Source organism: Dendrobates tinctorius, unplaced genomic scaffold (genome assembly GCF_039654945.1).
Source record: "Dendrobates tinctorius isolate UK_male_01 unplaced genomic scaffold, ASM3965494v1 ptg000086l, whole genome shotgun sequence".
Taxonomy (NCBI): domain Eukaryota; kingdom Metazoa; phylum Chordata; class Amphibia; order Anura; family Dendrobatidae; genus Dendrobates; species Dendrobates tinctorius.
The window spans coordinates 68,439,303-68,511,391 of record NW_027361754.1 but is presented as its reverse complement, the minus strand read 5'-3'; the positions used below and the strand labels follow the sequence as shown (position 1 = coordinate 68,511,391).

At 44.2% G+C, this 72,089-nt stretch overlaps 2 protein-coding genes across 2 annotated transcripts; both read left to right on the top strand.

The window, feature by feature from the left end:
- The first annotated feature begins 3,395 nt into the window (after positions 1–3,395).
- LOC141098121 (olfactory receptor 5AR1-like) lies at positions 3,396–28,282 on the top strand. Its single transcript, XM_073585689.1, has 3 exons — positions 3,396–3,494; positions 20,824–20,914; positions 27,387–28,282. The coding sequence occupies exons 1-3, from the start codon at positions 3,396–3,398 to the stop codon at positions 28,280–28,282; spliced, it is 1,086 nt and encodes a 361-aa protein (XP_073441790.1).
- Positions 28,283–48,777: 20,495 nt separating this feature from the next.
- Positions 48,778–53,479, top strand: LOC141098094 (olfactory receptor 5AR1-like). Its single transcript, XM_073585667.1, has 2 exons — positions 48,778–48,814; positions 52,569–53,479. Exons 1-2 carry the CDS (start codon positions 48,778–48,780, stop codon positions 53,477–53,479), a joined length of 948 nt encoding a protein of 315 aa, XP_073441768.1.
- The last annotated feature ends 18,610 nt before the right edge of the window (positions 53,480–72,089 follow it).

Sequence of the window (72,089 nt, the reverse complement as noted above, 5' to 3'; positions counted from 1 at the left end):
TTTGGTTGCCTGTTACTGAATTTTATTGCAATGTAGCGGCGACCAAAAAAATTTAATTCTGGTGTTTTGACTTTTTTCTGGTTACACCGTTTCGTGGTTAGGTTAATTCTTTTATTATATCAATAGATCAGGTGATTCTGAAAGCGGCAATACCAAATATGTGTATGTTTGATTTTTTTTATTGTTTTATTTTGAATGGGGCAAAAGGGGGGTGATTTGAACTTTTATATCTTTTATTTTTTTAATATTATTTAAAACTTTTTTTTTACTTTTGGCATGCTTCAATAGTCTCCATGGGGTATTAGAAGCTGCCATTGTCCGATCGGCTCTGCTACATACAGGCGATGATCAGATTGCCTGTATGTAGCAGAATTACTCACTTGCTATGAGCGCTGACCACCGGGCAGTGCTCATAGTAATCTGGCTATGGCAACCATAGAGGTCTTCTGGAGACCTCTGCCTGTCATGCCAATCTATTGGTGACCCGAGATCCCATGATGGGGGTCACTGATGGGCGCGATTTCCAGCAAGCTTGCCGGGAGCACGAGTTAAATGCTCTGACAGCAGCATTTAATGGGTTAACCTCCATGGGTGGATGGCAATTTTGCCCTCTGCTGTTGCGGGCACATGTCAGCTGTTCAAGACATCTAACATGTGCCAGGAAAGATGTGAGCTCAGCGCCGCAGCCCACACCAAGGGGAGGGATTCTGACATTGGCATACAATTACACCCAATGTCAGAAAGGGGTTAATGCAAGCACAGTGTTAGTAATATTAAAATGACCTCAGTCCATCTGGCTAGGGGAAATCACATGGTAACCAGTGGAAATCAGTAACCTATTCAACAACACTCCAGTAACAAACTTTTTGGACTATTTAAATTGCATGTATGGTTCAAATATTGTCCCTTTTTAGAGGCAGATGCCTGTGCTACCAGGGTTTATGCACAGACAATGCAAACAGAAGTCATGACTTTTTGACAATGAAAAAACACACATTTTTTTCAACAACATTTACACTTCAGGTATGTGGAGATTTTTCTTTTGTCTTTACAAAAAATTAAAAAAGAGGCAAAACAAATGCAAAAAAATATAGTTTGTCTCTCTCACAAGCCTGGCAGCACGCTTTCTATGACACACAAGCCTTGGTTTCAGGATTTTTCTTCAGTAGCAAAATTAAGACACAGGGGTATCAAAATGTCCTCTCTGTTTTCACTGTGGGAAGAAGAAAAAAATGTTGTTATTAAGATGCAATGCATCACAGAACAATCAATTCACAGTCACACTAACTCTGCAGGTTCAGCACTTCCCCACCACTTGAATTTTTGAATTATTAATCACCGAGTCAGACTGCCACTTTCATTTTTCATATACTTCAGCACTATAGTAGTACACCTCATTAATTTAAGCCTTTTTCTATCCCTGTGAGCTCTGACCTCCTATCTCTACACTGTTTAACTCCAAAAATGGCTGCTTTTTCCCCTGCCCTCATCTTTTATACTGGCTGTGATAGTCCCTTTGATTGCCTACGCTAAGCTACGTGATGTGATAGATACAAGGCAGTATGGGTAACCCTGCAAGGCAGTGCTTGACATCATGAGCCAGCTCTTTGGCTGCTAAAGTCTTCTGCAGTGTGAGAAATTGTGCCAGACATGGTTTTTTTACGATCCTCCCAAATTGAATTGCAAATTGTGTGAATTATCTGACAAAAGAGGATTTCAGGAAATTCATCTCAGTTGATTCGTGGTGGATCGATCTTCTTATCTCTGCATCTAAGTGAGGTCCGAGTTTTTCATAGACCCCATAGACTTGCATTGGTGATCAAAATCGGACAGGTCTCATTTTGCTTGTGCAGACTGCTCAGTCCTAGAAAATTCACAGCCATGTGAACGACCCCATAGACTTTAATGGGTAAGTGTTCTATCTAAGAAAAGCAATGATAGAACTCCTACATGTAAAACTGATGTCTGAATGAGCCCTACAAGAGCTAAAAACTCTTCCTCCAGAATGAACTGACTGACTGTTTCCCAGTGGACTCATACTGCAGCCAGCAATGAACAGGAAATTGAACGGATTTGAAACCCAACTAGTACATTTTTAATGAAACCCAACTCCAAAATACATTGATATGTGTAATAAAAAAATTACCTCAAGGGTATGCATATACGTCAAGCATGAGTGACCCAGTGACTGACTCGCTAAAATATTAGAAGTGAACAAAATATCCTGTGACTATTTGAAAGCAGACGGGCATAAGTCATCACACACCAGGAAGTTGCTCCTTCCCTTTTTCTTTGCTTTTTCAAAGAGGTCACGCAGCAGCTGGAATGTGTATTACATCGGCCGGTTCATTGACATTTTCTTTATATTACATTGCTCAGCTGCTGTAAAACCTCACTGAGAACAAAAAGATATATGCCCTTTTTGAGAGCTATTTTTTCTTGGTGCAAGAACTGTATGGTGCACTAATGGTTTGAGAAATAGTGTGAGAATAATGCAGATTTCACACTGTGCCGAATAGGTAGATAACAAGAATAGAGATTTACATTGTTTGCTGGTGATACGTTACTTCCTCCAGTGCTCTCACATCATAAAATGGAATAATTTGAATTTCATTTGATACATGCAATTTCCCGTTACTGAAAGAACTTTGACCCTCAATTATACAGAATCTGTGGTTTTCTTATGAATTTCTGAGTGTCACCTTCTGTGTCATTTTAACCGTCAATTGTAAAAGACTATATGAAAAACAGGAAAACAAAAAAGATTTAAAAAAAAATCTGAACAAATTTATAGGAAAGAGTCAATTTCCGTTCTGCTTTAGTCTGAATTTGCTGACTCATCAAAGGTTAGGAAAAATATGAAAAACAGGAGAATAGATACTAGAGGGCAACATTTCCGCAAAAAATTGGACAAGTAACAAGAAAAAAGAAAATGTCATGACTGCTTTTAGTTACTTATAAAAAGTTATTACTTTTACAGCGGATAAGTCATAATCTGTGGATTGGTGCAGGTCAATTTTGAGAAACGGACCATATCCCAGTTGTGTGGTGACAGTACATGTGCGCCAATGCTCCATTCTTTCTCCATCATACTGTAACAGTGGCAGAAGCTGATGGATTGCTCTCTGACATTCAAGGGTTAAATGTATTGGATGCCATGTATGTGATAAAGGTATGATACCCACTGGAGCTGCAGTTAGCTGGGACAGGGTTAACTGTAGTGGCTGGCCGAGTTTGGGAGGGGGGACTGAGTGTTAGTGGCAAGACAAGGAAGTGACAGGTTCAGTCAATGTGTGGACAGCAGTGAGTGAAATAGCAGGCCTAGGAGACTTAGGGACAGTGTGGGTCTAATACAGAGAATCCCCGCAAATATCTTTTCATGTGATTCTGTCTAAATGGCCTGGGTCAACATCGAGTTGGACTTTGAGCACCAGAGGCACACTCAGCTTATGAAGCTACAGAGAAAGATGGACCCAGACTACATGGGGGGGAAGGTATTGCAATCCGGAAATACTGCTAGAGGTGAGGAAGATTCCCTAGGGCTAGAAAAGCCAGTGAGAGAGATATGCCACATATACCGAGAACCAGGGATAAAGTTGTATCTGTGCCTGTTGGAAAGATGACAACCCATTGGGCCTTATCCTCTGCATGTAAATACTGTACATATTTGCCATTCACAAAGTAAAAGTTTGTTTTCTATGGACCTTGTGTCATCTGGATTAATTGCTGTCCTGGTTTCAGAAGAAGAATTTCTAGAGTCAGAAGGGGCCTGTGGACCAGAAGTAAATGGGAAGCATCACATACACAGCAGCACACTGGGACTGGAACATACCTTGCCTGTAGGATGCCAGACCGAGTGGCGACCGTTGTTCGACTAGCTCGCTTGGGCATTTTACAGGACTGCTGGAAAAAGCTTAACGCTGCACTCGGCCACATAGAAAATAGAGTTATGATTGTCACGTCTGGCCACACTGCTCCATTTTGGTGAGGCTTTGCGCCTGGTGGGGGTCCCAGCAATGAGATAGGTGATAGTTTGTGGATCTGCACGTGTCGAATCACTGGCACCCCAACCGATCTTGAGATTTGAGCTCCATCGGAGTAGGGTGGTGAGGTGCATAAGTGCCCACGTTCAATTAATTCGTTATGGGGCTGCTGCAAAAGCTAAGCACTGTTTGGTTGCTTCGTGCCCTAGAGAATAAATAAAGTGGTGGTGGTGGTCATGTCCAGTCACGCTGCTCCATTCCAGTGGGACAATAGGTGATAACTTTTAATGATGGAAATAATTCATAAAAACATGACATTTTGTGTGAAAACTGTTTGCTGGATTGATAACAGCAGTATGATTATAGAGGGTGGGCTGATAAACTGGGCCATTTACCATCAGTTTTGCAAACAGGTTTGGGAGATAGTTAACATGGAAAATGGTAATTCACATTATATGGAAAAATTAAAGGTGTATAGTATTGACAAATTGCCCTGTGTTATGTTTTGGATATTAATCCCTACACAACATATGCCAAACATTTGCATCATATATCGTATCCCTGACTTTGATGCCGAGCCCACATCTTTCCCTCCACATGTGCTTCTAACTGCCACAGGTGGAGTGGCGCTCTGCCTGCAACTGTTAACTTGCTAAATGCTGCTGTCAGTTTCTGACAGCGACATTTAATGCTTGCTGGTGGGGAGGGGGCATCATTTTACGAGCTTATTGGCATGTTATCTGATTTTTTTTCACGCTATCCAGTGCATTTCATGATAAAACGAATGATGTCATTCAAAACTATGTAAAAGTACAACTTGTCCTGCATAAATAACCCTCATAAGTAGAGTTGAGCGATACCGTCCGATACTTCAAAGTATCGTATCGGATGGTATCGGCCGATCTTTAAAAAAAGTATCGGTATCGCCGATTCCGATACCGGAAGTCCCATTCAAGTCTATGGGACTTCCGGTATCGGAATAAGAAAAACCCTTTCCTGCCCTTGTACAGCCTCTCTGGGGTCTGTACGGGCCTTTCGGGGGGCTGTGCCGGCCTGCCAGGGGGTCTGTGCAGGCTCCGGTGGTCTGTGCCGGCCTGCCGGTGGTCTGTGCAGGCTCCGGGGGGCTGTGCCGGCCTGCCGGGGGGCTGTGCCGGCCTGCCGGGGGGCTGTGCAGGCTCTGGGGGGCTGTGCCGGCCTGCCGGGGGGCTGTGCCGGCCTGCCGGTGGTCTGTGCAGGCTCCGGGGGTCTGTGCAGGCATCGTCCGATGGGACTACAAGTCCCATCGGGCGATGCCTGCTACCATGACAGTGATTGACACATTAGTCAATGATGGGACAGTAGTAGTCCCATCATCCGGCTAATGTGTTAAATGTAAAAAAAAAAAAAAATTACATGCTACATACATACAACATGCATGCTACATACATGCTACATTCATACTACATACTACATACATGCTACATTCATACTACATACTACATACATGCTACATTCATACTACATAAATACTACATGCAACATACATACTACATATATACTACATGCATGCTACATACATACTGCATGCTACATACATACCACATATATACTACATACATACTACATGCATGCTACATGCATGCTACATGCTACATACATAACACATATATACTACATGCATGCTACATACATACTACATGCTACATACTACATGCATGCTACATACATACTACATGCTACATACTACATATATACTACATGCATGCTACATACATACTACATGCTACATACATACTACATATATACTACATGCATGCTACATACATACTACATGCTACATACTACATGCATGCTACATACATACTACATGCTACATACTACATATATACTACATGCATGCTACATACATACTACATGCTACATACATACTACATATATACTACATGCATGCTACATACATACTACATGCTACATACATACTACATGCATGCTACATACTACATGCTACATACATACTACATATATACTACATTCATACTACATACTACATATATACTACATACATACTACATACATACTACATGCATGCTACATACATACTACATGCATGCTACATACATACTACATACATACTACATGCATACCACATATATACTACATACATACAATACATTCATACAATACATACATAGACATACAGTACATATAACATAGAGTAACATACTTACCAATACTTGTCACATTGTTCCCCGAAGCCATTGTCTTTTCCGGGATAAATATTAACATAACAAACCACAAAAATACTCACCCACGATCCGAAGCAGTCCACGAGTGTGTCCCACGACGATCTTGGGTAGAGAACGGCAGCATCAGATGATGCTGCCGTTCTCTACGGGCTGCAGGAATCCAATGACGGAAGGTAGGTATCCTTCCGCACTGTATTCCTCCGCCACTTAAAAAAAAAAAAGTCCCTAGTCTCACTTTATGCCATTGCTGTGTGGGAAATTCCCACACAGCAATGGCATAAAGTGAGACTAGGGACTTTTTTTTTTTAAGTGGCGGAGGAATACAGTGCGGAAGGATACCTACCTTCCGTCATTGGATTCCTGCAGCCCGTAGAGAACGGCAGCATCATCTGATGCTGCAGTTCTCTACCCAAGATCGTCGTGGGACACACTCGTGGACTGCTTCGGATCGTGGGTGAGTATTTTTGTGGTTTGTTATGTTAATATTTATCCCGGAAAAGACAATGGCTTCGGGGAACAATGTGACAAGTATTGGTAAGTATGTTACTCTATGTTATATGTACTGTATGTCTATGTATGTATTGTATGAATGTATTGTATGTATGTAGTATATATGTGGTATGCATGTAGTATGTATGTAGTATGTATGTAGTATATATGTAGTATGTAGTATGAATGTAGTATATATGTAGTATGTATGTAGCATGTAGTATGTATGTAGCATGCATGTAGTATATATGTAGTATGTATGTAGCATGCATGTAGTATGTATGTAGTATGTATGTAGTATGTATGTAGCATGCAGTATGTATGTAGCATGTATGTAGTATGTATGTAGTATGTATGTAGTATGTATGTAGCATGCATGTAGTATGTATGTAGTATGTATGTAGCATGCAGTATGTATGTAGCATGTATGTAGTATGTATGTAGCATGTAGTATGTATGTAGCATGCATGTAGTATGTATGTAGTATGTATGTAGCATGCAGTATGTATGTAGCATGTATGTAGTATGTATGTAGCATGTAGTATGTATGTAGCATGCATGTAGTATGTATGTAGTATGTATGTAGCATGCAGTATGTATGTAGCATGTATGTAGTATGTATGTAGCATGCATGTAGTATGTATGTAGCATGCATGTAGTATGTATGTAGCATGCATGTAGTATGTATGTAGCATGCATGTAGTATGTATGTAGCATGCATGTAGTATGTATGTAGTATGTATGTAGCATGCAGTATGTATGTAGTATATATGTAGTATGTATGTAGCATGCATGTAGTATGTATGTAGCATGCATGTAGTATGTATGTAGCATGCATGTAGTATGTATGTAGTATGTATGTAGTATATATGTAGTATGTAGTATGAATGTAGTATATATGTAGTATGTATGTAGCATGTAGTATGTATGTAGCATGCATGTAGTATGTATGTAGCATGCATGTAGTATGTATGTAGCATGCATGTAGTATGTATGTAGTATTTTTTTTTTTTTTAACATTTAACACATTAGCCGGATGATGGGACTACTACTGTCCCATCATTGGCTAATGTGTCAATCACTGTCATGGTAGCAGGCATCGCCCGATGGGACTTTTAGTCCCATCGGACGATGCTTGCACAGACCCCCGGACATCAGCACAGCCCCCCGGCAGGCCGGCACAGCCCCCCGGCAGGCCGGTACAGACCCCCACAGGGTGCACAGACCACCGGCAGGCCGGCACAGCCCCCCGGCAGGCCGGTACAGACCCCGGGCAGTCCACACAGCCCCCCGGCAGGCCGGCACAGCCCCCCGGCAGGCCGGCAGAGACCCCCGGAAGGCCCGAAATGACGGCGCATCATGATGCGCACACACCGCGCATCATGATGACGTCAGGCCGTCAATCAACTGAACTTCCGATTCCGATGCCGAATTCCGATATTGAAAAAATATCGGAAGTCGGTATCGGAATTCCGATACAGCAAGTATCGGCCGATACCCGATACTTGCGGTATCGGAATGCTCAACACTACTCATAAGTAGTGTTGAGCATTCCGACACCGCAAGTATCGGGTATCGGCCGATATTCACTGTATCGGAATTCCGATACTGAGTTCCGATACTTTTATCATATCGAATACTGGAATCGGAAGTTCCCATAATGCTAAGAGCCAGTTTGATTTCATTCAGCCAATGACAATCCTCAGAAGTGTGGGCACATCCTGTTAGGCATGTAGGCATGTTAACTAATGGCATGGCTGTGATTGGCTGCTGAAATGATGTCATGATGCACTATAAAAGCCGCCGCAGCCGCCATTTCTGGTTCACTCTGCTGTGAATTCAGTTAGGGACTGGCTGCTGTTCAAGACTGTGAGGGACAGTTAGAGAGCGATTTTACAAATCCCATTGTGCTTTACCCAGGCTACATTCTCAATAAGTGTAGCTTTCTTTTGCCTTGCAGCAGTGTTCACAGCTGTCTGCAAGGTCTGTGTGAGTGCAGCTCACGCTGAGTAGTGTGTCCTGCAGCCACGTCTGGTTGTAGGACGCTCAGCGTGTCACTGCCTCATACATATTTTTCATTTTTTGCTGCTCATTTTTCATTCTCCTATTAGTGTGCACTGTGCATCCATCCGTATCCATATACGGTGGTTGCAAACACTATAGGAGTAGACAGCGGAGACTCTCTGCAGCCTTTCAGTGCTACTGCCCAGTTTGCTGCACTGTTCACGGCTGTCTGAGAGGTCTCTGACTGTGTGTGAGTGCAGCTCAAGCTGAGTAGTGTGTCCTTCAGCTATGTCTGGTTGTAGGCTGCTCAGTGTGCGTCACTGCCTCACACATATTTTTCTTTTATTGCAGCTCATTTTTTATTCTCCTATTAGTGTGCATCCATCTGTATCCATATACGGTGGTTGCAAACACTATAGGAGTAGACAGCGGACCCTCTCTGCAGCCTTTCAGTGCTAGTGCCCATTTATCTGCACTGCTCACGGCTGTCTGAGAGGTCTCTGACTGTGTGTGAGTGCAGCTCACGCTGAGTAGTGTGTCCTGCAGCTACGTCTGGTTGTAGGCCGCTCAGCGTGCGTCACTGCCTCACACATTTTTTCTTTTATTGCAGCTCATTCTTCATTCTCCTATTAGTGTGCATCCATCCGTATCCATCTACAATGGTTGGTTGCAAACACTATATAGGAGTAGATAGAGCAGCCTTTTTTCTGGCTTGTGCCATTCATCTGCAGCCAGATTAGTATTACCCTATTTTTTGGAGCCTCATCTTTTGCATTGTAGGTTACTTTCCTGCATTGTAATAGCTCCAAAAAGTTAGTGATACTATCGCTTTCAAATCTTTGGTCACATCCTTTTAGCTTTTTTAAAAAAAACAAACAAAATAAAGTTCACCAAACACTCCATTTCACAGTTGTGTAGGCCACATTAGCTCCTATTAAAGTGTAGTCCACACGCACACTTCATAAAAGTAGTGTTTCTTATACCTGTTACCAGCTGTTCAGGAATAAGCACACTAAGCCCCCCCTTTGTACTTTTCTGCCTATCTTTATCAGTCTAGCAAGATGAAGAAGGCAGGGCGTAAGGCACATGGGTGTGGAGTTTCAGCAGGGAGAGGACGTGGGGATTCTGCAGGGAGAGGACGTGGGCATTCTGCAGGGAGAGGACGTGGGGATTCTATGCCTGCTGCTGGCACCAGTGAGTCAGCATCCCCCAGTTTTACCAGTCAACAGTCCTTTATGCGCAGCTTTGTAGGACCTCGCCGTACCCCACTGCTGCGGGAGGAACAAATTGAAGCCGTTGTCGGATGGATGGCAGCTAACGCATCGACTTCAATGACTTCCACGTCCTCTCAGGGCCAGAGCACTGAAGAGCAAACATCTGTCTCTTCACCACCTGCCAAAATGCCCAGGCAGTCAGAGAGCCCTGGACAGGAGCCATCACAGTCTCTACTTCTGTTCTCTGAATCTGTTGGCTTGGAAAGAGGGGGCCAGCCAAGCAGCATTCAAGAATGTGAAGAAGAGGGAGTATGCAGTGATGCGCAACTTCTTTGTCCTTCTGAATCTGAAGAGGCGGGTGGGCCAGTGCCTATGGTCAGACACCTCAGTATGCATCAGATGATGACGAGACTCAGGTGCCACTTTCTGGTGTGTACGGTGCTGGCGAGACAACCCAGGAGAAGCAGGTGTTTGAAGAGGGGTGTGTAGATGATGAGGTCCTTGACCCATCATGGCGTGAGGAACAGGAAGGTGGTGGGAGCAGCTCTGAGGAAGAGATTCCCCGAACGGCCAAAACAGGAGGGAGAGGGAGGGGGCAGACTTGGTTGCCTGTAGCCTCCACTTTGGCACCCGTTAGGAGCATTCCTCCTTCAAAAGCCAAAACGAGCGCTCCCAAGACTTGCAGTGCGTGGTTCTTTTTTGACACAGTTGCAGATGACATTTGCTTTGTCAAATGCAAGCTGTGTCATCAGAAAGTTAAAAAAGGGAAAAAAGTCAGCAACCTCAATACCACAAATATGGGGAAACATGTGCGGACCAAGCACGAGGTGGAGTTACACAGACACACTGAAGACATAGGCCAACGTACAACACCACCTACCACCTCTTCAGCTCGTGTTGGGGCCTCTTCCTCCAGCTCACACACAGCTGGTTCGGCATCCTCACAGGATCGCCAAGGAACAACCTTTGGCACTGTTGTCCGGAGACCCAGTGACATTCCACCCACAGCACCACGTTCCCAGTCAGCCTCACACTCCCAGGCCATTCTACAGCCATCGGTAGCACAGGCATGGGATAAAAGGTCGTCATACTCGGCAAACCATCCCCGAACACACGCTCTGAATGTTGGCATTGCCAAACTACAGGCCCTTGAAATGCTCTCATTCAGGCTGGTGGAGACTGACACCTTCTGGAACTTCATGGCATTGGCAGTCCCACAATACACCGTGCCCAGCCACTTTTATTTCAGCAGTCAAGCCGTCCCTGCCCTGCAAAAACATGTGGAGGGAAAAATAAAGCATGCGCTTCTAAACGCCGTCAGTAGCAAGGTCCACCTGACCACCGATGCGTGGACCAGTAACCATGGACAGGGACGATACCTTTCCCTCAGTGCGCATTGGGTCAATCTTGTGGAGCCGGGTACAGATCTGGAGAGTGGCGCTGTACGTGTTCTGCCAATTCCACGGATTTCAGGAATCCAGTCTCTACACATTGACTCCTCCTCCCACTCAAGTTCCTCAGAAACAGCGCTGCAGGTGCCTGTTACGACCAATATGAGCACAGCCGTGGCCAAACATCAACAGACCGTACTCAAATTAATTTCTTTGGGGAATCGAAGCCACACAGTGCAGGAGCTCTGGAATGCCATCAAGCAGGAGAGCGATGTGTGGTTTGTGCCAGCGAATCTCCAGCCGGGTTTGGTAGTGTGTGACAATGGCCGAAATCTGGTGGCAGCTCTTTGCCTAGGCAACCTCACTCACATCCCATGTCTGGCACATGTGCTGAACTTGGTCATGCAGAGCTTTCTGAGGGACTATCCGGATCTTGATGCACTGCTGCACCAGGTCCGCATAGAGTGCGCTCACTTGCGGCGTTCCAGCACGGCAAGATCGCACCTTGCTGCTGTGCAGCGCCGATTATGCCTTAGGGAACATCTCATCATATGTGACCTACCCACCAGGTGGAATTCAACGTTACATATGTTGGAGCGGTTGTGTGAGCAGCAGGCAGCAGTCATGGAGTACCAGCTGCATCAGGCGCAAAAAAGTCGCACTGTGCGCCGGTCACACTTCAGCACCACTGAGTGGGCCTCTATGAAGGACAATTGCCTCGTTTTGCATGACCGATGATTCCACGCAGATGGCGAGTGCAGATGATGCACTAGTCAGAATGACTGTCCCCCTTATCTGCCTGCTTCAAAAAACACTGCAAGCACTAAGGGAGGAGGTTTTGGAAGAGGTGGAGGATGTGGAGTCACAAATGCCATCTGCTTCTGGACAGTCTGTGCTACGTGGTTCCTCACAAATGCCTAGGCAGGGGACACTTTGTGAGGAGGAGTCAATGGAGGAGGAAGACATCTCTCCAGAGGAGGGAGGTACACAATGCTCTAGTCAGTATGTACAGCGAGGGTGGGGTGATGCAGAGCAGGCAGAGATGACGACTCAAGCAGGGGACAGCGTTTCTTTGTTAGTTGGGAGTCTGCAGCACATGGTTGATTTCATGCTGCAGTGCCTGAGAAATGACCACCGCATCGCCCACATTCTCAACACGACTGATTATTGGGTGCACACCCTCCTAGATCCTCGCTACCGGGACAACTTACAAAGCCTCATACCACCGTTGAGTGTAAACTGCGGGAGTACCAAGACACACTGGTGCAGTCCATCATGTTCTCCATTCCAACCGACAGCAGTGCTGCTAGTGCTTTACAAAGCAGCTCTGTGCGTCGAGGCAGTGGAGGAAGCTCGGCACAAAGAGGGAGCAGAGGCAGCGCCTCAGCACAAGGCAAGACCACTATGGCCCAAACGTGGCAAAGTTTTGTGTGTCCGCCACAAATGTCTATCATCACAGACGGCTCCAGTCAGCAGGAGGCAACGTTTCCGTCAGATGGTGACAGACTACATGTCTTGCCCTGTCAGTGTACTCCAAGATGGCTCTTCCCCCTTCAAGTTTTGGGTCTCAAAGCTGGATACATGGCCAGAGCTTAGCCAGTATGCATTGGAGGTGCTGGCTTGCCCTGCTGCCAGTGTATTATCGGAACGCGTCTTTAGTGCCGCAGGTGGTGTACTAACAGACCGTCGCACGCGACTATCCTCCGATAACATTGACTGGCTTACTTTTCTGAAAATGAACAAGGCCTGGATCTCGCCAAAATTTGCCAGTCCTCTACCAGAATAAATAATTAGTTGGCAACAGTATCCAGGTCTCCTGTTGTGTTCATGTTTCTACCACCTGAACTGTGGTAGCCAACACAGCCAGTTGTCGCTCAGAAGTGCCGTCTGGACAGAGAAAAACACTAGCTCCTGTGTTAGTGGGGTTCAGTAACACCATCTGCTCCCCTGCTGTGTGGACGGCAAAGTCTCCTGCTCCCTCCACAATCGAACTACTACTGATTTTTAACCGTGCTCCACTTAGGCCTCTGGCTCCACTGGCTCTAGTATTTCCCCTGGCCTCCAACCCAGCCAGTTGCTGCTCTGAAGTGGCGTCTGCACAATCCACACTTGTTTGTTATGAAAGAGTGACAGTAGGAGGCAGACACAAAAATAGAAGCTACGTCCAGAAAACCAGAGAACTTGGCAACTATCAGATTGCAGACCCCTGAACCTATCAACACAACTAGCAGTAGCCGTGGGGGGTTCCTACGGTGCACTAGACCCCTCTATCACAGCCGGAGAGCTAAATAGCCTAAAGACAGAAAAGGAAATCTAAACTGCCCCAGAGCAGACCCCAAAGTAAAAGGCAGCCCCCAACATATAATGACGGTGAAGCAAGATGAAAAAACACTCACACAGACAGAAAGATAGGCTGAGCAAACGATGGGGCCTAAGCTAACTAAACAGGACAGGAAAGGAAGGTTGCTGTCTGCAATCTGCCAAAACCCTATCAAAGACATAAGCCAACAGGCTGATATGGAAAAAGACCCTGAAGCAGCTAGGCTTCAAAAGCTATATCAGCACTCAGGTACTTTCTGAAGACAGAGCTAAAGGAATTCAGCTCACCCCAGCAGGGAATGGCAGAAATCCAGAAAAACAAAGCAAAAACAAAGTCAAAGCACAAATGCAAAAGGCAAAGCAGAAAACTTAGCTTTAGAAGAGCAGGAATTCAGACTGGTCTCCAAGGATCCCACAGAGAAATGACCCGCAGGGCAGAAGGGCGTCGGCGGCCTTATATCCAGTCAGTAACTCCACTCAGCCAGTCATCATCATTAGGCTCAGGTGCTTGATAATCAGGCTCACTACCTTTCTTTACCAGAAGAGGGAGTTCATCGGGCCTCAGTAGTGAAGGGGAAAATGAACTCACAACAGTACCTCCCCCTAGAGGAGGGGTCACCGAACCCTCAACCACGCCACCAGGGCGATCAGGGTGAGCCCGATGAAAGGCACGCACCAATCTTTTGGCATGAATATCAGAGGCAGAGACCCAGGAATTATCCTCCTGACCATAACCCTTCCACTTAACCAAATACTGGAGTCTCCGTCTAGCCAGACGGGAATCCAGTATTTTCTCTACCTCATATTCCATGTTACCTTCGACCAATACAGGGTCTGGAGGTGCCACCCCCGGAACAACAGGTTCAACAAACCTCTTCAACAAAGACTTATGGAACACATTATGGATTTTAAAAGTGACAGGAAGAGCCAAACGAAAAGAGACCGGATTAATAATCTCCAAAATCTTGTAAGGTCCAATAAATCTAGGCTTAAACTTAGGAGAAGCCACCTTCATAGCAATATTTTTTGATGATAACCACACCATATCACCAAACTTAAACTGGGGACCGATGGTCCTATGTCGGTTGGAAAACCGCTGGGCCTTTTCCTGGGAGAGAGATAACTTATCCACCACTTGGTTCCAGATCTGGTGCATTCTCTCCATCACAGTGTCAACACCTGGGCAGGCAGAGGGCTCCACCTGCCCTGAAGAAAATCGAGGATGAAACCCAAAGTTACAAAAAAAAGGTGACATCAAAGTGGCAGAACTAGCTCTATTATTTAAAGCAAATTCGGCCAAGGGCAAAAATGAAACCCAATCATCCTGATCAGCGGAAATAAAACATCTCAAATATGACTCCAAGGTCTGGTTTGTTCTCTCTGTCTGCCCATTGGTCTGAGGGTGAAAAGCAGAGGAGAAGGACAACTGAATAGGGATGGGCGAATCTACTCGTTAGGACTCGTTACTCTGAGAGTAGTAGGGGACTCGCAGGAGTCAGTACTCTGCGAGTTTCCAAGCGATTACTCGCACAGTAACGAGTCCAATGCAAATCAATGGCAATCCTAGTTTTTTCAGAGTTTAATACAAGCAATCCTAGTTTCCTCAAATGCCCATTTCATGGCCAACAGTTCCCGATTCCCCACATCATAATTACGTTCAGATGGAGAGAACTTTCGGGAAAAGAAGACACAGGGATTCATTTTAGATGTTACAGGATCCTTTTGGGACAAAACAGCTCCTGCACCAATCTCAGAAGCATCCACCTCTACCTGGAACGTAAGTGAGACATCAGGTTGCCGCAAAACCGGGGCGAAGGTGAATCTTCGCTTCAGCTTCTGAATGGAAGAAACAGCCTCCGGAGACCAATTTAACACATCAGCATCCTTCTTAGTCAAATCAGTCAAAGGCTTGGCAATACTAGAAAATTTTGCTATAAATTTCCGATAAAAATTAGCAAAACCCAAAAACTTCTGGAGGGCCTTCAAAGAAGTGGGCTGAACCCAATCGTAAATGGCCTGTACCTTGGCCGGGTCCATTTCAATAGTTGACGGAGACAAAATAAATCCCAAAAAAGAAATCCTCTGTACTCCAAAAAGGCATTTAAATCCTTTGACATACAGGGAATTCTCCCTCAAGATCCGGAACACAGTCCGAATATGTTCCAATCCCAATCCTTGGAGAAGATCAAAATATCATCCAGATAGATAATCAAAAATTTATCGACAAAATCTCGGAAAATATCGCTCATGAAGCACTGGAAGACAGAAGGGGCATTAGTGAGCCCAAAAGGCATCACCAGGTACTCAAAATGTCCCTCCGGAGTATTAAACGCCGTCTTCCATTCATCCCCATGCTTAATTCGAATAAGATTATACGCCCCCTGAGGTCAAGCTTGGTAAACCAGCAAGCACCTTTAACTCTAGAAAATAGATCCGAAATCAGGGGTAACGGATACTGATATTTAACAGTAATTTTGTTGAGGGCACGATAATCAATACAAGGTCTTAATGATCCATCCTTTTTGGCTACAAAAAAAAAAAAGGCACCTAAGGGTGACGAGGATGGTCTAATGTGACCCTTCTCCAACGCCTCCTTAATATAGGATCGCATAGCCTCGTGCTCGGGTACAGATAAATTGAAGAGCCAACCCTTGGGAAATTTACACCCCGGGCTTAGTTCAATTGCACAGTCATAACTCCTATGAGGAGGCAGAGACGCAGACTCATTCTCACTAAATACATCATAAAAGTCCGCCAAATAATCAGGAACATCATGCGACTGAGGAGAGGTAGAAAACACCGGAGCCTCACTAAAGGCACACCGACAACCCCAACTCACCACAGACACAGATTTCCAATCCAAAACTGGATTATGAATTTGTAGCCAGGGAAACCCCAGAACAATGGTATCATTCAGATTATGCAACACCAAAAATCTGCAATTTTCTTGATGGTCTGGGGCGACCCGCATTACCACCTGGGTCCAAAACTGAGGTTTATTTTTCGCCAAAGGAGTAGCATCAATCCCCCTGAAAGGGATAGGCGTCTGCAGAGGTGTCATCGGAAATCCACAACGTTTAGCAAAATCCAAGTCCATTAGGTTTAGGGCTGCTCCCGAATCCACAAAAGCCTTGGCGGAAAATGTGGACAGGGAGCAGATCAGAGTAATAGCCAGAAGAAACTTAGGTTGAACACCACCAACAGAAAACGTGTGTGTAAAGCGTTTCTCTCGTTTAGGACAGACAGAAATAATATGCGAGGCATCTCCACAGAAAAAACACAACTTATTACGCCTTCTGAACTCCTGACCCTGCTCTCTGGACAAAACTCTATCACATTGCATAGGTTCAGACATTTGTTCAACAGGTGGCAACACCTCTCGTGCAGTTTTGCGTTCGCGCAAACGCCGATCAACCTGAATGGCTAATGACATAGAATCGTCAAGACCAGAGGGAACAGGAAATCCCACCATAGTATCTTTGACGGCTTCTGACAAACCCTTCCGAAAGAGAGCAGCCAAGGCATTATCATTCCAGGTAGTAAGTACCGCCCACTTTCGGAATTTTTGACAGTACAATTCTGCAGAATCTCGACCCTGGTTCAATGCCAGCAGGGTCTTTTCAGCCTGATCAATGGCATTAGGTTCGTCATACAACAACCCTAAGGCTTGAAAAAATGCATTCACATTAGTCAGAATAGGATCATCTGGTTTCAAAGAAAACGCCCAATCCTGGGGATCGTCACGCAGCAAAGAGATGACAATTTTAACCTGCTGTGCAGAGCTCCCTGACGAGTTAGGCTTCAAAGCAAAAAATAATTTACAATTATTTTTGAAATTCAAAAATTTAGACCGATCCCCAAAAAACACATCAGGTGCAGGAATCTTTGGTTCAGCAGCATGTGAATGAGCAAGGTAGGCGGAAATTCCCCGCACTTCTGCAGCGAGCTGCTCCACACGATCAGACAATTGCTTTATCTCCATTGAGAGAAAAAAAAAATTCCCCCTACGGCCTCAGAGATATAGAGGAAAAAATATACATACTTTTTTTTTTTTTTTTTACAATTCTTTCCTGCTATTGAGTACCCTAGGATCTGCGGTACGGCGGGTGATTCTGTTATGAAAGAGTGACCATAGGAGGCAGACACAAAAATAGAAGCTACGTCCAGAAAACCAGAGAAGTTGGCAACTATCAGATTGCAGACCCCTGAACCTATCAACACAACTAGCAGTAGCCGTGGGGGATTCCTACGGTGCCCTAGACCCCTCGATCACAGCCGGAGAGCTAAATAGCCTAAAGACAGAAAAGGAAATCTAAACTGCCCCAGAGCAGACCCCAAAGTAAAAGGCAGCCCCCAACATATAATGACGGTGAAGCAAGATGAAAAAACACTCACACAGACAGAAAGATAGGCTGAGCAAACAATGGGGCCCAAGCTAACTAAACAGGACAGGAAAGGAAGGTTGCTGTCTGCAATCTGCCAAAACCCTATCAAAGACATAAGCCAACAGGCTGATATGGAAAAAGACCCTGAAGCAGCTAGGCTTCAAAAGCTATATCAGCACTCAGGTACTTTCTGAAGACAGAGCTAAAGGAATTCAGCTCACCCCAGCAGGGAATGGCAGAAATCCAGAAAAACAAAGCAAAAACAAAGTCAAAGCACAAATGTAAAAGGCAAAGCAGAAAACTTAGCTTTAGAAGAGCAGGAATTCAGACTGGTCTCCAAGGATCCCACAGAGAAATCGCCCGCAGGGCAGAAGGGCGTCAGCGGCCTTATATCCAGTCAGTAACTCCACTCAGCCAGTCATCATCATTAGGCTCAGGTGCTTGATAATCAGGCTCACTACCTTTCTTTACCAGAAGAGGGAGTTCATCGGGCCTCAGTAGTGAAGGGGAAAATGAACTCACAACACTTGTTCCTGTGTTCCTGGGGCTCATTCATGTCAGTTGATCCCCTGATGTGTGTCCGGCAATGTCTCCTGCTCTGTCCACATTCCCATTACTAGTAGTAATTTCTGTTCCATTGACTTGAATGGGACTTCCGGGATCGGAAGTATCGGCGATACCCGATACTTTTTTCATATCGGCCGATCCAATCCGATCCGATATTTTTCAATATCGGGTGGTATCGCTCAACACTACTCATAAGGTAATGTGGATGGAAAAATGAAAAAAATTATGGCTCTAGAAGGAATGAGAGGAAAAAGCGAAAAGCTAGAAAATTGCCCTGTAAAAAAAAATCACTACCTTGGAATGCATAGTCCATTGATGCCCAAAAGTGAAGTTTAAATTAAATGTTAAATACTAAGGATTATTTCTCATTGAAGTTGCTCATGCAACAAAACTAAGTACAAAATGCTAATTATTTAACATAGAGATAAATTAATTATTGGTATATAAGTGACACAAAAGAAGGATGCGATGATCCTAACCTTCCGATGTGATGATCCTAACCTTCCAATCTCATCTCCAGGACTTTTCTCATGCTGCTTCATTGGAATGCACTATGCCAAACAATCAGAATCACTCAACTTCCACAATTAAAAGCTTTTAAACTACATCTTTTTAGCTAGGACTATTAAATTCTCTATTGTGATATTACATGACTACCATAAGATGAATGCCTGTTTAATTTTTAAATGGGAGAACTTGCGCAATTTGTGGCTGTCTAAATATATTTTTTCCCCACTGTATACTGTATACTGATTTTCTTTTCTTAAGGTATTTCCAACCACTATAGAAAATATAGAACGGTTACATTTAATTTGTTTTTGTCTACTTTTTTGCACATCCTGAATTTTATTTTTTGTTGTAACTCCCTCTTTCACTGCCCAAATGGTTAGTCCAGATCCTGGAATTTTTCATTTTGTGGTCACTTTTTTACATTGTGGTCAGTATTTCTTGCATCAGTGTTTGTAGCAGCGAGCCCAACCCACTGAAGATGTATAAATCTTTCCATTGTACGTTTCACTGACCGAAACATGGATAGTGTGAATGCAGCATCCACCAGTCATCCATATAGCCTGATTCATCATTTGCATTTTTCTTGAATCACTTCTCTTTTTTGACTTGTGGTTTTCACAAATAGTTTTTTTTTGTGCCAAATTCATCAAAATTGCACACACAATTCATTAATTTTTCTGCACTGCTCAAAATTGTTTTTGTTTCTTTATTTAACTGTTTTCTGTGACTTTTGAATTTCAAAAAGTCCCCTAAAAGTCCCTTTAAAAATTTCAAAAAATTAAAAATTTAAAATACTTTTAAACTGACGTACATAAAATCACTCTACAAGGGGACTGGAGTAGAGTTACGGTAAAATTTGCAGCTTTTTTAAAAAGTTGCATTTCAGTCTAAAACATTTGGAAAGCCACATTGACATAAAAATTGAAAAAATTAAACAGCAAACGACAACTGGAAAAAAGGCGCAACTTTTTGGATCAGTTTAAGTCAAAAAGCTGCTAACTGAGAGGTATTTATGTAAAAAAATTGGCGGAAATGCAATAATGAATTGGACCCATTGAGTATAGTTTGCAGGTCCTTTGAACAAAGCATCAACCTTGGAGGACTTTTAGTGCAGTGATATAGAAAGTTAAAGAGGTTCTCCGGGACTAACATAAAAAAGCAGGAGGTGAAGAGTATACCACCTATCACCCTCATTGATCAGTCGTTTCTGCTCCACCGGATGCTGGTTTGTAAAAAATGCACAAAGCTGGAGCAGCATGACTCCATACAAGGTTTAGTGTCTGCTCTCTGATGATGCACCCATTCACTTAAATAAGACATAAGGTGCAGTACCCAGGGGCAGCCACTAAGCAAAGCAACGAGTAACAAGCGATGCTATTCCGACTCTATACATTGGTTTCATTCAGCCTCCTCCAAAACAGATAGCAGCTGATCAGCTGATTTGTGGGGGTTATGAGGGTCAAATCTGCACCGATCTGATATTGAATACCTAGCTAATGGAGCAGTCATCAATATGGAAGTCCTAGATAACTCTTTTAATACATCTAAACCATCTTCTAGGAATTATTTGTAATCCAGCACCTTGAATGTAGTCGAAAAAAACCCTTACTTAGAGCCAAGAGATAGTGGTGGCCTCTTGACCAAAAGTTTTGTAGGGCCAGATGAAGATTAGATGATTATAACCAGATCCTACATTTGTTAAAAAGAAAGTTTAATCCCTTTACATCTGGTGTTAGACAAAGTTAGTACTGTATCCTGACTTCACTGCTGCAGCCAACACACTAAGACTGGTGCAGCAGTGGATAGCAGATAATGGACCCAAGGAGGGTGAGTACTATCTGCTCTGGTTGCTTTAATTGCCTGCAATTATTTGGGAACTACTTTTTTGAAAGTGGAAATCTTTAATGGGTCTGGCTTTGACTTATAGAATAGATTCTAGTGATGAGCAAACGTGTCCAAAAAGGTGTTATTTCAGCATGCTTGTGTGCTAACCGAGTGTCTTCGGCGTGCTCGAAAAATATGTTTTAGTTCCTGCGGCTGCATGTGTTGTGGCTGTCGAACAGCTAATAGATTCCCGTTGGTGGCACTAGGAAAACACTTTTTTCTTTTTGATGAACAGACACTTTGAATACTTTCAAAAGAGATATAATAGGTAAATGTTAAAAATACCATCTCTGTTAATAATATTTTCTTTATGTAAAGTAACGAGTCCCTAGTGCATGCCAATACAGTAATTACGATATTATGCACAGGTAATGGGAGAGAAAATAACAATAAGATTATACAAGGAGGAACAAGAGAGCAGCAGGTAGACAAGCTGACATGAGGAATGGAAACCTGTGTGCCCATATTTCCTAGATAACTGGTCTTATACACATTAGGTTGGTGCTCCAACATTATACTAGGTTGTCATACCAGTAGCAAGAACAGAAGTCATATATATCATCTACAAGAAATAGTTGAACTTTACAAAGGTTATTGATCCACATTACAATCATTGGAGGAACTTGCTGCATTCAAGAAAATCCTATTGAGATAACATAATTTAGGCAGATATTAAGAGAAGTGGGTATTACGGACCTATACATTTGATTTATCCATTTAAAGAATTGATCAATTTAAAGGGGTCATATGCCTTCCCCAAACAATGTATTAGAAAATGAAGGACAAGTCAGAGAAGGTGATGTAGAATAATAAAAGAAACTTTTATTCACCAGCTTTTACTTCCTGCTCTTCAGCACAGGAATAGGAAGCAGACAACGCATTTCTTCGGTCACCTGACCTCTAAGGCGTCTCATCTGCTGCAGTGGTCAGTTGAAAGGTTCATGATTTCATTGAATGCACCATTTTATTTCATGCCCTGCATTCTCAACCCCCTTATGTGTTCCTTTGATTAACCATGAGATTCCTGTTGTTCTAGTTACATGAGTATATCCTAGAGCTGAGCCAATCTCTCGAAATTTCATTCAGGCAGATTCACTCAATTCCGGATGGGAATTTGATTCTAATTAAGTGCATTTTATGCACATTCAATTGGTGGAGAAGGGGTATAAAAGAAAAAAAACCTCATGCTCACCTTTATTTGGCCCTCCTTGTACTTGTCCTTCTCCTGCAGGTCCACCAATCTGCTGTACCGTCTTCTATCTTCGTTCCGGCCACTTTCAGTTGTATCTTCCTTTCACTAGGTCCCAGATTACTGGAATGCTTTGCACTGACTGCTGTCACGTGGGTTGCGATACACATCATTGATATATGTTGCGTCCCATGTGATGGCGTGGTCCATAGTGAATGGAAGAAACATCAGAAAGTGGGTGAAGATAGAAGACAGAAGAGCCTAATGGAGGACCGGTGGTGGGACTGGTATGAGGAGGGCCAAGGAGAGGTGAATATAAGGTTTTTTAACTCATTCCTTTATAAACCAAGTGGAGGCTGAATTTATGTAAAAATTAATGGCAACTTCAAATCGATTCACACATCTCTATACTGTTTACTGCTGCACTGAACACCTCGGTCTCACCCATACCGTGTGAATTCTATGAGATATATTAAAACACGTTTTGTCTGTAATGTTTCTGATCGTTGATCATTACCATTTTATATCTTTAGACATTTCTTATTTCTTGCTTATTAATTAATTCATTTACAAACAATGTATAAAACATAAATCACCTTTTTATAGAATCTTAATTTATTCTCAGGCTTTTTAGACACGTTGAGTCCTGTCTCAGCCACATCCCGTCTCATAGATTTAATGAAGCTTGAGATATTTGTGATCTCAAATATTCTGACTTATGAGATAAATAAAGGACTGCTTTTCATTTAATTTTCCAATGTGTCAACATTTGCCACAATAGAATGTCCTCTAAATCCTCTCTAGACCTTTCCACAATTTCGGTGTTCCTATTGCCTCTATTTCCATAACCCATAAGCCCTATTTTCTTGTTATGTATAGAAGACTTCTTTCCTTCATCTCCAAAACTTGCTACTTTTTGGAATTATTTTATTTCTCCGTTCATAAATAAATTTTGTTTCAAAGCTGCATGTCATCCCCAGGATAACGGTGCCTTATAATCACATATTTTCTCTGGATACATATTTCCCCAAATAGGGAGAACCATACTGATGCATGTATTCCAAGCATTGCTTTCTACCTGCTACCTTTTTCGTGCATTGATTTACGCGATGGAAATTTTTTAACGGAGTTCTGCATTAACTAATGGGATTCAACTAACTGGATTGAATCTAGCTATCTGCTCTTTTCTTGCATGTCCAGTAAAGTGCAGTTGCTTACAGCCTATTAGAATTGCTGTTGCGCTGCGGATTCTAAAATTAGGACGTGCTACCCCTCCTCATCTCTGGGTAAGTGTTAATAGGCCTGTTTCAGTCTTGCACATACAAAACAAAGTCATTTATCAAAGGTTCTAATAATTTGAGTCTAACATCCTCAAACTTTAAACCCATGACTTGCTCTTGCTAGCAACATATCATATCACGTTCCTCCCTTTTACTATGAAGAATTGATAATAGTTTATGATATTGTATCCAGCCCAAATGTTCACTGTTCCTTGACATGATGTTGTACAGCAGGGCTGCCACTAGGAATTTCGGGGCCCTATACTGGCAACATTTTCTGTGCCCCTTGACACTCTGCCCAGCCTCCACCCCAGCTCCACCTCCACCTCTTGAACCTTCTACAGTCCCATCACCCTCTCTTGTAAAAACTCCACTTCTGCACCACGTCCTCACCAATCACACATTAACAGTTCCCATCACCAGATCACATACATAGCCAGCAGCTTTTGTAGACTCTTTTGGCCAGGTTTTACTCTGCTGGATCTTATTAAACATTTGCTAAAATATCCAATACTCTAGGTAGATTTTTATTTATTTTTCAATTTTTAAAATGGCCAATAATATCACATACAAGGGACAAATGCCTCCACACCATGACCAGACCACATGTTACGACCACAGTTTCCGAATAATAGCACATACAATTAACAAATACCATCACACCATGACCAGATCACATAGTACCACCACATAGTGACCGTTACTGCAATACTGATCAATAAAAAACCACAATGCTAATATCACCATAAGTGGCATTATACACAGGATTTCTGTACTTAGTGTACAGTGTTAGTGCACAGGTGATACAGTGATCATGGGTGACCTTATAAACACAGGAGCTCTGTATGTAGTGTCAGTGTACAGTTAATACAGTGATCACCAGTGACATTATACACAGGAGATCTGTATGCAGTGTCAGTGTACAGGTAATACAGGGACCACCAGTGACATTATACCCAGGACCTCTGTATACAGTGTCAGTGTACAAGTAATACAGTGATCACTGGTGATATTATACACAGGAGCTCTGTATATATATTGTCAGTGTACAGATAATACAGTGATCACCAGTGACATTATACAAAGGAGCTCTGTATACAGTGTCAGTGTACAGGTAGTACAGTGATCACTGGTAAAATTGTACACAGGAGCTCTGTATATAGTGTCAGTGTACAAGTAATACAGTGATCACCATTGACATTGTATATAGTAGATCTGTATACAGTGTCAGTGTACAGGTAATACAGTGATCACCAGTGACAATATACACAGGAGCTGTGTATACAGTGTCAGTATACAGGTAACATAGTGATCACTGATGACATTGTACACAGGAGCTCTGTATATAATATACAGTGTATACTGTGCATGTACATGTAATACACTGACTCACCAGTGACATCTCTAGGTGAAGTCCTCCATCTTCGCTTTCATCTTCATCCAGCACAGACCTCCATCACTTCTTATTTCAGGATTCATCTCTGGAGGAAATAACACAGCTATATAAAGACCCGCTTGCAGATCACATTACTTAATTTTTTCCCAACTTCTACACCACACCAAAAAAAGGTGACAGTGTTGCTCTGTACAGTATCCTCCAAAATAAAATACATCCCTGCAGTAATAATATCCCTTAATTAGCCTCTACGATAATAATATTCCCCATCATGTCCAACTTGTGTCTCATTCCTGGCTCCAGCCATATGTTCTCCTAACCTGCCCCCATGTGAGCTACCATCCTGCCTCCATATGAGCTCCCATGCTGCCCCTATATGAGCCACCATCCCATTCAGTACAAAAAAAGTTAAAAAAAATTATCCTTATCTGGCCGTGGCCCAACAGTATATTGTTGGTTTGTTATTTTACTTTTATTACAGGAGATTGAGGGCATCGGGGGAATATGTGAGGTCGTAAGTATGGTTTAATTAAAAATATTAGATGGTGTATGTGTCTTTATTTAAATTAAATGATTTTTTACTAGGGGTCAGTGTTTTCTTTACAATTTGACTATGGGGTTTGTAATAGGGGTGTCTTTTTGACACCGCTCCATTGCTAACCTCTGGGCTTAATGTCACAAAGGTGACATGAACCCCCACAACTATTGCCCCACCTCTACAGGGTAAGTAGGAAAAGCAAGACTAAGTTTTAGAATTGGCGCATCTTAGTGATGCACCTTTTCTGGGGCGGCAGAGAGCTGATGTTTTTAGCCGGGGGGCATGGCCTCTTCCTAGGCTATTAATATCAGCCCGCAGCTGTCTCCATAGCCTTTGCTGGCTACTAATTATAGAAGGACCCGTCATTTTTTGGGGGGGTGCCCCATTTCAATAGCCAGTAAAGGCTAAGTATACACCTGTGAGATGATATTAATAGCTTGGGAAGCTCCATGAGTATTACCTCCTTCCCAGGCTAAAAACATCTGCCCCAAGCCGTCGGCTTTCTGCTGATTAAGAAAATTGCGAGGGAGCCCTCACCATTTTTTTTCAGAAAAATAATCTTTTATTAATTAAAATCATGTCCAGTAATTTGCACACACACTGTACAAATTGTATTTGGCACTGAAATCTATTTATCTACTTATTCCATTTGTCTTTACTGTATGTAAACCATCTCTTCTATCCTGCCGACTCCTACAGTGATTTTACAGAACCCGGCAGATTTATTACTGGCTTTTCTTCTATCTATCTCTCTATTCAATATAAGTACATATATATGTGTGTGTGTGTCACTGACATCTATATATATATATACGTATATATATATATATATATATACGTATATATATATATATATATATATATGTGTGTGTGTGTCACTGACATCTATATATATATATACGTATATATATATATATATATACGTATATATACGTATATATACGTATATATATATACGTATATATATATACGTATATATGCATTCTATGTGTATATATCTATTCTATCTATTCTATTGTAATCTGTCAGTGTGATTTTACTGTTGAAGCCATAGTGGTCCTTAACAGAGGTCTCGTCAAACAGTTGATGGATAAGCCAACAATTTAAAAATCAGGATTACATTCTTAAAAGGAACCTGTCAGCTCCCCTGACTATTCCCAACCACTACTAAGGTAAAATGGGTGAAAAATTTTATGTTTTTATTATATTATGATAAAATGCTTGATGTTCCATATCACTGATATAATCTTTGAACAATGAACTTTTAATCTGCAGAGTTGCATATGCTAATGAATCAGAACTGCTCCATACCAACTAGTCCTGCCGCTGATCTTCGAATCAAATCTCTCTGGCATTATTGGCAGCCTGAATAGTGGTCCTACCATAACGAATATTATATATGGCTGTCAATCATTCCCAGGTAGGCATGATTAGAAGATTTGATTAGTCATGCTTCATTTGTATTTGTAGATTCAAGGCTCCGCACTCTCAGTACCTTCTGATGAAGCCATAGTGCGAAAACTGTGTCGAGGTCTAATGTGGAGGCTGGTGCTCTTTTGTTCTGTTTTGTTGATCCACTTGTCAGTATTTATTTGGTCATTTCCTTTATCATTTCTCATTAATGTATAATGTATTGTCCTATCTTGTGACTTATAAAATTGCTCTTTATGTCATTAATAATTTCCTGCGTTTATTCATAACTTAAACTATAGTTATTTGTTATCACTGATTCTATATCTATTAATTTGTGGGCTTTTATATTTCCCTTTTTTGCAATTTGTGACCTTACACTTTCACCAAGCAGGTATTTTACTGTATTACAAGCGTATGTGTGATACAGCCCAAGCACCAGCGCTTTCATTGGTTTATCAATGTCCCTGTCTGCATGTATGTATAAATAACATTATTTTTGTACATGTATTTCTTTTTCTTATACAGATGAATCCTGAAGCATCTGAAAAATTACATTTCCATAAAAAACTGTACTATACCAAAAGTGTTCACTCTTGTAGGACTTTCTGATGTTCCTAGTCTACAAATTATATTTTTTGTGATGTTCCTCTCTATTTATGTCATTGCTGTGCTGGGAAATCTGTGTATTATTGTTGCTTACAGATACAGCCCAAATCTTCACACTCCTATGTATTTTTTTCTTGCCAACTTTTCTTTTCTTGACATATGTTACATTTCCATCACAGTACCCAACATGCTGTCCGATTTTCTTTCGGAATACAAGACGATCTCCTACTACGGTTGTGCCGTACAGTTGTACTTTCTCATGTTACTAGGCAGTACAGAGTGTTACATTCTGGCGGCAATGGCGTACGATCGGTATAATGCCATTTGTCGTCCCCTTCAATATGCTATAATTATGAATAAAGAGTCGTGTGTGAAGTATATTTTGGGGTCACGGTTTATTGGGGTAGTAAACTCTATCATACACACAACCCTTACATTTACCCTACCTTTTTGTGGTCCAAATACGATCAATTATTTCTTTTGTGATATCCCTCCTTTACTTGCTTTAGCAAACGTGGATACCTGGATCAACGAACTTGCAACATTTGTTATTGGTGGTTTTGTGACCATGGGGTCTCTGTTATTAACCATGATCTCTTACGTCAATATCATCCACACCATACTAAAGATCCATTCCTGCTCCGGACGCTGGAAAGCCTTTTCAACTTGCGTATCCCACTTTACTGTGGTTACAATTTTTTATGGATCTGGAATTTTTATATATCTAAAACCAAGATCGAATTATATTATGGAACTCGACCGATTGGTTGCGATCATGTATACAGTGATCGCACCACTGTTAAACCCTTTTATTTATAGTCTCAGAAATAATGATTTCAAGGCGGCGGCTAGAAAAATAGTCCATGAAAAAGTTCTTTTTCAATATTAAAAAAATATTTTTTATTATTATTACATTTTTAAAAATGCCCAATGTAACCTGTGCTGGTATTAAACTTTGGGTGTACATTTGAGACAAATTAGACCACAACTACTAAGATTTTTAGTGCTTTCTAAATGTTCAAAAAGTTGTGGCATTGTAAAGGTATGTCTCAGGGGTTTACTAGGGTTTACTAGTTTAGCATACAATTTACTTTATTGCAATGGAAACATTTTTATTATTTATTGTATACAATGTTCACTGAAAGTGTGGCTACTGAGAGAAAATGAACTTTATTTCCCCCCAGGAGCCACCGGCTAAGTCACAGAGGCATGCTGGCGTGGTTATAGTCATCGTTCATAGTACTGCTCGCTATTCTGTGAGCGACAGCACACAAATTGCAAATACTGAAAAGACTCCCATTGCCCTGAAAAAATATGTGTAACACTCTGAGGTCTCTTAGGACTGGATCCAGCTTCTTTCATGCTCTTTACTCCACAAGAAGGAATCAAACACTTTACTACAAACACAACCTTATACATGGCTCTGGGTAAAAGGATGATAACCGACAATAACCAGCAGCCTGTTTTGGTTTTTTGGTTTTTCATTTTTTGCTCCCCTTTTTCCCAGAGCCATAACTTTTTTTATTTTTTAGTCAAAATGGCCATATAAGGGTTTGTTTTTTGCGTGACAAGTTGTAATTTTGAATGACATCATGGGTTAACATATAGTGTTCTGGAAATCGGAAGAAAATTCCAAGTGCAGTGAAATTGCAAAAAAGTGCAATCCCACAGTTGCTTTTGAGTTTTATTTTTCCATGTTCACTAAATGATAAAACTGCCCTGCCATTATGATTCTCCAGGCTATTACGAGTTCACAGACACCGTAATGTTGCTTTTGCAGAGCCCCTCATATGCCTAAACATTAGAAATCTCCTAGAAGTGACCCCATTTTGGAAACTAGACCACCCGAGGAATTTATCTAGATGTGTAGTGAGCACTTTAAATCCCCAAGTGTTTCACTAAAGTTTTTAATGTGGAGCCGTGAAAATAAAAAAATTTTTTTTTTTGTTTTAGCCCCCATATTTTTATTTTCACAAGGGTAACAGGAGATATTGGACCCCAAAAGTTGTTGTCCAATTTATCCTGAGTAGGCTGGTACCCCATATGTGGGAGAAAACTACTGTATGGGCACACGGTGATGCTTGGAAGGGAAGTAGTGACGTTTTGGAATGCAGAATTTGATGGAATGGTTTGCGGGTGTCATGTTGTGTTTGCAGAGCTCCTGATGTGCCTAAATAGTGGAAACTCCCCAATTCTAATTCCAACCCTAACCCCAACATGCCCCTAACCCTAATCCCATCCCTAACCATAACTCTAACCACAACCCTAACACCAACACACCCCTAATCCTAATCCCAACCATAACCCTAACCACAACCCTAACCCGAACACACCCCTAGCCCTAATCCCAACCCTAACCCTAGACCCAACTCTAACCCTAATTTTAGCCTCAATCCTAACCCAAGCTTTAGCCCCAACCCTAACCCTAACTTTAGCCCCCAACCCTAACCCTAACTTTAGCCTATCCTAACCCTAACTAACCTAACAGTAATCCTAACCATAACAGTAATCGTAATCCTAACCCTAACCGTAACCCTAACCATAACCCTAACCTTAACAGTAACTCTAACAGTAACCCTAAGACTAAAGTTAGGGCTACTTTAAGCATAAAAGTAAAACCAGCCCTAACTCTAACAGTAACCCTAACTTTAGCCTAAGAGTAACTCTAACTTTAGCCTACTACTAACCCTAACTATACCACTAACCATAACTATAGCACTAACTCTAACCTGCCGTATCTGCTTTTCTTACTTTATGACAAGATCACTGATTGGCACAGCTGTTGCCAGCAGCCCTTGTCTCACTGTTTCTCCTCTAATCTCTCACTGACAGGAGATCATTGGAGAAACAGCGTTAAGATTAGGCAGATTGCCGGGAAAGTTTGTTGCTACATCTTTAGGTTTTTAATAGGGAAAAATGCAAAGTACTACATCTAGGCAATAAAAATGAAAAAAGCATATACAGAATGGGAGGAATAGGACTAAGTAACAGCACATGTCAAAAAGAATTGGGTATACTAATAGATCATAAACTAAACATGAGTCAACAGTGTGATGCAACAGCAAAAAAGGCAAATACAATTCTGGGATGTATTAACAGAAGCATACAGTCTAGATCACGTGAAGTCATTATCCCCCTCTACTTCTCTTTGGTAAGACCTCATCTGGAATACTGTGTACAGTTTTGGGCATCACATTTTAAAAAATACATCAGCAAACGAGCAAGTTCAGAGAAGAGAGACCAGAATGGTGACCGGTCAGCAAACCATGTCCTATGAGGAGCGGTTACAGGATTTGGGAATGTTTAGCTTGCAAAAAAGAAGACTTAGAGGAGACTTAATAGCTGTCTACAAATATCTCAAGGGCTTGCACATTGCAGAAGGATCATCTTTATTCTTATTTGCACAAGGAAAGACTAGAAGCAATGGATGAAACTGAATGGGAGGAGACAGATTAGATATTAGAAAAAACTTTTTGACAGTGAGGGTGATCAATGAGTGGAACAAGCTGCTACGAGAGGTGGTGATTTCTCCTTCAAAGGAAGTCTTCAAACAAAGGCTGAACAGACATCTGTCTGGGATGATTTAGTGAATCCTGATTTGAGCAGGGGGTTGGACCAGATGACCCAGGAGGTCCCTTCCAACTCTACCATTCTATGATTCTATGATAATATTCATGGTCCTTTCCCAGTCTGAGAATACCAGCCTCCAGCTGTCAGCTTTAGCTTGGCTAGTTATCAAAAACCAGGGGGGCTCTATGCCGCTTTTTGTTAATTATTTTTTTTAATAATTTAAAAAAACAGAGTGGGGACCCCTCTCGTTAGGGCTGGCGGAACACACCAAATAATAAAAGATGATAATAAAGTGCGTTAGCAGCCTGGGGTCTACTATGCAGAGATGGTAAACTGCTGCTTGGTAATGGTGGACGCTATGTGGTGGTATAAAAGAACACACGCGGCTTAAAGTCACCCGGTGTGTACGGCAGCGGACTCTGTTACGTCACAGAGCCGCATTACCACGGAACAGAAATAAATGCCGGAGCCTGTTTAAGCTCACAGAGCTCGGCAAAGGGAGCGCTCAGTAAACGGTTACAGAACTCAGCCCGAAGGACACGGGGACAGAGTCCCTCTAGACCTACTATGCGTGCGGCGTCGCGCCTGCGGACGCCATTACTGGATGCTGGCTACCGTGGCGTGCCGACCACATGCACTTTGGCGTACAGACAAAGCCACCGGTGAGCGCTGATGCCAGTCTCTGACTCTGCCTCCTATCTGCACCTCAGCCTGGGTGCTTATCAGGCTAGGCTGCACAACAAATGCGTACCAAGCATAGGGGTTTCATAATGAGTCATTCACCTGAGACATACATACGTTCATACAACACTCACTCCACATAGTCTATACTAGTGCACGGCCGTGTGGCTGCTTGATCCTTCTATAGGTGCAGCCTTCCAGGACCTTCCTGATGGTCCAATCCGACCTGCATGAGAACCTGAGCATGTGACCTCCGACCACCAATGAGTAGTCGTCACACGGGCATGCTCAGATGGAGAAAAGCAGGACTTAGTCCTAGGAGCGTCTGCTCGCTGCTGACTCGTGCATGGCACTATAGCTGAGCCTGGAGGAGCAACCAGATGCCTAGCATTATCCTGGGCTAGACGCTGGGACCGACATCTCTGCTGACTTGGAACCTCTGTGGCCGCAGAAGAATGGGAGACCGCAGAGGACATGGCTTGAGATTCCCCCCTGTGCAGTGGGGGAAACTCAATGCCTAACATTACCCCCCCTCCTAGGGCCCCTTCCTCATTGGGCCTCGCTTTTCTCAAAAGCTGCAATGAGCTGAGGAGCACAAATGTGTTCTACAGGTTCCCAGATCCTGTTCTCTGGATCATGACCTTTTCAGTCCACCATGTAATACTTTTTCCCTCGTACCATCTTGCACCCAACAATGGCGTTCACCTCATAATCATCCGTTGACGAGCCCGATGTCCCGGCAGTTGACTCGAATACCTGGACATGTGAAAAGGTTTTAGGAGGGACACATGAAACGTGTCGGTGATACCGAGGCATGGAGGAAGAGCCAGGCGATATACCCAGCGTTGGACTGGCCCACCGGAGAACCGGAGGATTCTCCGGTGGGCCCTGGCATCTGGTGGGCCCTGGCACCTGCTGGCATACAGGGCCAGCAGTTGCCTAGGGCCCCTGCTGCTCCAGGGGCCCCCAGCCAGTGGTGTGTCGCACACCATGCAGCTGCTATGGGGGCCCCTGCCAGCGGAGCAGCAGCAGGTGTCAGGAGGCAGGAGCCCCTGTCCCCGCTGCTAAAGAGAAATGAATATTCACTGCCAAGCAGTGAATATCATTTCAGGTCTCCACACCCCCAGAGGCCCCGCCCCCAGCCCAGTAAGCTGCTCTGCAGACTACAGCTGTAAATCAGGGCCGGCGCCGCCCTCAGTCCTCTCTGCTCCTGACTCACAGCCAGTGCGCGATGACGTCACTACATCGCGCACCCGCTGTGTGTCTGGCAGAGGGGGCAGCTCCTGACACTGAAGCCGGGATCAGCGTGGGAGCGAGGAGGAGAGGTGAGTATTTTGTTTTGTTTTGTTTTTATATCTCTCTCGCTCTCTCTATCTGTCTCTCTCTCTCTATCTATCTCTATATATCTCTATATATCTCTCTCTCTATTTCTCTTTTATCTATCTTTCTATCTATTATCTATATCTATCTATATCTATCTCTATCTATTATCTATATCTATCTATTTCTATATCTATCTCTATCTATCGCTCTATCTTTATATCTATCTTTCTATCTCTACATCTATCTCTATATCTATCTATCTCTATATCTTTCTATATATATCTCTATATCTATCTATTATGTCTATCTATCTATCTCTATATCTATCTATCTTTATCTATCTCTATATCTATTATCTCTATATTTATTATCTATCTAGCTACCATCTATATCTATCTTTATCTATATATATCTCTATCTAATATCTATATCTATCTATCTCTATACCTATCTATCTATTTATCCGTTATCTATCTCTATATCTTTTCTCTGTATCTATCTATCTATCTCTATATCTATATCTCTCGCTATCTACCGCTCTATCTCTATATCTATATCTATCTCTATATCTATCTCTATATCTATCTATATATCTATATATCTATCTCTATATCTATCTCTATATCTATATCTATTTCTCTCTATATCTATAGCTATCTGTCTATATATCTCTATCTATCTCTATATCTATCTCTCTGTATATCTATCTATCTTTCTATCTCTATATCTATCTATCTTTCTCTATCTATTTATCTCTATATCTTTTCTCTGTATCTATCTCTCTCTATATCTATATCTATCTATCTCTATATATATCTATTATCTCTATATCTATATCTATTTCTCTCTATATCGCTCTCTATATCTATCTATCTATTTATCTCTATCTCTATATCTATCTCTCTGTATATCTATCTATCTTTCTATCTCTATATCTATCTCTATATCTATCTATCTTTATCTATCTATCTATTTATCTCTATCTATTATATATATATCTATCTCTATCTATCTATCGCTCTATCTCTATATCTATCTTTCTATCTCTACATCTATCTCTATATCTATCTTTCTATCTATCTCTATATCTATCTATATCTATATCTATCTATTATGTCTATCTATCTAGCTATCTCTATTATCTATATCTACCTATCTCTATATCTTTCTATCTTACTCTATCTCTATATCTATCTGTTATCTCTATATTTATTATCTATCTTTATCTATCTATCTCTATCTATTATCTATATCTATATCTATCTCTCTATCTATTTATCGATCTCTGTATCTATCTATCTATCTCTATATCTATCTCTCTCTATCTACCGCTCTCTCTGTCTCTATCTTTATATCTATATCTATCTATCTCTATATCTATCTATTATCTCTGTATCTATCTACCTATCTATCTCTATATCTATATCTGTTTCTCTCTATATCTATCTCTATATCTCTCTCTCTATAGCTATCTATATATTATCTCTATATCTATCTATATATTATCTCTATATCTATCTATATATCTCTATATCTATCTATCTATCTCTATATCTATCTATCTATCTATCTCTATATCTGTTATCTCTATATCCATATCTATCTCTATATCTATCTATCTCTATATCTATCTTTCTATCTAACACTATATCTCTATATCTATCTCTATATCTCATTATCTATCTCTATCTCTATCTCCATCTCTCTCTCTTTATCTATCTATCTATTGATCTATCCATCTATCTCTATATCTATCTCTATATCTATCTATTATATCTATCTATTATCTCTATTATCTATATCTATCTATCCATCTATCTATCTAGCTATCTCTATCTATCTATCTATCTTTCTAACTCTATATCTATCTATCTCTATACATATCTCTATATCTAGCTATTATCTCTATATCTATCTCTATATCTATCTTTCTATATCTATTTGTCTCTATATCTATCTCTATATCTATCTATCTATCTATCTATCTATCTATCTCTATATCTATTATCTCTATATCTATCTCTATATATATCTCTATATCTATTTTTATTTATAGCCATCTATCTATATATATTTATCTCTATATCTATCTATATATGTCTATATTATTATTATTATATCTGTATATCTCTATCTATTATCTATCTCTATCTATATATCTATCTATCTCTATATCTTTCTATCTATAGCTATCTATCTCTCTCTCTATCTATCTATCTATCTATCTATCTATCTATCTATATTTCTTTCTATATCTATCTTTATATCTATCTCTATGAATCTTTCTATCTATATCTATCCATTATCTACTTTCTATCCATTATCTACTATCTATCTCTATATCTATCTATTTCTACATCTATCTTTCTATCTATATCTATCTAACTCTATATCTATATATCTGTATAGCATTATACCCTATGAGGGGGGCAGTATTATACCCTATGAGGGGGGCAGTATTATACCCTATGAGGGGGCAGCATTATACCCTATGAGGGGGCAGCATTATACCCTATGAGGGGGCAGCATTATACCCTATGAGGAGGCAGCATTATACCCTATGAGGAGGGCAGCATTATTCCCTATGAGGGGGTGCATTATACCCTATGAGGAGGGCAGCATTATACCCTATGAGGGGGCAGCATTATACCCTATGAGGGGGGCAGTATTATACCCTATGAGGGGGGCAGTATTATACCCTTTGAGGGGGGCAGTATTATACCCTATGAGGAGGCAGCATTATTCCCTATGAGGGGGTGCATTATAACCTATGAGGGGGCAGTATTATACCCTATGAGGGGGGCAGTATTATACCCTATGAGGGGGTGCATTATTCCCTATGAGGGGGGCAGTATTATACCCTATGAGGGGGTGCATTATTGCCTATGAGGGGGTGCATTATTCCCTATGAGGGGGGCAGTATTATTCCCTATGAGGGGGGCAGTATTATACCCTATGAGGGGGGCAGTATTATACCCTATGAGGGGGTGCATTATACCCTATGAGGGGGTGCATTATTCCCTATGAGGGGGGCAGTATTATACCCTATGAGGGGGCAGCATTATTCCCTATGAGGGGGGCAGTATTATTCCCTATGAGGGGGGCAGTATTATTCCCTATGAGGGGGGCAGTATTATACCCTATGAGGGGGGCAGTATTATACCCTATGAGGGGGTGCATTATACCCTATGAGGGGGTGCATTATTCCCTATGAGGGGGGCAGTATTATACCCTATGAGGGGGGCAGTATTATATTCTATGAGATGGCTGCATTATATTCTATGAGATGGCTGCATTATACTATGTGAGGGGGCTGCTTTATATTCTATGAGGGGGCTACCCCAACTCCTGCTACATAATTAAGACATGTACAACCTTATATTATACCCGGATATTAGCGTGTTTTACCGCATAATTGGTGGTCTGGTATTTAACTCTATGCAGCTACATAGTGGGCCCCAAGAATGATTTTCTCTGGTGGGCCCAAGGTGTTCCAGTCCGACGCTGGATATACCACAGGGTTAACCTGCTCCAGGACTTTGAAGGGACCTATAAAGCGAGTCACTGAGCATGTGACCTCCGACCACCAATGAGTGGTCATCTCAAGGGCATGCTCAGATGAAGAAAAGCAGGACTTAGTCCCAGGAGCATCTGCTCGCCGCTGACTCATGCATGATACTATAGCTGAGCCTGGAAGAGCAACCAGATGCCTAGCATTAGCCTGGGCAAGACGTTGGGATTGTTGTCACTGCTGAGCAGGAACCTTTGTGGCTGCAGAAGAATGGGAGACCGCAGAGGACATGGCTTGAGATTCCCCCCTGTGCAGTGGGGGAAACTCAATACCTAACATTACCCCTTCCTCTTTGGGCCTTGCTTTGCTCAAAAGCTGCAATGAGCTGAGGAGCACAAATGTGTTCTGCAGGTTCCCAGGTCCTGTTCTCTGGATCATGACCCTTTCAGTCCACCATGTAATACTTTTTCCCTCGTACCATCTTGCACCAAACAATGGCGTTCACCACATAATCATACGTTGACGAGCCCGATGTCCCGGCAGTTGACTCGAATACCTGGACATGTGAAAAGGTTTTAGGAGGGACACGTGAAATGTGTCGGTGATACCGAGGCATGGAGGAAGAGCCAGGCAATATACCACAGGGTTAACCTGCTCCAGGACATTGAAGGGACCTATAAAGCGAGTCACTGAGCATGTGACCTCCGACCACCAATGAGTGGTCATCTCAAGGGCATGCTCAGATGAAGAAAAGCAGGACTTAGTCCCAGGAGCATCTGCTTGCCGCTGACTCATGCATGATACTATAGCTGAGCCTGGAGGAGCAACCAGACGCCTAGCATTAGCCTGGGCAAGACGTTGGGATTGTTGTCTCTGCTGAGCAGGAACCTTTGTGGCTGCAGAAGAATGGGAGACTGCAGAGGACATGGCTTGAGATTCCCCCCTGTGCAGTGGGGGAAACTCAATACCTAACATTACCCCTTCCTCTTTGGGCCTCGCTTTGCTCAAAAGCTGCAATGAGCTGAGGAGCACAAATGTGTTCTACAGGTTCCCAGGTCCTGTTCTCTGGATCATGACCCTTTCAGTCCACCATGTAATACTTTTTCCCTCGTACCATCTTGCACCCAACAATGGCGTTCACCTCATAATCATCCGTTGACGAGCCCGATGTCCCGGCAGTTGACTCGAATACCTGGACATGTGAAAAGGTTTTAGGAGGGACACATGAAACGTGTCGGTGATACCGAGGCATGGAGGAAGAGCCAAGCGATATACCACAGGGTTAACCTGCTCCAGGACTTTGAAGGGACCTATAAAGCGAGTCACAAACGTAGTGGACTCAACTCGCAGCCTGATATTACGGGCGGAGAGCCACACTAGGTCGCCATGTGGAAAGGTTGGAGCGGGATGCGGGTGAGCATCCGCGGAAACCCTCATTCTCTCCTTGGTGGCCTGGATGAAATCCTGTGTGCGGTCCCAAATGTCACGTACCTCCACCACTCAGTCTGCCACCCTGGAGTCAGTGGAAGACACAGGCATTGGCACAAGAACCCGTGGATGCTGGCCATAGTTAAGGAGAAATGGGGTTTGTCATTTGTGCACAAGTAGGGGCCCAATCCTTAGTGAATATAATATAAACTTGGCACACACACGTGGGTATTAGTTGCAGGAAGTAATATTTAATGGAATACAGTACATACAGTCGGTTGACATCCAATAGAAAATAAATCAACTTTCTAGATACCCTTGTTATTAAAGATGATGGAGGACATTTGACTACGGGCATCTATACGAAACCAACGGACCGTAATAGCCTGTTACATTATGGGAGCTTTCATCCTACTAGGATGAAAAACTCCATACCTAAATCCCAAATGAAGAGAGTGGAAAGAATAGTCTCAGATATTGAGACTAGGGACAAACGTATGGAAGAAATGCGTTATAAATCTACAGAGAGGGGGTATCCCCCTCATACATTGTACACATCCAGTTTAGCTACTTCCACAAAACGAAAAATTAAAAAACGTATCCCGTTTGTCCACAACTACCACCCTCTGGCATACAAATTACACATTACTATACATCGACATTGGCAGATTCTACAGGTAGCACACCATGACATTGACGAATTTAAAGAACCATTCATTCCCTGCTTCAGACGACCACGGAACATCAGAGATCTATTGGTCAGGGCAGATGTAGGTCCTTCACGTCCATCTATACCACAACGTTTCCTTATGAATCCTAAATATGGAACCTTCCCCTGCTTACAGTGTTTACAGTGTAATAACGTCCAAAAGGGCACTTCTTTCTGTCACCCCTATACAGGGAAGAAATACAACATTAAGGGATACTACACCTGTAATACGTCTTTCGTAGTATACCTGATTAAATGTCCCTGTGGATTACTTTACGTAGGGGAGACCACACAACCAATACGTGATCGGATTTCGAAGCACAAATCCACCATTAGGTGTAAAAATTTGTTGCTTCCCATCCCCTTTCATTTCATTAATGCAGGACACACTATTGCTCAATGAAAGTTTCAAATCATAGAACAGGTCCACCTTCCCCACAGTGGAGGTAACCGTATCCACCTCCTCAAAAAGAGAGAGGCATACTGGATACACGAACTTAATACCCTGGCACCAAAGGGGTTAAATAAGGATTACGATATTCAATCTTTTATGATGTATTAATTGCTCCTTTGTTTCCCCAGGTCTTTTGGATGTATAACACACATGATATTAATGCTATACTCTTTATTGCAGAATTCACAACAATGAATATGGTTTCTATCACTTGAGCACAGGACGTCACTCCTCCTGAATATGGCACCGCCTGTTTCTCAATTACAACCACTGAGTAAGACGGCACTTCTAGAGACAGGCACAGTCACGCCCATTGCGGCGTCACATCGTCCAGTCACATGACGCTGATCACACACCTCCTCCCACAATCCGCCAGGGCTGGTGGAACGCAACATGGCGGCGGTGACACGCACACCTGGGATACTTCCGCCCTTCAGCCATATTTCTCCTATATATAAACACTGCCGGCCACGCTGGGTCTAGCACCTGGAACAAGTGGCGGATGCAGCGTTCACTGCTCTGGCAAATTCTGTGCACTACGGACCGGTAAGACACTGTTCATAATTTCCCCTGGGCACCTATTTAATAGTGAGGGACTTGATTCTTATTGCGCCATGGTCTCTCTATATTTTAGCTAAACGGCCTCAAGCACTTTCCTGAACCAATTGTGGTAAGATCAATGGTCCATATTCACATATATTGGCACTGTATGATGGTATACATCCATTAGCCTGACCTCACCTCCTATTCTCACAGGAACCTTTTTGCTCACACACAAAAAACCTTCAGTACAGTACAGGGGTATGTGCATTTTATTAGCTGTTACCTGCTTCTTTATATTGTTATCCTCAGCATTATATGGTCTTCATGCACCCCTTTTTGCTATCTGATGTATGATGTTTCATGGCATGTATTCTCGTATGCATCATAATGTACCCAGCATCTTTTGTATATGTATATACTTTATTTCTTTTATTTTATGTTAACAATTATAATTATCTATTTTCAGTACATTGATGAAGGTCATAAGACCGAAACGTCAACCGACTGTATGTACTGTATTCCATTTAATATTACTTCCTGCAACTAATACCCACGTCTGTGTGCCAAGTTTATATTATATTCACTACAGATTGGGCCCCTACTTGTGCACCACCCATAAGTGGAGTTGTGCCAACGGTGTCTCATTACGTTGACAGATAGAAAGGCCTTGGAGTCCTCCTCCGACCACAATTTAGGATTGCTCCCTTCTTGGTGAGGACAACCAAGGGATCTACCAAAGTTGAGAAGTGGGGAATGAATTGGCGGTAGTAGTTAATAAATCCCATAAAGCGCTGCACCACTTTGAGGGAATAAGGCTCCTGCCAATACATCATAGCCTTTAGCTTGGCAGGATCCAAGGCCAATCCCTGGGCGGAGATGATGTAGCCCAGGAAAGGCATAGAGGGAGTTTGCCCATAGGACGTCAAAGACCTTACAAACATCTCTCTGTTTGGAGTCTATATCTGGAGAGTAGATGAGGTTATCATCCAGATAGACTACAACCGAGGTGGTGAGCAAATACTGGAAGATGTCGTTCACAAAGTCTTGGAAGACGGCAGGAGCATTACATAGCCCGAAGGGTATCACCAGGTATTCATAGTGCCCATCCCTGGTGCTAAATGCTGTCTTCCATTCGTCCCCCTCACAAATGCGAATCAGGTTGTAAGCACCCCGCAGATCTAGCTTACTAAAGACCCTCGCTCCCCGCAAAATGTCAAAAAGCTCCGATATCAGGGGCAGAGGGTACTTGTTCTTATTGGTGATGGCGTTAAGGCCCCTATAATCTATGCATGGACATAGTTCTCCGTTCTTCTGCACAAAGAAAAACCCCGCCAATGCAGGTGACACTGACTTCCTAATAAAGCCTCTTGCCAGATTCTTGCAGATGTACTGAGACATAGCATCCATCTCCTGGAGAGAGAGGATAAACTGGACCCCAGGGAGGCTCAGCACCAGGCAAGAGGTCAATAGGGCAGTCTGAAGAGTCTCCGCCGCCCTCTTGGAGAACACGTCAGCATAGGGCCAATAGTGTTTGGGGAGAGAGGAAAGATCTGCAGGTACCTCAGTAGTAGCAACCTGGAAGCACTCCCTCTGACATCTACCAATGCAGGATTTACTCCATCCCAGAATTCTAACTGAGGACCACTCTATATGAGGAGGAGGATGAATGAACTCATGGAGTTCAACATCCGACACTGCGGAGACACCATCACGTGTTTCTCAACGCAGTGATTCTAGAGCACTGCCCCCATCCCTTATGGGAAATATGTAAAACATGCAAAACAGAAGCCGCGGAGACACCATCACGTGTTTCTCAACGCAAGCAATGACCAGCCAGGTCTTTGCCCGGGAAGGAACAACCACGGGAAGGGCAGTCTCCAATGAAGGAAACCACCTATGCCAAAACATGGTATCCATCCACATACAGCTGTTTCGGGGTATTGCCCCTCATCAGTGTGGAGTAGGAAACTGGCTGGTAGGAGCAATGCCTAGTAAAAAGACTATGAAGAGGAGGATGAATGAACTCATGGAGTTCAACATCCGACACTGCGGAGACACCATCACGTGTTTCTCAACGCAGTGATTCTAGAGCACTGCCCCCATCCCTTATGGGAAATATGTAAAACATGCAAAACAGAAGCCGCGGAGACACCATCACGTGCTTCTCAACGCAAGCAATGACCAGCCAGGTCTTTGCCCGGGAAGGAACAACCACGGGAAGGGCAGTCTCCAATGAAGGAAACCACCTATGCCAAAACATGGTATCCATCCACATACAGCTGTTTCGGGGTATTGCCCCTCATCAGTGTGGAGTAGGAAACTGGCTGGTAGGAGCAATGCCTAGTAAAAAGACTATGAAGAGGAGGATGAATGAACTCATGGAGTTCAACATCCGACACTGCGGAGACACCATCACGTGTTTCTCAACGCAGTGATTCTAGAGCACTGCCCCCATCCCTTATGGGAAATATGTAAAACATGCAAAACAGAAGCCGCGGAGACACCATCACGTGTTTCTCAATGCAAGCAATGACCAGCCAGGTCTTTGCCCGGGAAGGAACAACCACGGGAAGGGCAGTCTCCAATGAAAGAAACCACCTATGCCAAAACATGGTATCCATCCACATACAGCTGTTTCGGGGTATTGCCCCTCATCAGTGTGGAGTAGGAAGAAAGCACCTAGGATTTCACTGATTGAGCGCCTTTGCCGGCTGACGCAGTGTTTTCTTTGACTGGTCTCCCTGAGGTCATTGATTGTTTCATGATGTTGGTCTACTAGGCATTGCTCCTACCAGCCAGTTTCCTACTCCACACTGATGAGGGGCAATACCCCGAAACAGCTGTATGTGGATGGATACCATGTTTTGGCATAGGTGGTTTCCTTCATTGGAGACTGCCCTTCCCGTGGTTGTTCCTTCCCGGACAAAGACCTGGCTGGTCATTGCTTGCATTGAGAAACACGTGATGGTGTCTCCGCGGCTTCTGTTTTGCACTCTATATGAGGGGCGTGATAACGTAGCCACGGCATCCCTAGGAGGACCTCATCGATTCCTTCGGGAATGACTAGCAGGGAGATGACCTCCTGATGGGAAGGCGACATGGATAAAGTAAAAGGGATGGTCTGATGAGTTATCTGTGATGGCAGTGTCGACCCGTTTATCACCCGTATGGTAACTGGCTTGGCGAGCATAACTAGTGGAATTGCGTGCCGTTGTGCGAAGGCAGAAGACATGACGTTGCCTTCCGCCCTGGATTCCACGCAAAGCTCTACCACATGGGTGGATGGGCCAATAGAAATTGTCCCCTAAAACGTCACCTTAGAAGAAGGCGCCGCTGCATTTAGTGAACCAGCTCCCAAGGTCACCAAATGAGGACGCTCTCCCAGTTGCCGAGGACATCTGGAAGCAAGATGTCCTGACTGCTGGCAGACATGACAGACCATGGGTGCACGAGCGGTTCGGGACTTGGATCCCACTTGAGACATCTCCATGGCCTCATGTGACTCGAACGCCTGGACCGGAGGTTCCAGAGGTTTGGCGAAGGTGGGTGCCTGCCGAAACCTCTGCCACACTGGGCTCGCTCCAACCTTTGCTTGTTAAAGTGGAGGTCGATGCGAGTAGATACTGCTATTAACTCCTCTAGTGTGGTGGGAATCTCCCGAGTGACCAGGGTGTCCTTCACATGGTCAGCCAGCCCCCTCCAAAATAAAGGAATGAGGACTTTTCTGGCTACTCCAGCTCAGAAGCTAGAGTCCGAAAGTGGATGGCAAAATGACTGACCATGGACGAGCCCTGTGTTGATGCTAGCAGTTGGAGCACCGTATCCTGGGTGACCCGAGGTCCAAAAAAGACCTGTTTCAGAGTGCTCAGGAACCACAGAGCACTCTGCACCACATGATTGTCACGCTCCCACAGTGGCGTGGACCACTCCAACACCCTGTCCGACAGGAGGGATATTATGAACCCCACCTTAGCCCGCTCTGAAGGGAAACATGCAGCCAGGAGCTCAAGTTGTATTGCACACTGGCTCAGTAATCCCCTACATGACTTACTATCACCAGAAATTTATCTGGCAGTGGGAGGCGGGATAATGTCAGAACAGGGATGGCAGTGGTCAAACTAGCTGCAGCCACGCTAACAACCTGAGCAGCTACTGTGGTAACATCCATGGCTGAGGTTGTGCACTCAAGAGCCGCCAACCTGCCCTCCAGCTGCTGGATGTACCACTGCAGTCGCTGTTCGTCCGCCATTACTAGCCAGACCCGGGCGCTAGTATAATGTTAGGGCTGGCGGAACGCACCAAATAATAAAAGATGATAATAAGGTGCGTTCGCAGGCCTGAACCACCGTGCAAAGATGGTAAACTGCTGCTTGGTAATGGTGGACACTATATGGTGGTATAAATGAAGAACACACATGGGTTTACAACACCCGGTGAGAAGGGGAGCAGACTCTGTTACCTCACAGAGCTGCACTACCGTGGATCATAAATGCTGGAGCCTATTTAAGCTCACAGAGCTCGGCAAAGGGAGCGCTCAGTAAATGGTCACAGATTTCAGCCCCATGGATACGGGGTCAGAGTCCCTCTAGACATAGAAAGCGTGCGGTGTCACACCTGCGGAGCCACCAATGGACGCTGGGTACCATGGCGTACAGACAAAGCCACCGATGGGCTCTGATGCCAGTCTCTGACTCTGCCTCCTATCTGCACCTCAGCCTGGGTGCTTAACAGGCTAGGCTACACAACACATGCGTACCAAGGGTAGGGGTTTCATAATGAGTCACTCACCTGAGACATAAAAATGTGCATACAACACTCATTCCACATAGTCTATACTGGCCGTGCGATCCTTTTATAGGCGCAGCCTTCCGGAACTTTCCTGATGGCCCAATCTGAGCTGCTTGAGGACCTGAGCCTGTGACCTCCGACCACCAATGAGTGGTCATCTCAAGGGCATGCTCAGATGAAGAAAAGCAGAACTTAGTCCCAGGAGCATCTGCTCGCCGCTGACTCATGCATGGTACTATAGCTGAGCCTGGAGAAGCACCCAGATGCCTAGCATCAGCCTGGGTAAGACGCTGGGACTGACGTCTCTGCTGTGCAGGAACCTCTGCGGCTGCAGAAGAGTGGGAGACTGCAGAGGACATTCCTTGAGATTCCCCCTGTGCAGTGGGGGAAATTTAATGCCTAACACCACAACTTTTTTATAACGAGTCAAGATAAATCTGACAGCTGGGGGGGGCTGCAGCCAGCAGCTGTTGGTTTTGCCTTCTCTGGTTATCAAAAATAGACAGGACCCCACATCTTTTTTCTTTTTTTTTGAACATTATGCTGGCTAATCACTGCCATGCCAATAATTGACATGGCTGTGATTGAGCCGGAATAACCCCCATAGTAAAGCTTATTGATTGGCTGCGCTGCAACCTTTCAACAAACTTTGTTTCTGCTGCCAAACCTGAACAGTAACATGGACTTCTGGGAGTCCCTGCAAAACATCAGTGTATCCTGATATTATTCTTGTAAAGAAATGTCTTTTTTTCTGCCCTTCTTGACACCAGGACAGTTTGCAGAAGCCTCCACCTCACTGCGTGTGCAGATGCATTGACATCTGTTTGCATCCATTCCCGGGCAAGCTCTGCACTGGTGTTGATCCAATTCCGCAGCTGCATTCTCTTTAGTAGACAGTCTGGGCACTCGCTGGACTTTCTTCATAGTGCTAAAGTCGTCTTCATAGCAACTGAATCTCTCCTTCCGAAAGTCCTTTTTGATGTGATAATTGGTTAATTTACTAATGATGCAATTCATCTGATCAGTCTTCATAACAATCTAGAGTTAACATAAAAACTAAAGTTGCAAACTTTGTTAAAACTCAAATATGTATCAGCCTCAGAACATTTGGTTTTGACTATGTTTGTGATAAAAGTACTAATAACCGAGAAAGCATGTCATGATGAAGTTAGCTGGAATGACGTGTAAAGAAATGCTTGATGTAGAATGTTGCTGCGAAGCAGATGATGTGTCTGAGGTACCACCAATAGAGCGTGGTTTTGCACTATTTCCTTAGAGTTAGTAGGTGCTAGACTGCAGGTAAAAAAGTGTTGTCATGGGTCAGTAGAAAGAGAAAAACGACATGTCTTGCTCAACTGTGATGCATTTGTTGTATCTTCTTTCTGTTTATTTAGCTTTAGGCTAAGATTAACATAGTAACAATAAATCTACCATGCTGAGCTAAAAACTATTCTATACCAACCCATAATATAACACAAAAACAAGCTAAAAGAAAAAGTATCACAACTACTGTGTGTGTCACAAATAAATAATTTTGTAGGTTAAAAGTAAAAACAACTGGGACTATGAACCCATGACACAGGCAAAATTTTTGAAAAGTGATTTATCCTTTAGGTCCAAAAACAGTATGATCATGAGGAAAAGTTGTACAAAATTACAGAAAAAAGGGACGATTTCTTCTAAAGTACAGGAAATTAGAGGGGGCGGTATGCTACCCAGAAAAAATATACAGTGCAATATTCAGCAAATATTATTGCCTTTACTGAAGTCCACAAATTGATAGATCTCAAACGGTTTACAGCTCCATACAGGGACACTCATCAGGTTCCACCTGACAAAGGCTCCTGTCTGGAGCTGATAACCTAACTAGAGTTGAGGGAATATCTTTGGTTCCCGGCTTATTCGGCAAGCTATAGCGCTTGCCAAATAAGCAACAGCGGGAACCCGGCTTCCTGAATTGCGCCAGCTGAACAGCTGATCGCCGCCACAGCTGCATTTGTCGTGACTGTGTCACAGCCAAAGCACATGCATGGAGAGCCTGTGTGTTGGCCTCTTGCCGAATAAGTAGGGGAACTGAAGATATTCGCTCAACTCTAAACCTAACGTCAATCCGCTCAATCCCTGAACGCTTTCCCTTCTGGTGCTGTGTCCTACCTTCAACAACTACCATGTCTTACCATGCCATCTGAGTGCCACCTAATTTGTATTCTCCTTCTAGTACATGGCCACACGTGTCCATAGTTTATTTATGCTCGGATCCATTGAAGAGAATGGGGCCGATTTGTAAAACAGCATACAACCTATTCACATGTGTGATGCTGTTTTTGAAATAAAGCAACCATGTTTTCGTAATCTTGGATATGTAATAAATATAAGGTGCGTATGAACATACAATACATTTGGTTTTAATTTCTAAATGTAACCATCTAGTCTTTAGGATAATTAAAGGAATACACGGGGGCATTTCTGTATATTTCTATTTGTAATTCAGAACATATTACCTTTGTGTAATTGATCCCTAGAGACTTCCAGGATCCCATGTGTCTGACAAATGCTCTATAACACCAAGGATCTAGTGTATTGAAAGTAAATGTGCTGCACCATATGTGATGTATGACTTCGTAGCATTTATATATCACATTACTTTTACAGACAGTTTTGTAAGGCATAAAATAAGGTAACACTTTTATAAATTCAGTTCTTATGCTTTTAACATGTGAATCCCGTTTTGAAAACATAGTTTTGGTTGTTACATTCTGGAGATGATTGTTCTACGGATTCGCCATAGATTTTTGATGCACTTTTCATCCCATCCTATATAACATGCATAGGCTTTGCGGTGTAGAATTGGCACATATTTGCGTCTGATAACTGAGCATTCCTTCTATAATGCATTCATCTATACAGTATAGCTACATACCGCTGTTCAGCTGCCCATGACTTTACTTATATTTTATGAGTTGCCCTTGCATGTCACATATGTGTCAGCGGCTGCAGACCGTTGCATTGCATCTTGCTGCAGAAGGTCTCAGCAGTTTGCTCTGCAGACTAGTAGCCACCTTCCCCGGCTAATGGTGTCACCTGTATCTGGGTGTTTAGAACTCCCTACTTCCTGTTGGGAGGTGCGGGTGTTATTTCCATTCCTCTCTTGTGAAGGCTTGGAGCTACAGCGGTTGGCTATCTTTCTTTATGGTGCTGGGAGGAGGTCTGGTGTATCCTCTCTGAGTCTGCTCGAAGAAAAGTGTCCCCCCTGTTTGTCTATCCTGGTTGTCTGTAGTGTAGTGGGGATTGATTACCGTAAACCCTGTCCGTCCTTCCCTATGCAGGGTTTACCACGAGGGTCTGGCAGGGCTTAGGCATCCTGCTCGGCCATAGGTGCAGAACCTATTTAGGGTTCGTTAGTGATGTCAGTTCTGTCTAGTGGTCTCCGCTCCCTGCTTCCCTAGCATTCGGTTCCCCTTTCCTTTTCCCTTTGTGTTGCACTTAGTATGTCTCACACCTTGCGTGACATTAACACCTGTCCTTCACATTTGCAAAAGAAAAAACAGAAAAAAAGAATGACGTGTTTTTTGTGTGTGGGTTTTTTTTTTCTTTTGCTGGGTTCATGGATCCCGCTTCTTTGCTAGCAGAGCAGCTGCAGAGGTTGGCACTGGAAGTGACTGACCTTCGTTCTGAGGTTCAGCAGCAGGATACAGGCTCCTATTGTGGAGGATTTTGCAGGTAGGTGGGTCCAGAAGAATTCTGTGAGATATATTAAAACACGTTTTGTCTGTAATGTTTCTGATCGTTGATCATTACCATTTTATATCTTTAGACATTTCTTATTTCTTGCTTATTGATTAATTTACTTACAAACAATGTATAAAACATAAATCACCTTTTTATAGAATCTTAATTTATTCTCAGGCTTTTTAGACACGTTGAGTCCTGTCTCAGCCACATCCCGTCTCATAGATTTAATGAAGCATGAGATATTTGTGATGTCAAATATTCTGACTTATGAGATAAACAAAGGCCTGCTTTTCATTTAATTTTCCAATGTGTCAACATTTGCCACAATAGAATGTCCCCTAAATCCTCTCTAGACCTTTCCACAATTTCGGTGTTCCCATTGCCTCGATTTCCATAACCCATAAGCCCTCTTTTCTTGATATTTATAGAAGACATCTTTCCTTCATCTCCAAAACTTGTTACTTTTTGGAATTATTTTATTTCTCCGTTCATAAATAAATTTTGTTTCAAAGCTGCATGTCATCCCCAGGATAACGGTGCCTTATAATCACATATTTTCTCTGGATACATATTTCCCCAAATAGGGAGAACCATACTGATGCATGTATTCCAAGCATTGCTTTCTACCTGCTACCTTTTTCGTGCATGGATTTACGTGATGAAAATTTTTTAACGGAGTTCTGCATTAACTATCGGGATTCAACTAACTGGATTGAATCTAGCTATCTGCTCTTTTCTTGCATGTCCAGTAAAGTGCAGTTGCTTACAGCCTATTAGAATTGCTGTTGCGCTGTGGGTTCTAAAATTAGGACGTGCTACCCCTCCTCATCTCTGGGTAAGTGTTAATAGGCCTGTTTCAGTCTTGGACATACAAATCACAATCATTTATCAAAGGTTCTAATAATTTGAGTCTGACATCCTCAAACTTTAAACCCATGACTTGCTCTTGCTAGCAACATATCATATCACGTTCCTCCCTTTTACTACGAAGAATTGATAATAGTTTATGATATTGTATCCAGCCCAAATGTTCACTGTTCCTTGACATGATGTTGTCCAGCAGGGCTGCCACTAGGAATTTTGGGGCCCCATACTGGCAACATTTTCTGTGCCCCTTGACACTCTGCCCAGCCTCCACCCCAGCTTCACCTCTTGAACCTTCTACAGTCCCATCGCCCTCTCTTGTAAAAACTCCACTTCTGCACCACGTCCTCACCAATCACACATTAACAGTTCCCATCACCAGATCACATACATAGCCAGCAGCATTTTTAGACTCTTTTGGCCAGGTTTTACTCTGCTGTATCTTATTAAACATTTGCTAAAATATCCAATACTCTAGGTAGATTTTTATTTATTTTTCAATTTTTAAAATGGCCAATAATATCACATACAAGGGACAAATGCCTCCACACCATGACCAGACCACATGTTACGACCACAGTTTCCGAATAATAGCACATACAATTAACAAATACCATCACACCATGACCAGATCACATAGTACCACCACATAGTGACCGATTACTACAATACTGATCAATAAAAAACACAATGCTAATATCACCATAAGTGGCATTATACACAGGTTTTCTGTACTTAGTGTACAGTGTCAGTGTACAGGTAATACAGTGATCACGGGTGACCTTGTAAACACTGGAGCTCTGTATGTAGTATCAGTGTACAGGTAATACAGTGATCACAAGTGACATTATGCACAGGAACTCTGTATGCAGTGTCAGTGTACAGGTAATACAGGGATCACCAGTGACGTTATACCCATGACCTCTGTATACAGTGTCAGTGTACAAGTAACACAATGATCACTGATGATATTATACACAGGAGCTCTGTATATAGTGTCAGTGTACAGGTAATACAGTGATCACCAGTGACATTATACAAAGGAGCTCTGCATACAGTGCCAGTGTACAGGTAATACAGTGATCACCAGTGACATTATACACAGGAACTGTGTATACAGTGTCAGTATACAGGTAACATAGTGATCACTGGTGTGACATTGTACACAGGAGCTCTGGATATAATATACAGTGTATACTGTGCATGTACATGTAATACACTGACTCACCAGTGACATCTCTAGGTGAAGTCCTCCATCTTCGCTTTCATCTTCATCCAGCACAGACCACCATCACTTCTTATTTCATGACTCTTCTCTGCAGGAAATAGCATAGTTATCTAAAGAACCACTTGCAGATCACATTACTTAATTTTTTCCCAACTTCTACACCACACCAAAAAAGGTGACAGAGTTGCTCTGTACAGTATCCTCCAAAATAAAATACATCCCTGCAGTAATAATATCCCTTAATTAGCACTCTACAATAATAATATTCCCCATCATGTCCCACTTGTGTCTCATTCCTGGCTCCAGCCATATGTTCTCCTATCCTACCCCCATGTGAGCTCCCATCCTGCCACCATATGAGCTCCCATGCTGCCCCTATATGAGCTAACATCCAATTCAGTACAAAAAAAGTAAAAAAAAATTCTTATCTGGCTGTGGCCCAACGGTATATTGTTGGTTTGTTATTTTACTTTTATTACAGGAGATTGAGGGCATCGGGGGAATATGTGAGGTCGTAAGTATAGTTTAATTAAAAATATTAGATGGAGTATGTGTCTTTATTTAAATTAAATAATTTTTTTACTGGGTGTCTGTGTTTTACAATTTGACTATGGACTTAGTAACTGGGGTGTCTTTTTGACGCCACTCCATTGCTAACCTCGGGGCTTAATGTCACAAAGGTAACATGAACCCCCACAATTATTACCCCACTTGCCAACTCTACAGGGCAAGTAGGAAAAGCAAGGCTAAGTTCTAGAATTGGCGCATCTTAGTGATGCACCTTTTCTGGGGCGGCAGAGAGCTGATGTTTTTAGCCGGAGGCATGGCCTCTTCCTAGGCTATTAATATCAGCCCGCAGCTGTCTCCATAGCCTTTCCTGGCTACTAATTATAGAAGGACCCGTCATTTTTTGGGGGGTGCCCCATTTCAATAGCCAGTAAAGGCTAAGTATACAGCTGTGAGATGATATTAATAGCTTGGGAAGCTCCATGAGTATTACCTCCTTCCCAGGCTAAAAACATCTGCCCCAAGCCGTCGGCTTTCTGCTGATTAAGAAAATTGAGAGGGAGCCCTCGCCATTTTTTTTTCAGAAAAATAATCTTTTATTAATTAAAATCATGTCCAGTAATTTGCACACACACTGTACAAATTGTATTTGGCACTGAAATCTATTTATCTACTTATTCATTTTGTCTTTACTGTATGTAAACGATCTCTTCTATCCTGCTAGCTCCTACAGTGATTTTACAGAACCCGGCAGTTATATTACTGGCTTTTCTTCTATCTATCTCTCTATTCAATATAAGTACATATATATGTGTGTGTCACTGACATCTATATATATACAGTATATGCATTCTATGTGTATATATCTATTCTATCTATTCTATTCTAATCTGTGATTTTACTGTTGAAGCCATAGTGGTCCTTAACAGAGGTCTCGTCAAACAGTTGATGGATAAGCAAACAATTTAAAAATCTGTCAGCTCCCCTGACTATTCCCAACCACTACTAAGGTAAAATGGGTGAAAAAATTTTTGTTTTTTCTATATTATGATAAAATGCTTGATGTTTCATATCACTGATCTAATCTTTGAACAATGAACTTTTAATCTGCAGAGTTGCTTATGCTAATGAATCGGAACTGGTCCATACCAACTAGTCCTGCCGCTGATCTTCGAATCAAATCTCTCTGGCATTATTGGCAGCCTGAATAGTGGTCCTACCATAACGAATATAATATATATGGACTGTCAATCATTCCCAGGTAGGCATGATTAGAAGATTTGATTAGTCATGCTTCATTTGTATTTGTAGATTCAAGGCTCAGCACTCTCAGTACCTTCTGATGAAGCCATAGTGCGAAACCTGTGTCGAGGTTTAATGTGGAGGCTGGTGCTCTTTTGTTCTGTTTTATTGATCCACTTGTCAGTATTTATTTGGTCATTTCCTTTATCATTTCTCATTAATGTATAATGTATTGTCCTATCTTGTGACTTATAAAATTGCTCTTTATGTCATTAATAATTTCCTGCGTTTATTCATAACTTAAACTATAGTTATTTGTTATCACTGATTCTATATATATTAATTTGTGGGCTTTTATATTTCCCTTTTTTGCAATTTGTGACCTTACACTTTCACCAAGCAGGTATTTTACTGTATTACAAGCGTATGTGTGATACAGCCCAAGCACCAGCGCTTTCATTGGTTTATCAATGTCCCTGTCTGCATGTATGTATAAATAACATTATTTTTGTACATGTATTTCTTTTTCTTATACAGATGAATCCTGAAGCGTCTGAAAAATACATTTCCATAAAAAACTGTACTATACCAAAAGTGTTCACTCTTGTAGGACTTTCTGATGTTCCTAGTCTACAAATTATATTTTTTGTGATGTTCCTCTCTATTTATGTCATTGCTGTGCTGGGAAATCTGTGTATTATTTTTGCTTACAGATACAGCCCAAATCTTCACACTCCTATGTATTTTTTTCTTGCCAACTTTTCTTTTCTTGACATATGTTACATTTCCATCACAGTACCCAACATGCTGTCCAATTTTCTTTCGGAATACAAGACGATCTCCTACTACGGTTGTGCCGTACAGTTGTACTTTCTCATGTTACTAGGCAGTACAGAGTGTTACATTCTGGCGGCAATGGCGTACGATCGGTATAATGCCATTTGTCGTCCCCTTCAATATGCTATAATTATGAATAAAGAGTCGTGTGTGAAGTATATTTTGGGGTCATGGTTTATTGGGGTAGTAAACTCTATCATACACACAACCCTTACATTTACCCTACCTTTTTGTGGTCCAAATACGATCAATTATTTCTTTTGTGATATCCCTCCTTTACTTGCTTTAGCAAACGTGGATACCTGGATCAACGAACTTGCAACATTTGTTATTGGCGGTTTTGTGACCATGGGGTCTCTGTTATTAACCATGATCTCTTACGTCAATATCATCCTCACCATATTAAAGATCCATTCCCGCTCCGGACGCTGGAAAGCCTTTTCAACTTGCGTATCCCACTTTACTGTGGTTACAATTTTTTATGGATCTGGAATTTTTATATATCTAAAACCAAGATCGAATTATATTATGGAACTCGACCGATTGGTTGCGATCATGTATACAGTGATCGCACCACTGTTAAACCCTTTTATTTATAGTCTCAGAAACAATGATTTCAAGGTGGCGGCTAGAAAAATAGTCCATGAAAAAGTTCTTTTTCAATATTAAAAAAATATTTTTTATTATTATTACATTTTTAACCATGCCCAATGTAACCTGTGCTGGTATTAAACTTTGGGTGTACATTTGAGACAAATTAGACCACAACTACTAAGATTTTTAGTGCTTTCTAAATGTTCAAAAAGTTGTGGCATTGTAAAGGTATGTCTCAGGGGTTTACTAGTTTAGCATACAATTTACTTTATTGCAATGGAAACATTTGTATTATTTATTGCATTTTATACAATGTTCACTGAAACTGTGGCTACTGAGAGAAAATGAACTTTATTTCCCCCCAGGAGCCACCGGCTAAGTCACAGAGGCATGCTGGCGTGGTTATAGTCATCGTTCATATCACTGCTCGCTATTCTGTGAGTGACAGTACACAAATTGCAAATACTGAAAAGACTCCCATTGCCCTGAAAAAATATGTGTAACACTCTGAGGTCTCCTAGGACTGGATCCAGCTTCTTTCATGCTCTTTACTCCACAAGAAGGGCTCAAACACTTTACTACAAACACAACCTTATACATGGCTCTGGCTAAAAGGATGATAACCGACAATAACCAGCAGCCTGTTTTGGTTTTTTGGTTTTTCATTTTTTGCTCCCCTTTTTCCCAGAAAATTCCAAGTGCAGTGAAATTGCATAAAAGTGCAATCCCACAGTTGATTTTTGAGTTTTTTTTTTTCCATGTTCACTAAATGCTAAAACTGCCCTGCCATTATGATTCTCCAGGTTATTACGAGTTCACAGAGACCAAACATGTCTAGGTTCTATATTATTTAAGTAGTGAAAAAAAATCCAAAATTTGGAAACTAGACCACACAAGGAACTTATCTAGATGTGTGGTGAGCACTTTGAACCCCCAAGTGTTTCCCTAAAGTTTATAATGTAGAGCCGTGAAAATAAAAAATAATTTTTTTTCCACAAAAATGATGTTTTAGCCCCCATATTTTTATTTTCACAAGGGTAACAGGAGAAATTGGACCCTAAAAGTTGTTGTCCAATTTGTCCTGAGTACACTGGCATCCCATATGTGGGAGAAAACTACTGCTTGGGCACACGGTGGGGCTCGGAAGGGAAGTAGTAACGTTTTGGAATGCAGACTTTGATGGAATGGTCTGCAGGCGTCATGTTGCTTTTGCAGAGCCCCTCATGTGCCTAAACATTAGAAATCTCCTACAAGTGACCCCATTTTGGAAACTAGACCACCCGAGGAATTTATCTAGATGTGTAGTGAGCACTTTGAATCCCCAAGTGTTTCACTAAAGTTTTTAATGTAGAGCCGTGAAAATAAAAAAAATATTTTTTTTCCACAAAAATGATGTTTTAGCCCCCATATTTTTATTTTCACAAGGGTAACAGGAGATATTAGACCCCAAAAGTTGTCCAATTTATCCTGAGTAGGCTGGCACCCCATATGTGGGAGGAAACTACTGTATGGGCACACGGTGATGCTTGGAAGGGAAGTAGTGACGTATTGGAATGCAGACTTTGATGGAATGGTCTGTGGGTGTCATGTTGTGTTTGCAGAGCTCCTGATGTGCCTAAACAGTGGAAACTCCCCAATTCTAATTCCAACCCTAACCCCAACACGCCCCTAACCCTAATCCCAGCCCTATCCATAACCCTAACCACAACCCTAACACCAACACACCCCTAATCCTAATCCCAACCATAACACTAACCACAACCCTAACCCCAACACACCCCTAACCCTAATCCAAACCCTAACCCTAGACCCAACTCTAACCCTAATTTTAGCCTCAATCCTAAGCCAAACTTTAGCCCCAACCCTAACGCTAACTTTAGCCCCCAACCCTAACCCTAACTTTAGCCTAACCCTAAATTTAGCCTATCAATAACCCTAACTTTAGCCTAACCTAACTCTAACTTTAACCTAACAGTAATCCTAACCATAACAGTAATCGTAATCCTAACCCTAACCGTAACCCTAACCATAACCCTAACCTTAACAGTAACCCTAACAGAAACCCTAAGACTAAAGTTAGGGCTACTTTTAGCATAACAGTAAAACTACCCCTAACTCTAACAGTAACCCTAACTTTAGCCTAACAGTAACTCTAACTTTAGCCTACTACTAACCCTAACTATAGCACTAACCCTAACTATAGCACTAACCCTAACCTGCCATATCTGCTTTTCTTACTTTATGACAAGATCACGGACTGGCACAGCTGTTGCCAGCAGCCCTTGTCTCACTGTTTCTCCTCTAATCTCTCACTGACAGGAGATCAGAGGAGAAACAGCGTTAAGATGAGGCAGATTGCCGGGAAAGTTTGTTGCTACATCTTTAGGTTTTTTACAGGGAAAAATGGAAAGTACTACATCTGGGCAATAAAAATGAAAAAAGCATATACAGAATGGGAGGAATAGGACTAAGCAACAGCACATGAATTGGGTATACTAATAGATCATAAACTAAACATGAGTCAATAGTGTGATGCAACAGCAAAAAAGGCAAATACAATTCTGGGATGTATTAACAGAAGCATACAGTCTAGATCACATGAAGTCATTATCCCCCTCTACTTCTCTTTGGTAAGACCTCATCTGGAATACTGTGTCCAGTTTTGGGCATCACATTTTAAAAAATACATCAGCAAACTGGAGCAAGTTCAGAGAAGAGAGACCAGAATGGTGACCGGTCTGCAAACCATGTCTATGAGGAGCGGTTACAGGATTTGGGAATGTTTAGCTTTGCAAAAAAGAAGACTTAGAGGAGACTTAATAGCTGTCTACAAATATTTCAAGGGCTTGCACATTGCAGAAGGATCATTTTTATTATTATTTGCACAAGGAAAGACTAGAAGCAATGGATGAAATTGAATGGGCGGAGACAGATTAGATATTAGAAAAAACTTTTTGAGAGTGAGGGTGATCAATGAGTGGAACAAGCTGCTACGAGAGGTGGTGATTTCTCCTTCAATGGAAGTCTTCATACAGAGGCTGGACAGACATCTGTCTTGGATGATTTAGTGAATCCTGATTTGAGCAGGGGGTTGGACCAGATGACCCAGGAGGTCCCTTCCAACTCTACCATTCTATGATTCTATGATAATATTCAAGGTCCTTTCCCAGTCTGAGAATACCAGCCTCCAGCTGTCAGCTTTAGCTTGGCTAGTTGTCAAAAACCAGAGGGACCCTATGCCGCATTTTGTTAATTATTTTTTTTAATAATTTAAAAAAACAGAGTGGGGACCCCTCTCGTTAGGGCTGGCAGAACACACCAAATAAAAAAAGATGATAATAAAGTGTGTTAGCAGCCTGGGGTCCACCATGCAGAGATGATAAACTGCTGCTTGGTAATGCTGGACGCTATATGGTGGTATAAAAGAAAAACACACGAGGGTTAAAGTCACCCGGTGTGTACGGCAGCGGACTGTTACGTCACAGAGCCACATTACCACGGTACATAAATAAATGCCGGAGCCTGCTTAAGCTCACAGAGCTCGGCAAAGGGAGCGCTCAGTAAACGGTCACAGAACTCAACCCCAAGGACACGGGGTCAAAGTCCCTCTAGACCTACTAAGCGTGCGGCATCGCACCTGCGGACACCACTAATGGATGCTGGCTACCGTGGTGTGCCAACCACGTGCACCATGGCGTACAGACAAAGCCACCGGTGAGCACTGATGCCAGTCTCTGACTCTGCCTCCTACCTGCACCTCAGCCTGGGTGCTTAACAGGCTAGGCTGCACAACAAATGCGTACCAAGCGTAGGGGTTTCATAATGAGTCATTCACCTGAGACCTACATACGTTCATACAACATCCACTCCACATAGTCTATACTAGCGCATGGCCGTGTGGCTGCTTGATCCTTCTATAGGCGCAGCCTTCCGGGACCTTCCTGATGGTCCAATCCGACATGCATGAGAACCTGAGCATGTGACCTCCAACCACCAATGAGTAGTCGTCACACGAGCATGCTCAGATGGAGAAAAGCAGGACTTAGTCCTAGGAGCGTCTGCTCGCTGCTGACTCATGCATGGCACTATAGCTGAGCCTGGAGGAGCAACCAGACGCCTAGCATTATCCTGGGCAAGACGCTGGGACTGACATCTCTGCTGTGCAGGAACCTCTGTGGCCGCAGAAGAATGGGAGACTGCAGAGGACATGGCTTAAGATTCCCCCTGTGCAGTGGGGGAAACTCAATGCCTAACATTACCCCCCTCCTTGGGCCTCGCTTTGCTCAAAAGCTGCAATGAGCTGAGGAGCACAAATGTGTTCTACAGGTTCCCAGGTCCTGTTCTCTGGATCATGACCCTTTCAGTCCACCATGTAATACTTTTTCCCTCGAACCATCTTGCACCCAACAATGGCGTTCACCTCATAATCATCCGTTGACGAGCCCAATGTGTCGGCAAATGACTCGAAAACCTGGACATGTGAACGGGTTTTAGGAGGAACACATGAAAGGTGTCGGTGATACCGAGGCATGGAGGAAGAGCCAGGGGATATACCACAGGGTTAACCTGCTCCAGGACCTTGAAGGGACCTATAAAGCGAGGCACAAACTTAGTGGACTCAACTCGCAGCCTGATATTACGGGTGGAGAGCCACACTAGGTCGCCAGGTGGAAAGGTCGGAGCGGGGTGCGGGTGAGCATCCGCGGAAACCCTCATTCTCTCCTTGGAGGTCTGGATGACATCCTGTGTGCCGTCCCAAATGTCACATGCCTCCACCACTCAGTCTGCCACCCTGGAGTCAGTGGAAGACACAGGCATTGACACAAGAATCCGCGGATGCTGGCCATAGTTAAGGAGAAATGGGGTTTGTCCGGTGGAGTCGGCTACGGCATTGTTCAGCGCAAACTCTGCCCACGGTAGCAAGGACGTCTAGTCATCCTGCCTGGCCAAAACAAAATGTCATAAGTACGTGACCAGGGTGTGGTTGGCCCTCTCTACCAACCCATTCGTCTTGGGATGGTAAGCTGAAGAGAGATTCAGCTCAATGCTGAGTAGCCAACAAAGCTCTCTCCAGAACTGAGACGCAAACTGAGGACCCCAGTCAGTCGCTGACAATTTTGTCTGGCATACCGTGTAGGCGGAAAACATGCTTTATAAATAACGTCGCCAAGGCCCGTGCAGAAGGTACCTGAGGGAGAGCACCAGGTGCACCATTTTGGAGAAATGGTCGGTGACTACTCAGGTAACGGTGCAGCCATGAGACTTGGGTAAGCCCACCATGAAGTCCATCCCGACCATCTCCCAGGGCCTGTCTGCCACCGGAAAAGGGTAAAGTAGCCCAGCAGGCCATTGCCGAGGAGAACAATTCTTGGCGCAGGAGACACATGCCCAAATATAATCTCCGGCATCACGGGCCATATGCGGCCACCAGTACGTCCTCACCAGGAGCTCAAATGTCCTCTTGGTCCCAAAGTGTCCATGCACCCTGGACGAGTGAGCCCAAGAGAGAACCTCTGGTCGCAAATTAGGTTTAACGAAAGTCTTGCCCGGGGACACAGATTCTAGCGAAACCGGGGCCACAGTTCTCAGGCTCTCTAAAGGGACAATTAACCGAGGCTCTACCTCCTCCTCTGATGACACTACGGAGTGGGAGAGAGCATCGGCTCGAATGTTCTTCTCCCCGGAGAGAAAATGAAGGATGATATGGAACCAGGAGAAGAACAGGGACCATCTAGCCTGGTGAGAATATAGCCACTGGGCGGTTTGGAAATAAACCACATTTTTGTTGTCAGTGTAGACTTGGAAGGGATAGCGAGTCCCCTCCAGGAAGTGTCTCCATTCAGAAAAGGCCAACTTCATGGCTAGCAACTCCCTGTCCCTGATGGAATAGGTCCTCTCCGCTGGTGAGAAGGTCTTAGAAAAGAATCAAGGATGCTTCCGACCTTGAGAATCCTTTTGGAACAGGACTTCTCCAGCACCGACAGACGAGGCATCCACCTCCATAATAAATGGTTTATCTACATCGGGGCGATGTAAAATGGGAGCACTAGCGAAGTGAGTCTTGACAGAGAGGAAGGCCTTGGAGACCTCCTCCAACCACAATTTAGGATTGCTCCAGTCTTCGTGAGGACAACCAAGGGAGCTACCAAAGTTGAGAAGTGGGGAATGAATTGGTGGTAGTAGTTAATAAATCCCATAAAGCGCTGCGCCACATTGAGGGAATGAGGCTCCTTCCAATCCATCATAGCCTGTAGCTTGGCAGGATCCAAGGCCAATCCCTGGTCGGAGATGATGTAGCCCAGGAAAGGCATAGAGGGAGTTTGCCCATAGGACGTCAAAGACCTTACAAACATCTCTCTGTTTGGAGTCTATATCTGGAGAGTAGATGAGGATATCATCCAGATAGACTACAACCGAGGTGGTGAGCATATCCCGGAAGACGTCATTCACAAAGTCTTGGAAGACGGCAGGAGCATTACATAGCCCGAAGGGCATCACCAGGTATTCATAGTGCCCATCCTTGGTGCTAAATGCCATCTTCCATTCGTACCCCTCACGTATGCGAATCAGACTGTAAGCACCCCGCAGATCTAGCTTAGTAAAGACCCTCGCTCCCCGCAAAATGTCAAAAAGCTCCTATATCAGGGGCAGAGGGTACTTGTTCTTATCGGTGATGGCGTTAAGACCCCTATAGTCTATGCATGGACATAGTTCTACGTTCTTCTGCACGAAGAAAAACCCCACCCCTGCAGGTGACACTGACTTCCTAAAAAAGCCTCTTGCCAGATTCTCCCAGATGTACTGAGACATAGCCTCCATCTCCTGGAGAGAGAGAGGATAAACTCGACCCCGGGGAGGCTCAGCACCAGGCAAGAGGTCAATAGGGCAGTCTGAAGAGTCTCCGCCGCCCTCTTGGAGAACACGTCAGCATAGGGCCAATAGTGTTTGGGGAGAGAGGAAAGATCTGCAGGTACCTCAGTAGTAGCAACCTGGAAGCACTCCCTCTGACATCTACCAATGCAGGATTTACTCTATCCCAGAATTCTCCCTGAGGACCACTCTATATTAGGGGCGTGATAACGTAGCCACGGCATCCCTAGGAGGACCTCATCAATTTCTTCGGGAATGACTAGCAGGGAGATGACTTCCTGATCTGAAGGCGACATGGATAAAGTAAAAGGGATGGTCTGATGAGTTATCTGTGATGGTAGTGTCGACCCATTTATCACCCGTATGGTAACTGGCTTGGCGAGCATAACTAGTGGAATTGCGTGCCGTTGTGCGAAGGCAGAAGACATGAAGTTGCCTTCCTCCCTGGATTCCATGCAAAGCTCTACCACATGGGTAGATGGGCCAATAGAAATTGTCCACTTAAAGGTCAACTCAGAAGAAGGCGCCGCTGCGTTTAGTGAACTAGCTCCCAAGGTCACCAAATGAGGACGCTCTCCCAGTTGCCGAGGACATCTGGAAGCAAGATGTCCTGACTGCTGGCAGACATGACAGACCATGAGTGCACGAGCAGTTTGGGACTTGGATCCCACTTGAGACATCTCCATGGCCTCATGTGACTTGAATGCCTGGACCGGAGGTTCCAGAGGTTTGGCGAAGGTGGGTGCCTGCCGAAACCTCTGCCTACACTGGGCTTGCTCCAACCTCTGTTTGTTAAAGCAGAGGTCGATGCGAGTAGATACTGCTATTAACTCCTCCAGCCAGCCCCCTCCAAAATACAGGAATGAGGGCTTTTCCGGCCAATCCAGCTCAGAAGCTAGAGTCCGAAAGTGGATGGCAAAATGACTGACCATGGACGAGCCCTATGTCGATGCTAGCAGTTGGAGCGCCGTATCATGGGTGACCCGAGGTCCCAAAAAGACCTGTTTCAGAATGCTCAGGAACCACAGAGCACTCTGCACCACATGATTTTCACACTCCCACAGTAGCGTGGACCACTCCAACACCCTGTCTGACAGGAGGGATATTATGAACCCCACCTTAGCCCGCTCTGAAGGGAAACATGCAGCCAGGAGCTCAAGTTGTATTGCACACTGGCTCAGTAATCCCCTACATGACTTACTATCACCAGAAATTTATTTGGCAGCGGGAGGCGGGATAATGTCAGAACAGGGGTGGCAGTGGACAAACTAGCTGCAGCCACACTAACAGCCTGAGCAGCTACTGTGGTAACATCCATGGCTGAGGTTGTGCGCTCAATAGCCGCCAACCTGCCCTCCAGCTGCTGGATGTACTGCTGCAGTCGCTGTTCGTCCACTATTACTCGCCAGACCCGGGCACCAGTATAATATTAGGGCTGGTGGAACGCACAAAATAATAAAAGATGATAATAAGGTGCGTTCGCAGCCCAGGGTCCACCATGCAGAGATGGTAAACTGCTGCTTGGTAATGGTGGACACTATATGGCGATGTAAAAGAAGAACACACATGGGTTTACAACACCCGGTGAGAACGGGAGCGGACTCTGTTACCTCACAGAGCCGCACTACCACGGATCATAAATGCTGGAGCCTGTTTAAGCTCACAGAACTCAGCAAAGGGAGCGCTCAGTAAATGGTCACAGAACTCAGCCTCAAGGACACGGGGTCAGGGTCCCTCTAGACCTGCAAAGCGTGCAGTGTCGCACCTGCGGACGCCACTAATGGACGTTGGCTACCGTGGAGTGCAGACCACATGCACCGTGGCGTACAGACAAAGCCACCGGTGGGCTCTGATGCCAGTCTCTGACTCTGCCTCCTACCTGCACCTCAGCCTGGGTGCTTAACAGGCTAGGCTACACAACACATGCGTACCAAGGGTAGGGGTTTCATAATGAGTCATTCACCTGAGACATAAATATGTGCATACAACACTCACTCCACATAGTCTATACTAGCAGTGCGCTCGTGCAATCCTTTTATAGGCGCAGCCTTCAAGATCTTTCCTGATGGCCCAATCTGAGCTGCTTGAGGACCTGAGCATGTGACCTCTGACCACCAATGAGTGGTCATCTCAAGGGCATGCTCAGATGAAGAAAAGCAGGACTTAGACCCAGGACAATCTGCTCGCCGCTGACTCATGCATGATACTATAGCTGAGCCTGGAGGAGCACCGAGATGCCTAGCATTACCCTGGGCAAGAAGCTGGGACTGTTGTCTCTGCTGAGCAGTAACCTCTGCGGCTGCAGAAGAGTGGGAGACTGCAGAGGACATTCCTTGAGATTCCCCCTGTGCAGTGGGGGAAACGATGCCTAGCATCACTACTTTTTTATAACGAGTCAAGATAAATCTGACAGCTGGGGGGGGGCTGCAGCCAGCAGCTGTTGGTTTTGCCTTCTCTGGTTATCAAAAATAGACAGGACCCCACATCTTTTTTTTTGAACAGTATGCTGGCTAATCACAGCCATGCCAATAATTGACATGGCTGTGATTGAGCCGGAAGAGCCCCCACAGTAAAGCTTATTGATTGGCTGCGCTGCAGCCTTTCAACAAACTTTGTTTCTGCTGCCAAACCTGAACAGTAACACAGGGCCGCATCATCCATGAGCCAAGGTGAGAAGTCAGCTCAGGCGGCACAGAGTCTCTGAAGAGAGGGGGCGGCAGAGCAGCGTTGTTCCCTGCAGTCAGATAAGGCCTCTTTCACACATCAGTTTTTTGCCTTCAGGCGCGATCCGGCTTTTTTTTGTAAAACCGGATCCGGCAAAATGCAATGCCGGATCCAGTTTTTCCCCATTGACTTGCATTAGCGCCGGATCGCGCCGGATGGCATTGCGTTTCATCCATTTTTTGCCGGATCCGGCAACTTGTCTCATTCCGGCGTCTGGAAAAAACGGCTACTGTAACGTTTTTTGTCTCCGGCGAAAAAGCCGGAAGCGCCGGATCCGGCGCTTCCAGCTTTTTGCTACAATGAAAGTCTATGGGCGCCGGAATGCGCCGGATCCAGAAAAAGACGGATCCAGCCACCGGATCCGGTTTTTTTAAGTCTGCGCATGCTCAGATCCAATTGGCCAGCCCCCAGGAACAGATATAACCTGCTAGACGGATCCAGCAAAAAAACGGATCCGTTTCTACAGTTCTCCAAAATTTATGCCGGATCCGTTTTTTCAAAAAATAGCCGGATCCTGCCTGACGGCAAAAAACTGATGTGTGAAAGTAGCCTAAGCTGACGCCGTGCTCCTGGCTGCAATGCTGTTTGCGGTGATTGGTGACGAGTCACTTGTGTTTGTGTCACTGTGTGACACTGACACTGTGTGAAGATAAGAACCAGAGAGCTGCCTGGCTGGCTGTGATCAAGACCTGGGAGGGATGACTCGGAGGCTGCCTTGGCTGTGATCAAGACCTGGGAGGGATGACTCGGAGGCTGCCTGTCTCTCTGTAATACTCTTGTTTCACTTTCATTTGAACAACAATTGGTTGTCTCTCTACCTCCTCTGTGTCCCCCCCTGCAGCCAGGGAGTGTGTGATGAGTTGATTGGTGATCCAGTCAGTGAGTCACAGTCATTCTACCTCTGTGTATGTGTTCATTCCATGTCCTGTCCCAAACTCCCAGTGCAAACTGCAGATTACTGGAGAAGAACTTGGAGAACGGAGATCGAGATATAATACCCACATACATCAGCGATTGTAAGCTACAGGACTGAGTGGAGGCTCCATTATTCACTATGTGGAGTGCGGGTGGAGGTCGGTGCTGGAGGCTCCATTATTCTCTAAGTGGAGTGCGGCTCTGCGGGTGGAGGTCGGTGCTGGAGGCCCCATTATTCTCTATGTGGAGTGCGGCTCTGCGGGTGGAGGTTGGTGCCGGAGGCTCCATTATTCTCTATGTGGAGTGTGGGTGGAGGTCGGTGCTGGAGGCTCCATTATTCTCTATGTGGAGTGTGGCTCTGCGGGTGGAGGTCGGTGCTGGAGGCCCCATTATTCTCTATGTGGAGTGCGGCTCTGCGGGTGGAGGTTGGTGCCGGAGGCTCCATTATTCTCTATGTGGAGTGCGGCTCTGTGGGTGGAGGTTGGTACCGGAGGCTCCATTATTCGCTATGTGGAGTGCGGGTGGAGGTTGGTGCTGGAAGCCCCATTATTCTCTATGTGGAGTGCAGGTGGAGGTCGGTGCTGGAAGCTCCATTATTCTCTATGTGGAGTGCGGGTGGAGGTCGGTGCTGGAGGCTCCATTATTCTCTATGTGGAGTGTGGCTCTGCGGGTGGAGTTTGGTGCCGGAGGCTCCATTATTCTCTATGTGGAGTGCGGGTGGAGGTTGGTGCTGGAAGCCCCATTATTCTCTATGTGGAGTGCGGGTGGAGGTCGGTGCTGGAGGCCCCATTATTCTCTATGTGGAGTGCGGCTCTGCGGGTGGAGGTTGGTGCCGGAGGCTCCATTATTCTCTATGTGGAGTGCGGGTGGAGGTTGGTGCTGGAAGCCCCATTATTCTCTATGTGGAGTGCAGGTGGAGGTCGGTGCTGGAGGCTCTATTATTCTCTATGTGGAGTGAGGGTGGAGGTCGGTGCCGGAGGCCCCATTATTCTCTATGTGGAGTGCGGCTCTGCGGGTGGAGGTTGGTGCTTGAGGCTCCATTATTCTCTATGTGGAGTGTGGCTCTGCGGGTGTAGGTTGGTGCCGGAGGCTCCATTATTCTCTATGTGGAGTGCGGGTGGAGGTTGGTGCTGGAAGCCCCATTATTCTCTATGTGGAGTGCAGGTGGAGGTCGGTGCTGGAGGCCCCATTATTCTCTATGTGGAGTGCGGCTCTGCGGGTGGAGGTTGGTGCCGGAGGCTCCATTATTCTCTATGTGGAGTGCGGGTGGAGATTGGTGCTGGAAGCCCCATTATTCTCTATGTGGAGTCCAGGTGGAGGTCGGTGCTGGAGGCTCTATTATTCTCTATGTGGAGTGAGGGTGGAGGTCGGTGCTGGAGGCCCCATTATTCTCTATGTGGAGTGCGGCTCTGCGGGTGGAGGTTGGTGCCGGAGGCTCCATTATTCTCTATGTGGAGTGCGGGTGGAGGTTGGTGCTGGAAGCCCCATTATTCTCTATGTGGAGTGCAGGTGGAGGTCGGTGCTGGGGGCTCTATTATTCTCTATGTGGAGTGAGGGTGGAGGTCGGTGCCGGAGGCCCCATTATTCTCTATGTGGAGTGCGGCTCTGCGGGTGGAGGTTGGTGCCGGAGGCTCCATTATTCTCTATGTGGAGTGCGGGTGGAGGTTGGTGCTGGAAGCCCCATTATTCTCTATGTGGAGTGCAGCTCTGTGGGTGGAGGTCGGTGCCGGAGGCTCCATTATTCTCTATGTGGAGTGTGGCTCTGCGGGTGGAGGTCGGTGCTGGAGGCCCCATTATTCTCTATGTGGAGTGCGGCTCTGCGGGTGGAGGTTGGTGCCGGAGGCTCCATTATTCTCTATGTGGAGTGCGGGTGGAGGTTGGTGCTGGAAGCCCCATTATTCTCTATGTGGAGTGCAGCTCTGTGGGTGGAGGTCGGTGCCGGAGGCTCCATTATTCTCTATGTGGAGTGCGGGTGGAGGTTGGTGCTGGAAGCCCCATTATTCTCTATGTGGAGTGCAGGTGGAGGTCGGTGCTGGAGGCTCCATTATTCTCTATGTGGAGTGCGGGTGGAGGTCGGTGCTGGAGGCCCCATTATTCTCTATGTGGAGTGCGGCTCTGCGGGTGGAGGTTGGTGCCGGAGGCTCCATTATTCTCTATGTGGAGTGCGGGTGGAGGTTGGTGCTGGAAGCCCCATTATTCTCTATGTGGAGTGCAGCTCTGTGGGTGGAGGTCGGTGCCGGAGGCTCCATTATTCTCTATGTGGAGTGTGGCTCTGCGGGTGGAGGTCGGTGCTGGAGGCCCCATTATTCTCTATGTGGAGTGCGGCTCTGCGGGTGGAGGTTGGTGCCGGAGGCTCCATTATTCTCTATGTGGAGTGCGGGTGGAGGTTGGTGCTGGAAGCCCCATTATTCTCTATGTGGAGTGCAGCTCTGTGGGTGGAGGTCGGTGCCGGAGGCTCCATTATTCTCTATGTGGAGTGCGGGTGGAGGTTGGTGCTGGAAGCCCCATTATTCTCTATGTGGAGTGCAGGTGGAGGTCGGTGCTGGAGGCCCCATTATTCTCTATGTGGAGTGCGGCTCTGCGGGTGGAGGTTGGTGCCGGAGGCTCCATTATTCTCTATGTGGAGTGCGGGTGGAGATTGGTGCTGGAAGCCCCATTATTCTCTATGTGGAGTCCAGGTGGAGGTCGGTGCTGGAGGCTCTATTATTCTCTATGTGGAGTGAGGGTGGAGGTCGGTGCTGGAGGCCCCATTATTCTCTATGTGGAGTGCGGCTCTGCGGGTGGAGGTTGGTGCCGGAGGCTCCATTATTCTCTATGTGGAGTGCGGGTGGAGGTTGGTGCTGGAAGCCCCATTATTCTCTATGTGGAGTGCAGCTCTGTGGGTGGAGGTCGGTGCCGGAGGCTCCATTATTCTCTATGTGGAGTGTGGCTCTGCGGGTGGAGGTCGGTGCTGGAGGCCCCATTATTCTCTATGTGGAGTGCGGCTCTGCGGGTGGAGGTTGGTGCCGGAGGCTCCATTATTCTCTATGTGGAGTGCGGGTGGAGGTTGGTGCTGGAAGCCCCATTATTCTCTATGTGGAGTGCAGCTCTGTGGGTGGAGGTCGGTGCCGGAGGCTCCATTATTCTCTATGTGGAGTGCGGGTGGAGGTTGGTGCTGGAAGCCCCATTATTCTCTATGTGGAGTGCAGGTGGAGGTCGGTGCTGGAGGCTCCATTATTCTCTATGTGGAGTGCGGGTGGAGGTCGGTGCTGGAGGCTCCATTATTCTCTATGTGGAGTGTGGCTCTGCGGGTGGAGGTTGGTGCCGGAGGCTCCATTATTCTCTATGTGGAGTGCGGGTGGAGGTTGGTGCTGGAAGCCCCATTATTCTCTATGTGGAGTGCGGGTGGAGGTCGGTGCTGGAGGCCCCATTATTCTCTATGTGGAGTGCGGGTGGAGGTTGGTGCTGGAAGCCCCATTATTCTCTATGTGGAGTGCAGGTGGAAGTCGGTGCTGGAGGCTCTATTATTCTCTATGTGGAGTTACGTGGAGTGTGGGTGGAGGTCGGTGCCAGAGGCCCCATTATTCTCTATGTGGAGTGCGGCTCTGCGGGTGGAGGTTGGTGCCGGAGGCTCCATTATTCTCTATGTGGAGTGCGGGTGGAGGTTGGTGCTGGAAGCCCCATTATTCTCTATGTGGAGTGCAGCTCTGTGGGTGGAGGTCGGTGCCGGTGTGGTTATCATCAAAAAATATTGCTATGAAGGTGGCTTCTCCTAAGTTTAAGCCTAGATTTATTGGACCTTACAAGATTGTGGAGATTATTAATCCGGTCTCTTTTCATTTGGCTCTTCCTGTCACATTTAAAATCCATAATGTGTTCCATAAATCTTTGTTGAAGAGGTTTGTTGAACCTGTTGTTCCGGGGGTGGCACCTCCAGACCCTGTATTGGTTGAAGGTAACATGGAGTATGAGGTAGAGAAAGTACTGGATTCCCGTCTGGCTAGACGGAGGCTCCAGTATTTGGTTAAGTGGAAGGGTTATGGTCAGGAGGATAATTCCTGGGTCTCCGCCTCTGATATTCATGCCAAACGATTGGGCTCACCCTAATCGCCCTGGTGGCATAGTTGAGGGTTCGGTGACCCCTCCTCAAGGGGGAGTTACTGTTGTGAGTTCATTTTCCCCTTCATTACTGAGGCCTGAGGAACTCCCTCTTCTGGTAAAGAAAGGTAGTGAGCCTGATTGTCAAACACCTGAGGCTGATGATTGTGACTGGCTGAGTGGAGTTACGGACTGGATATAATGCTGCCGACGCCCTTCTGCCCTGCGGGTGATTTCTCTGTGGGATCCTTGGAGACCAGTCTGAATTCCTGCTCCTCCAAAGCTAAGTTTGCTTCTCGGCCTTTTGCTTTTGTGCTTTGACTTTGTTTTTGCTTTGTTTTTCTGGATTTCTGCCATTCCCTGCTGGGGTGTGCTGAATTCATTTAGCTCTGTCTTCTGAAAATACCTGAGTGCTGATTCAGTTTTTGAAGCCTAGCTGCTTCAGGGCCTTTTTCATATCAGCTGGTTGGCTTATGTCTTTGATAGGGTTTTGGCAGATTGCAGACAGCAGCCTTCCTGTCCTTTCCTATCTAGGTAGTTTTGGGGCCCCATCTTTGCTCAGTCTATCTTTCTGTCTGTGTTAGTATTTTCATCTTGTTTCACCGTCATTATATGTTGGGGGCTGTCTATTGCTTTGGGGTCTGCTCTGGGGCAGTTTAGATCTCCCCTTTCTTTCTTTAGGCCTATGTATTTCTCCGGCTGTAATCGAGGGGTCTAGGGCATCGTAGGAACCCCCAACGGCTACTGCTAGTTGTGTTGATAGGTTCAGGGGTCTGCAATCTGATAGTTGCCAACTTCTCTGGTTTTCTGGACTTAGCTTGTATTTCTGTTTTTGCCTCCTATGGTGACTCATTCATAACAGTTTACAGAGCGTGGCCACGTGCCTATAAGGTGTACGGAGCATGTGTATGAGGTTTACAGAGTGGAGCCATGTGTGTACTGAGTGGAGCCGTGTGTGTGCGAGGTGTACAGAACGGAGCAGTGTGTACGAGGCATAAAAAGCAGAACCATGTGTGTATGATGTATGCGGAGCCATACGTGTACAAGGTGTATGGTGGTGAGCATTCATACCTCCCAGCGGGACATTCCCGATTTTGAGAGAGATACTGCCCCGGCTGGGAGCTTACTTTTCCAGCGGACACAGGAGTATACGGCGGAGCCCCAAGGAGCACTTTAAAATTCGCACATGATGTTCCACCGGAAGTGACATGCTAGAAGCTGATCGGAAATGAGGTAATTTCGGGAGGAGATTGTGACGGAACCATGGAGGCACTTCAGGGAATGCTTCAGATCCATCACCGTGTCCTCCTCCAACAGCGCGTATAGCAGGATCGCCTTGAACTCGGGGATACCGGCCATGTGAACGGATCATGATATGTCCTGCATCGGGAGGCTCAGGTGGGCACTACAGTGGGAGCCGGGCTGCTATAGTATCTTTATAGAATCTTTCTTTCTCTCTCTGTTTCTTTATCTCTTTAATCTTTCTTTTTTTCTTTCTCTCTCTCTGTTATATCTTTCTTTTCTTTTTTCTCTCTGTTCTTTCTTTCTTCTTTCTTTCTTTTCTTTCTTTCCTGTTCTTTCTTTCTTTCTCACTCTGTTTTCTTTTTTCTCTCTGTTCTTTGTTTCTTTTCCTCAGTACCAGTCAGCGTGCCCACAGTACCAGTAGAATAAAGGGGGTAGGAAACTAGGTGGCACTGGTCACTTTGAGCCTCTCATACTTTTTATTGGTGTATAATCATATGCCCTGAGCACCCCTTAAAGAGGGCCAGCCTCAGACAACAGGGTACAAACAAATCACTATTACTATCAGTCCAAGTGGACAATTATATGCGTAAAGGTAATTATGTCCCTGTGCCAAGCAGTGCGGAGGATCAGAATACACTGAAGAGACCAGAGCAGCGGGGTTTGGGGAGAAGAATAAAAGAATTATATGGGGTCCATTATACTGTCTGGAGCATTATATGAGGCCCATTACACTGTATGAAGTAATATATTGTGCCCATTATGCTGTATGAAGTAGTATATGGTGCCTATTATACTGTATGCAGTAATATATGGGACCCATAATACTGTATGGAGCATTATGTGGGGATAAGGGATGACTTTCTGTTTGTTGTGGATCTGACCACTGGGACACCCATGATCGTAGGAAACGTAGCTTTGAAGAGCACCATGTAAATGGAGCTGTGGTCAATCATACGCACTGTGGTGCCATTCACATGTGGCTCTTCAAATAACTCCTTAAAGAGAGTCATATGGGGACGACAAAGTATAGCAAAAATTCACTGATCGGGGTGAGGAGTGCTATAGTTTGTGGGCTGTGGGATTTGTATGGCAGAGCTGCATTTTTTGTCCCAGTCCGGCCCTGTGGCAGGCCTACCATTGCCATTAATGGCCCTTGTTCTGGATACTTCTGTGTTGTTCTTGTATGTGCGTGTGATGGGGCTTACATCCTTGTGTTTGGACACCTTTTTTTTCTATTTATCTAAATCAAAATGTCCACTATTGTACTCAGTTTTACATGATAGATATGAAAATTTACTTTGTGTGGGGGGGGGCGTCATTTTGCTGTTCGCCTCAGGCAGCAGAGAGGCTAGGTTCACCCCTGAACATGGACTTCTGGGAGTACCTACAAAATATCAGTCTATCCTGATATTATTCTTGTAAAGAAGTGACTTTTTTTCTGCCCTTCTTGACACCAGGACAGTTTTGCAGAAGCCTCCACCTCACTGCGGGTGCAGATGCACTGACATCTGTTTGCATCCATTCCCGGGCAAGCTCTGCACTGGTGTTGATCCAATTCCGCAGCTGCATTCTCTTTACTAGACAGTCTGGGCACTTGCTGGACTTTCTTCGTAGTGCTAAAGTCGTCATCATAGCAGTTGAATCTCTCCTTCCGAAAGTCCTTTTTGATCTGATAATTGGTTAATTTACTAATGGCGCAATTCATCTGATCAGTCTTCGTAACAATCTAGAGTTAATGCAAATTGCCTTTATAAAAACTAAAGTTGCAAACTTTGTTAAAAATTAAATTTGTAACAGCTTCAGAACTTTTGGTTTTGACTGTACTTGTGATAAAAGTACTAATGACGTGTAAAGAAATGCTTGATGTAGAATGTTGCTGCGAAGCAGATGATGTGTCTAAGGTACCACCAATAGAGCGTGGTTTTGCACTATTTCCTTAGAGTTAGTATGTGCTAGACTGCAGGTAAAAAAGTGTTGTCATGGGTCAGTAGAAAGAGAAAAGCGACATGTCTTGCTCAAGTGTGATGCATTTGTTGTATCTTCTTTCTGTTTATTTAGATTTAGGCTAAGATTAACATAGTAACACTAAATCTACCATGCTGAGCTAAAAACTATTCTTTACCAACCCATAATATAACACAAAAACAAACTAAAAGCAAAAGCATTACAACTACTGTGTGTGTCACAAAGAAATAATTTTGTAGGTCAAACGTAAAAACAACTGGGACTATGAACCCATGACACAGGCAAAATTTTTGAAAAGTGATTTATCCTTTAGGTCCAAAAACAATATGATCATGAGGAAAAGTTGTACAAAATTACAGAAAAATGCGACGATTTCTTCTAAAGTACAGGAAATTAGAGGGGGCGGTATGCTGCCCAGAAAAAAATATACAGTGCAATATTCAGCAAATATTATTGCTTTACTGAAGTCCACAAATTGATAGATCACAAATCGGTTTACAGCTCCATACAGGAGCACTCATCAGGTTCCACCTGACAAAGGCTCCTGTCTGGAGCTGATAACCTAACTAGAGTTGAGCGAATATCTTTGGTTCCCGGCTTATTCGGCAAGCTATAGCGCTTGCCGAATAAGCAACAGCGGGAACCCGGCTTCCTGAATTGCGCCAGCTGAACAGCTGATCGCCGCCACAGCTGCATTTGTGCCTGTGTGTTGGGCTCTTGCCGAATAAGTAGGGGAACTGAAGATATTCGCTCAACTCTAAACCTAACGTCAACCCGCTCAATCCCTGAACGCTTTCTCTTCTGGTGCTGTGTCCTACCTTCATCAACTACCATGTCTTACCATGCCATCTGAGTGCCACCTAATTTGTATTCTTCTTCTAATACACAG

Excerpts from the sequence above, each read along its gene's own strand:
- LOC141098121 (XM_073585689.1), top strand. The coding sequence starts at position 3,396 with ATGGCCTGGGTCAACATCGAGTTGGACTTTGAGCACCAGAGGCACACT. Across the intron at positions 3,495-20,823 it reads CAGACTACATGGGGGGGAAG|ACAAAGTTAGTACTGTATCC; the intron begins GTATTGCAATCC and ends ATCTGGTGTTAG. Across the intron at positions 20,915-27,386 it reads AGATAATGGACCCAAGGAGG|GACTTTCTGATGTTCCTAGT; the intron begins GTGAGTACTATC and ends TCACTCTTGTAG.
- LOC141098094 (XM_073585667.1), top strand. The coding sequence starts at position 48,778 with ATGGATTTACGTGATGAAAATTTTTTAACGGAGTTCT. Across the intron at positions 48,815-52,568 it reads AAATTTTTTAACGGAGTTCT|TGTTCACTCTTGTAGGACTT; the intron begins GCATTAACTATC and ends CTATACCAAAAG.